Source organism: Cucurbita moschata, unplaced genomic scaffold (genome assembly GCF_002738365.1).
Source record: "Cucurbita moschata cultivar Rifu unplaced genomic scaffold, Cmos_1.0 Cmo_Scf00026, whole genome shotgun sequence".
Taxonomy (NCBI): Eukaryota; Viridiplantae; Streptophyta; class Magnoliopsida; order Cucurbitales; family Cucurbitaceae; genus Cucurbita; species Cucurbita moschata.
Window position 1 is genome coordinate 2,868,931 of NW_019268542.1, and position 72,089 is coordinate 2,941,019.

Sequence of the window (72,089 nt, forward strand, 5' to 3'; positions counted from 1 at the left end):
ACATTACAGATAATGACCCTCAAACTCATGCTACAAATGAAACCTCTCCCTAGTAGACGCATAAACTTCTTCTACCTTGAGAAAAAGCTCGGGAGGGAAACCCCAAAGAGGATAGTATCTAGATGAGTACCGGTTCCGCTGCATAACTCTGAAAGACACGTTTTAAGACTGTGAGGTTGATGACGATGCATAATGAGCAAAAGCGGATAATATCTGTTAACGGTGTACTTCGGTTGTTACATTCTCCCTAAATTATTACATTAAATCTTGAGAAGTACCCGTTAATTACAATTCGTATTATACAATCTTTTTAAATCAAGAATTATATTCTATCCATGTTTGTAGTTTGAATGACCAAACGTGTGATGTCTCACGTTAGCCGGGAGGAGAACAAAACACCATTTATAAGGGTGTAAAAACCTTCCCCTAGCGTTTTAAAGCCTTAGCCCACAACAAAACACCGTTTATAAGGGTGTAGAAACCTTCCGCTCGCATAAAATATTTAAATAAACACATAAAATATTGAATTGTATATAATAATATATATATATATTAAATACATGATTGACTTTCGGTTATTTTATTTTATTTTATTTATAAATATTTTAATTAATTTATTTGGGATTATTAAATTAATTTCTGTTAAATCAAGAGACGTCAGCATGTCTGAAAGAACCCCAGTTTAGGTTTGTCTGTCCATTTAAAATATTAAATACTTTCTTATAATTTAATTTTTTTAAAAAAATTAGATTAATTTAATTTTTTACCTTCATTTTCGGTAGCTTAATGACACAATATTTACCACTTAAAACAACGGTAAATAGATCTGAAAATATTATTACTGAACGAAACAATACAGAGTTAAGAATGAACCTTCATTGATAATAAAATAAAATATACTACTAATCAAATAATAAAGAAAAAATATTAACTGACTACGAATATCTAAGATATATTCCATAACTAATACATTCTAGCGATAAGTTGCACCTAATTCCAACACGTAATTATAGGAATTCTATAGTTAAACGTGTTTACAATTATATATTGGGTGATCTTTTCGTAATTTTCCTATAATATATGTGAGTGAAGTCAAAACATGCTAGACGGACTCGTATTGGTCTGTAGGGATAGTCTTCGCTCTTAAGAAGTAAGAAGTAGGTAACTTGATCTGTCGTAGGTGATACCGGAAGAACGTTGAGGCCACGAGGTACTGAATTTGGATCCCGAATTATGGGCATGGATCGTTACAGAACGTGTGTACGATTATGAAATATTTAATAAAGAAACATTAATATTATATATATTTTAAGTTAAATTTTATCAAAATGAACCCTATATTTAAATTTAAAAAACTATTTAAGTTGGATTAAATATTATTTTATTTTAGATTAAATAAATAAATTCAATTTTAAGATTGGATTTGCATATATTTATAATTTATCAATATTAAATAATAAAATTATTAAAAAAGAAAGTCTCTAGAAAATCAATCCCCATCAATTATAAATATATATATATATATATATATATATATATATATATATATATATATATATATATATATAAACTTTAACTCTTTAATTTTGAAAAATGGTGATGGTTTTCTTTAAAAAAAAAAAGAAAAGGTTGCTTAAACGGATCACAAAATAAAGTTCGTTCACCAAACAATTTTCAAATAATAATAATAAAATAAAGAATCCATCATTTTCAAGATGTTCGAGACGATGATCTCATATAGGGGTGTACATTCAACCCGACAACCCGATGACTCAGACCAACCCAACCCGAACTATAAGGGTTGGGTTGGGTCTATTTTTCTGAACCCGAATGGAGTCGGTTTCAGGTTTATGGGCAAAACCTTCGGGTTGACCTGAGCTAAATAAAAATATATTAAATGTATTAAGACTCACGCGGTCAGGTTCGACGTCAAGCAAATACAATTTTTTTTTTTAATTTGCAATTCATTAATACTATTTTTTAATAACTATTCACAAATTTTATACTATTTTTAAATATAATGTTTATTTCCTAATACAAAAGTTTATTAATTATGACTACATTTAAGTATGCAATATACAATGTTCATAAATTATTTATATATATATATATATATATATATATATATATATATATATATATATATATATATATATATATATATATAATTTTAAAACATGTATTTATTATTTATTTGGGTAACATTACATATCACAACTTAAATATATTTTTATTTTTTTAATAGTTTAAAACTCTGGTCACGTATAAATAAGTATTATTTTTGTTACTTTAACTAATTCTCAAGAAATGTCGGTATTTAGTTGTTTTTAGTTTTATGATAATGTTGAACTATGTTAATATGTTACAATTTTCGCTTGTTCTTTTTTTTTTTTTCTTTTTTTGTCAATAATTATAGATTGATTTGTGTTTGTATGTGATTTTTAATATATTTTATGTATCCGAATAATTAAATTGTGGATAAATAAAACTTCTAAAAAAAATTGATAACCCACCCGGACCCAACCCGAAAATAGAGAGTCGGGTTGGGTTGGGTTACCAATTCAACTAACCCAAACTTTTGGGTTGGGTCAAAAAAATCATCTAACCCGACCCAACCCGGACCATGTATACCCCTAATCTCATACATGTATTTAAATTATTTTATTAATTATATTAGTATTTTTTATAATAATAAAGTAATAATATTTCTTACTTTATATACTCGTGATTTTTCGTTTAATTTAATAAGGTAGGACTCCCGATTGAATTATTAATTTTATCTAATTTTTAAGATTTATGGTTTATTATAAATTTATTATATGTTTTTAAAGTTTAATGAGTAAATAAAGTTGAAAGGGGTTAAAAGAGTAATTAAACATTTTGGATTAATTAAGGTTGAAATTAATTTAAAAAAAATAAAAGAATACGTAGCCAAATTAGTTGAATTTCATGCGTCTTTGACTAAAATTAAAATAAATAATGATTAAGGTGTCATTTTCTACTTTTCCAAATAATAATAATAATAATAAATAAGTAAGTGAAAAGTCCACAATGCCCTTTACAACAACTCCTCGACAATTTCCTCGTATATGGAAAATTCTTCACTTCTCCTCCAATTGAGTGGTCGTTTTTTTTTAATTAATAAAAATATTTTAATTTATTTTTAAAAAAATTTGAACGTAAACAATTAATACCATATTTTTAATTTTAAAAAGTTTTATTAATTTTTTTTTATTTTTTAAAAATTTTAAAAAAACTCCAAAGTTAGTTCTGATATTCATAATTAGTTAATATTCAGAGAATATATCAATTATAGAATATACTGTTACGATCGCACAACAACCCACTCGATGAACACAAAGAGAGAAAATGCAACGAGAACTCTTGCTAAAGGATTTATATCGATGACTTCAAGTATTTATAATGAGAGAGAATACAGAAAGCTCTGCCCGAGGTATATATATATATGGTTTAGTTTACTATATTTAAAATATAACTATCTACCATATATAATTATTTACCATACATAGTTTTACCCGATATAGCTATTTAACAATTTACTTTATATATGTTACTAAATATACTTTTACTATGTATAAGATAAGGAATCACTACAAGGGGAGTAAGATTCGGATTACCTTGTTGATCGAATATCTCAAGACAAGAACATTGTTTGAGATTCGAATCACTCCACAAGCAAGATCGATCATGTCTAGCTTGAATGATTCTTGTTGATCAAATATCTCAATGCAAGAACACTTGATTGAGATTCGAATTACTCCACAAGCAAGATTGATCATGTCGAGCTTGAATGATTCTACATGCAACCTAAACTACATACAATTGCAAAGAAACTTAGCCATTGGCTAAAAAAGAGCACAAATGCTTGTTTTACTATATTTTCCAAGTCTGTCTTACAAATACAACATACATGGCTTTATATAGCCTTTACAACCTTAACCTATGTCATACATAACTCCCAAATTAAATGTGCTAGTAAATGAGAAATACCCATAACCTCCATATTTAAATGGCTAGTTAATGGTGGAATATAGTAATGTGGGTTACAATATAACCTTAACTCCTATATTTAAAACTAGTTTAAATATGACAAACAAATGGTTAAACTATAATTAAATAATGCAAATAATAAAATGTGCTTATTAGTCATCCTTGGACTATTTGATAAATTCAGCGGAGTTCATTAAATGCAACTTAAAGTGCATTTAATTCATCTCTTTCTTGAACTTCAACTTTGCACAACAGATAAGGTAAGTCTCTAGCGTCTTCTAGAATTTTCTTTGATGAGCTCACCATAGCTTGAATATAACTGTATAAAGTTTGTTGTAGCTTCTTGGCTCTCGTCCTTGTAATTAGACCTTGAGGTATGGAAATTCCTTGGTCGTGGTTTATATCAGGTTGACTCAGCTATAAATAAGCGGCAGTCTCTATAACCTAACATACACCTCAGATATTTGATTAGTAGTATATTTTATTTTATTTTTATATTTTTATTACTGGTACATATTAGTTGGTAGTTTGTATCATATTTAAAAATATTGAAAATTGAATGTTCGATCCCAATTTTATTTTTCATTTTGTTTCTTTCGGTAATAATATTTTTAGATCTATTCACATTATTTAGTGGTAGATATTGTGTCATACTATTAATATCCTTAAATCTTATATAAAAAAAAAGAAATTAAAAAAAAGTTATTTTCGTTCCTATTAATGGAAAGTATTGAACTTTTTAATGTTATTTTTGAAAATTTATGAGTAAAAAAAAATTTAAGAGGTTTTTAAAATTTTTAAAAAATTTAAAAACATTTAAATTTTATTTAAAAGATATCTTAAAAATGAAAACTTGCTATTTTTTTATTATTATTATAATTATAATAAATAAATAAAATAAAATAATTTTTATTTTATGCCTTTTTGAAAGAGATGGATCAATACCATCAAACCATGGGCACACCTTGTATTGATTATTTTAAAATAGATATTAAATTTAAGGAAATGAAAAGGAAATAATTATATAAAATAGATATTAAATAATGTTTTGATTATTATTATATTTAAGGATTTGAAAAGGAAATAATTATATAAAATTTATGTTTGATTTGACCATGCTTTTGAACCTCATTTATATTCTAATATGTGGAGGTATTAATATTTGATTCTCTTTATGGTTAGAGGTGTTTCATACGACTCAATGGCCGATTCGGATTATTCAATCTCGAACTATAAGGTTGAGTTAGGTTAGGTGAGATTTCGCATCGATTGAAGAACGGAACGGAACGTTCTTAATAAGGGTGTGGAAATTTCTCTCTAGTATCACGTTTTTGAATTATGAGGTTGATGACGATACATAATGGGCAAAAACAGACAATATTTGTTAGCAGTGAGCTTGGGTTGTTATAAATGGTATCAAAGCTAGACACCGGGAGGTGTGCAACGATGACGTAGGGCTCTAAAGGGGTGGATTGTGAGATCTCACACACGGTTGGAGAGGGTAACGAAAATTCGTTATAAGGGTGTGAAAGCTTCTCCATAGTAGACGCGTTTCAAAACTGTGAGGTTGATGACGATACGTAATGAGCCAAAACAGACAATATTTGTTAGCAGTGGGCTTGGGTTGCTATAAATGGTATCAGAGCTAGACTTGGGCGGTGTGTCAGCGATGACGTAGGCCTCTAAGGGGGTAGATTGTGAGATCCACACTGGTTGGAGAGGAGAACGAAAAATCCTTAGATGGGTGTGAGAACTTCTCCATAGCATACGCGTTTTAAAACTATGAGGCTGATAATGATACGTAATGGACCAAAACAAACAATATCTGTTAGCAGTGGGCTTGAGTTGTTATAAATGGTATTAGAGCTAGACATTGGGTGGTGTGCCAGCGATGACGTAGGCTCCTAAGGGGATGGATTGTGAGATCCCACACCGTTTAGAGAGGGCGATGAAAATTCGTTATAAGGGTGTAAGAACTTCTCCATAGTAGACGCGTTTTAAACCTATGAGACTGACGACGATATGTAATGGGCCAAAACAGACAATATCTGTTAGTAGTGGGTTTGGGTTGTTATAAATGGTATCAGAGCTAGACAGCAGGCGGTGTGCCAGCGATGACATAGGCTTCTAAGGGGGTGTATTGTAAGATCCCACACCGGTTGGAGAGAGGAACGAAAATTTGTTATAAGGGTGCAAAAACTTCTCCATAGCAAACACGTTTGAAAACTGTGAGGCTGACGATGATACGTAATGGGCCAAAACAGACAATATCTATTAGCAGTGAGCTTGGGTTGTTATAAATGGTATCAGAGCTACACACGGGGCGGTGTGCTAGTGATGACGTAAGCCTCTAAGAGGGTGGGATTGTGAGAACCACATCGGCTGGAGAGGGGAACAAAAATTCCTTAGATGGGTGTGGGAACTTCTCCATAGCAGACGCGTTTTAAAACTGTGAGGCTGACGATGATACGTAATGGGCCAAACAGACAACATCTGTTCGCAGTGAGCTTGAATTGTTATAAATGGTATTAGAGCTAGACATGGGGGCAGTGTGCCAACGATGATGATGCAGGCCCCTGTATAACCCCTATTTATTAACACTCTTAACCATGTAATTAGCTAATCTAATGGGTCGGTTCAAGACTCAAACCCGACCCAAAGAGTTTGGGCTGGGCCTTTATTTCATGTCGGGCCGGTCGGCCCAATAACGAGGGTGAAACGTGGATTTGATCAAATTCATAATCCTATTAATTTTTTAATAACTTTTAATAATCCGTTTCTCTTCTTCCATCTCTAAATTTGATGAACATCGATAGAGATGTATAAATATATTATAAATTTGCATCCGTGTTCTTGATGCAGTCGCAGCGTACGAACTCGTTAGAAGAATTTTTCTTCCTCACAACAACACGGATTGGATTCGTTCTTGCTTGATAAATTCTTTCCTCGTTCTGTTGATTTGCTTCTTCGAGTTTTTTCGCTGAGAAATTTGACGAGGAGAAGGAAAATCCGGGACGAAATTCGAAGTTCTTCGAGTTTGAGGTGGTCTACTCATTTTTCTTCCCACCGCATTTCGGAAACTATGGCAATATGATCGTTTAAGGTTGATTTTCGACTGTTATTGTTGACCTCGCTTGAATGTTTCGGGATTGCTTCTGTTTGCTTCGGATTTTGTTCAATTTTTTGGGAGCTCTTACATATTTCTCTTTAACGACTGATCTTGAAAACTAATTTTGTTCTCTATATTGCAATTTCTCTTCTGTTCTTTGCTTATTTCTGAGTATTGACCATGAGTATGTATGGTGTGTTGTGTTATTCTTAGAATGTCGTTTCTTGTCAGCTTATTACATTTTAGCTTTTTTTAGTGTAAATAGTTTGGTTCTTTTTCATATATATTTCTGTCTGTGAAGTCAACTGGGGTCTTTTGATTTGACTTGAGGGGTAAAAGTAGGGAATAGATCTTATAGTTAAAGTGATTGATAAAGAAAAATATAAATAAAAGTTCACTGTTCTTCTGTGAATAGAAAACTCATCTGGAACTCTATTTATGCTTGTAGGCTGTTTAGGATTTATGTATAAAAATAGAGTTAGGTCTTAAAAATTTAAATTATCGATATCTTTTTTGTATAAAAAATTTCATCTTGATTGCTTGTTTGACAGTAATTCTTAAAAAGGAAAAATTAAGAGAGACAACAGGTTTTAGGGGCACATAACAGACAAGTGTAGAAGGTTCCTGAAGGCAAGAGGCATAGTCAGAGCAAAGCCCTATTGGACTAAGGCTTTGTATAGGCTGACGATTATAGTTTTTAAACAAATTTTCTAAGGATAAAGCTCTTTTTTAAAATAATGTTCTTCTTTTAGGATGTAATCATTAAACGGATTATTTATTAAAACTATTGGGTTCATAAAAATAGATGCAGAAGATGAAAAGGTAGAAAATTATAAAAACAAATAAGGAAATGTTGAAACTTATCAAGATCTGAACTCTGATGCCACTGTACATTCACGAGTGCTTATAATCAATGGAAGCAGAAAAAGAGATTAAATGTTACTTAGGAAAGAATTCTGTAGCAAGCTTGTATTTTGGCTACTTCGTGAATTTGGCTGTGGAGGAACAACAAGATCTTTAGAGGGACTTTAGAAGTTGGTTTGGTTTAACTATTTGTTATGGACGGCAAGAGGGCTCCATTCCCCTTTCGCATTTCTCCATCTTTCCAATATCTCTAGCTACTTGCTTCATGAAGGCTTTTGGCTAATAGAGGAGAGATTACACATTTGCAACTTGCTGAAGATACATATTTTGCTTGGGCGACTTAACAAACATTGAGAAATTCATTTCTCCATATTGCCAAGTGTTGATGTTATATGGGAAGAAGTAATATCTTTTGCTTACATCCTTTCTTGTTCTGATAGACCCCAAATTACTAAGGTCTACACTCGGAGAAATATGAGAGAAATAGGATGGCCAAAATGATGTAATTTGTGAAGAATGAGAGTTGTTATCCGTAGGTGTGAGTGCGGGGGATTGTGTGGGCCCATAGGGGTTCTGTTAGTTTGGAGAAAAGCCCTTTTATGGGTCAGTGAGGAGGGAAGCTGGTATCTTCATGTTTTGGCATTTTGCTTTTTGTAGCTCTTGTTGAGCATTTTGAAGAGGAGGGAGTTCTTAAAACTCTCTTGGCTTTGCCAAATTAGTAAGTACATATAATCCGAGCTCTATCATATTCTTACTTTAAATGGTCTGTCAACTACCTAGTGCTTCCCCTTGGAGGCAACCCTCACTCACTGATTTCTGGAATCACATGCTGGAGAAAAGTAAGGGAAAAACATAGAAAATGGAGGAAGGGGAAGACTTACCCTCATCCCAGCTACCCTTTCTACTGTTTTATTATAGTGGACGATCTGGTGCTGCACTGCATCCTTTTGATGAATATTTGTGATATTGTGAGGCTTTCAACTTTACTTGGTACAATCATCCACATGAAGGGGGATTTTATGGTTATAGGAAGTATCTTTGGCCTCCAAGGCAAAATTAAGAAATTATAGATTGAAATAGTTGTGATTATTTGGGAGTTTTGGCTTGAGGATAATCATATAATTCCTTGGCTCCTTTGGAAAGGGAAGGGACTCTAGAATTTTATCAGATAAGAAGTCTAGTTTTTCTTTCTTTTGTGATTTCGTACAACATACTGTCTATACTTGGAGTGTTCAGCATAGGCTTCTTTGTAATTACTTCACAGACCTCATCATTTTAGATTGGAAAGTCTTTTTGTAACTCTTCTGTTGGGAAAAGGGATGCCTCATTCCTTTGTCCCCTAGGTTGTTTGGTTTGGCTTCGGCGCTTTGGATGAATCTCTCTCTTATTAAATAATAATAATAGTAGTAATAATCAAATGTCTTAAGATATGATCTCCCCTTTATAAGAAATGGTGGGGACAATTATTTTTTGGTCTCTAGATGACGGTTTCTTCTTTCATTTATCTTCCTTATTGGTTGTGTTTGAAGCCCATACAATAAAGGTTTTTCGTTTACATGCTATGAGTTAACATGGCTGTGGTCACTATCTCATGAAATGTACAAAATGGAAATAAAATGGTGGGTGATACAATCCAATAGAACCAAAATGTAATGCAATATAAAAGATAAAGAACTTAGAAGGTAAATCAAGTCATTTGAGGTATTTGTACTCTCCCTTCTTGAGATACCACTCAAGCCCTAATTCACTTACCAAATGCCTACCCTCCACTCTTCTGAACCACTCTATTTATAACAGAAAAGCTTCTAGCAAACTCCTTAGCCAATTACTAACATTCCTAATAGCATTCCTGTCAATAAGAGGCAAGCACCTATTTGAAGTTGATTGTCTTAGAAGATGCTGAGGCACACACTGCCTTAATTTCCATGCCTTTCGCTGCAATCTTTCACCTTGAAGACAGTAGCAAAAGAAGAAATAAGAGTTGAGATAAGAGATGGTATTTTGTTACTTTCACGTGTGTTCATATGGCTGCCTTCTGAGTTAATTGTTTGCACATAGTTATCAATTGCTTTTTTCGTATATCTTGATTTAAATATCTTATGTTTTAAAATTATTTCATACTAGAAGTACAACGAAACAAAATACTGGGAGATCTTTTTTTAAATTAAATGAAACCAGACAATTTGCAAAGTGATTTTAAGATCAATGTTTAGAAGATATATTTGAATACCCCTTCAATTACTTTTCTGTTCTTGAGTTTTTTTGAAGCTGCTATGTGCTTTTCCTGTTTTTATTGCTGCAACTTTGCTTTGTATCAGCAAACAAGAAGTAATCTTCTTCCCGGTTAGTTGGATGTTGGAGCTTTATATGTGACATATATCTAGTAGGTTCATGAAGAAATTAGGGAAAGAGGAAGTGCTTTTATGTTGTTGCAGTTAGATTTATAACCAAGGAGAATGTATTGAGTATAATTAGCTATTTCATTATCGATGATAGTCCAGTTGGATGCTTGACAAGATATGCTATTAACTTATTTTGGCATATTTGTAATTTTTCTATATGAGTTAGATAGTTGTTGGTATAGTAGGGTTACTCTAGGCATAATTCCTGATAATTGTGAACTAATACCAATCCAAAAATTGAATCCTATATGCAATGGTTTATGGTTCCATTGCTCGATTAGTAAAATAAGTAGATCCATTTTCTTACCAGTCTCACGGTTTTGATATTTCTAGAAGACAAGAACTGAGACTATCTGTATCATGAATCATCGTTCCTATTTGATTTCCAAATTTCGCTCATGATTTTTGCTTAAAAGTCCCTTTATCATAGGCCTTGCTAAAAATTTTCAATTTTAAATAATTTTAGTCTGAACCGTCTAGGACTTTTATTTCTCTAACTCTCTTTTTGTTTTTAAAAATATTGAAGTGACAATGTTGGCTATAGTTTCCCGAGATTATGTTGTAGCATTTTAACATCGGCTCTTTAAATTGCACAAATCATTTATGTTGCCTTTGATCAAGAGTAGTGTTGTTTTAGTGGAGCCAGTGCATATATTATTATTATTATTATTATTTAATCATTGTCATCTTTATCCTATATTCAAGTTTTTTTTTTTTTTTTTTTAATTGTTTAGGACCATTATTTTCTCATTGGCATGGGGCTCGATCAAAATGTTGCTGAACCACGTGACCCTATAGATCAAACTCATTTTGCGTGGAAAATTGCTGTGCATTCTCTTTCTGATCTATCTTATATATCCCCTGTTGTATTCTTATACCTCCTAAAGGAATGCTATATTCGTGGTATGTCTCCTCTGTTTCTTATGATGTATCATGGATGTAGAAGTTATGTTGTTTTTCTGTACTTTTTATTTGGGCATGTGTGTGTTTGTGTATATTATTTGAACATTTTTATCAGTGCATACATGAAATGAAAATTTTTGTTTTGCTTTGGCTGTTTTTATTCACATGTGGTTTTTTATACTAGAGGAAACAAGATTTGATGGATGTAAAAAATAGGAAGAAAAGTTCTCCAACTGGTTCATATGTGAAAATATAATATGTCTAACCTTGCTCTTCACTGTCTAAAAATAGCTTTCTTCTTTGTGCTCAACAAGTATTCAAGTTAGTGGTGATAATATCGAGGTTCACTTTGAAGTAATGGTGGCCAATACTTACTTTCCTGCTTTTAAATTGTTTTGTGTAACTATTTCACCCGATATTCCGTTTCTTATATTGAACCTTTGCCAATCACAAAGTTAGATGTTTCAATGTATACAGCTCATCAAGTTTGCATTTTTATGTCATATCTGTTTAGGAGGCATTTTGGTTTATCTCATTCTATTTATGTATATTCTTCATTTTTAATGTCACCGAGTGCAAATGTAGGCACATTGAAAGCAACTAAGAAGTTTCGATCTCTTCAGCAACAAGTTCATCTTGTTCTTCATAATGGTCCCCAACCTGGACCAGCTACATTTGTTATACATTGCCTATATGTCTTGCCTATTTTTGGGCTATATAGTGAAGGATTCAGTCACTTGATTACATCAGCTTTTCAACGTTTTTTGAAAGTAGTGACAACCCTAACAGACCTTGACAAGGCAAAGAACCTAGCTGCTCAGCTATTTGTGGATATTGTTGGAGGATTCATTAAGCATGATGAGAGGATAGCTGTGAAGATTTTACAGGTATTTGACATTCAATTGACCAACATCGAGAAAGTTCGGTTTGACTCGAAGGCAAGAAATGGGTGTTGCTCTAGCTCAGCTAAAGACTTCGTCGAGCAATATGTTTCTCAGTTAGTAGAAACTCAGTCTTACACGACAGCAGTTGATGTATTGGAGCATTTCTCCATTCGCCAATCTGGGCAGTCTCTTCTCTATAGCATGTTGCAGAACAATGAATTCAAAGCTGCTGAGAAATGGGCGACATTCATGGGAAGACCAATGTTATGTCTGCTTGTCCAAGAGTTGATGAATAGAAACAAGGTAAAAAGTGCATATGGCATTGTAAAGACAAATGGTCTTCAGACGGAATTCCCTGATGTCTATCAGAAGTGTAAAGAGAGGTACTTTGATGATCCATATGCTGCGTTTTTTTTTTCTTTGAACTCAAATTTCTTGTGCTTTTGGTATTGGCCTATGTCTCCATTGGCTGAAAATTGTATATGAATACTTATAATTCTACCCTAGCTCCTTGAAGAATTTAGCTGAAAAAGGATGCTGGGATGTTGCTGAGGCAAAAACAAAGAGCAATAGACAATTTCTAGAATATCTGGTGGGTAGCCCTTGGATTCGTTACTCATCTTTGGAACATTTGTAAGGAATATATATGTATACTTTGTTATGAGGAAAATGTTTTAACTGTTGAATGTGAGTTTTGGGTTTATAACAAATGGTTCTTAAAGCTTAATGTCTTCGTATTCTTACCTAAGCTTTATGTGTTTTAAGGTTTACTTGGCGTTGGAGGCTGGTTATTTTGAAAAGGTTGATGAACTTTGCAATAGGTACTCCCTTACAGGTTTTTTGAATATCAAAGGTATACCATATTTACCGTATTCTCTTGACCTCTTAGATGTTTCATTGTGTATGTCTGGCCGTTTTCTCCAGCTTTGTCAAAATCAATATCTCATATTCGATTATTAGCCTGAAGTGGGAAACTACAGAGCTATCTTGTAGGCTTAGCTTTCTCATTTCTCATGCACTCTATTTATAACGTTTTCTCCAGCTTTGTCAAAATCAATATCTCATATTCAATATATTGTAGGCTTAACTACAGAGCTAAATCAATGCATGCCCTTATCCTTTCTCATGCACTCTATTTATAACGAATCACAAGAACAATTTCCCTCTCTAATTACAAATGTACCTTAAACATCTTAATAATATTATCATTTCTTTTCTAATAGCATTCATCTCAACCATCTAAATTCCTGCAACGTTATCTTTTTGCGGCTTGACTAATCTTGTGAAATATTTGAGTAACCATCCATTAAACTGTAAATTATCATTGGGTAACCTTGGATGGTTTCCACATTTAAGACTGTTCCTGTACATTATCTGGGTTAACTGCTCTTCGGCATTACCCATATGGAGCTTTGAATCATTTTAGTTAAATTTTATATATATTGCACCAAAATTTACCTGTTCTGATTCATATTGGTTATTCTAACGTTCCTATTGGTTTTCTGTAGAACGCGAGGGAGCTTATGGACAGAACCATTATCTGAATCTTAATCAACTAATTACTGGAGATATATTGTGGGTCGATAAAGCTGATGCTTTACATAATGCAGTATGCCATATTGAGGAATGTAAAGTTATTGGTATTGATTGTGAGTGGAAACCTAACTATATAAAGGGCAGGAAACCGAACAAAGTAATCATTGATAAAATTCTTTCTACTCTCTGCAATTACATTTCTTCTCCAATCACTTTCTCATACCCTGTATCTGCAGTACTGGTTGTTGTATCTCTCTTCTTTCTTTTTTTTTTTCCTTTAAGAATCTTATAAGAACAGTGAAGCAGTGCGCCAGTTATTTTTCTCCTTTGGAATGAAAGGAATAATAGGCTTTTTAAGGACAAAGAAAACTTTTATGGATCATGTTATTTTTGTAGCCCTTTCATGGTATAAAATCTACGCCCTTTCAAATCTTACCATCTAAGTGAGTTTTTTTATAACTTTCTTGGCTTGGGACTATTTCTTCTTACCAAAATAATAATAATAATAATAATAATAACAATAATAAATAAATAAATAAAGAAAGAAAGAAAAGAAAAGAAAAGAAAAGGTGTTTGGATTGAGGATTTTTGTTGGTACTCTTTAATCTGCAGAATGCAGAGTAATTTGTTGGTCGTAGTTGCTGACATTCAAACTACAGCTATTGACTTCCTTAAAATATTTATATCGTTTTAGTTTTTGAGAGAACCGACTTTATGCATATACCTCTCTTGATTATTATTTTTGTGTGTGTGAACGTTTCCCTTTTGTTTCATCACATTTATGTTCAGGTATCTATTATGCAAATTGCTTCCGAGGAAAAGGCTTTCATCTTTGACTTGATCAAGTTATATAATGATGTCCCCGACATTCTAGACAATTGCCTGACTCGCATCTTGCAGTCTTCTAGTATTTTGAAGCTTGGTTAGTGATATGTCAATGTTCAACTTCCTGAAATCACTTGAAGCCTTAAACTATTTGATTCTTTTAATGTGAATATATCGATTGGATGTGTTCTTAAATTATTTGATTCTTTTAATGTGAATATGAAGTTAATTATTCCAAACATGCCTCATAGTCTGTATGTTCATGATAGAATACACTCCTTTGTTGAGGATTATTGGGAGTGAGTCCCACATTGGTTAATTTAGTGGAAGATCATGGGTTTATAAGGGAGGAATACTATCTCCATTGGTATGAGGCCTTTTGGGGAAGCTCAAAGCAAAGCCATGAGAGCTTATGCTCAAAGTGGACAATATCATACCATTGTGGAGAGTCGTGATTCCTAACATGATATCAGAGGCATGCCCTAAACTTAACCATGTCAATAGAATCCTCAAATATCGAACAAAGAATTGTGAGCCTTGAAGGTGTAGTCAAAAGTGATTAAAGTGTCAAACAAAGGGTGTACTTTGTTCGAGGGCTCCAGAGAAAGGAGTCGAGCCTCAATTAAGGGGAGGCTATTCGAGAGCTCCATAAGCCTTAGGGGAGGCTTATAGTGTACTTTGTTCGAGAGGAGGATTGTTGAGTATTATTGGGAGTGAGTCCCACGTTGGTTAATTTAGTGGAAGATCATGGGTTTATAAGTGAGGAATACTATCTCCATTGGTATGAGGCATTTTGAGGAAGCCCAAAGCAAAGCCATGAGAGCTTATGCTCAAAGTGGACAATATCATACCATTGGGAAGAGTCGTGATTCCTAACATCCTTGATGTCTTAAAAAGTGCCTGTGTTAACCACTGCATCTCTATTTTCATGTACCAACTCCCCTTTTTTCTCGGATGGCTAATTTTGACTAAATGCTTTCTTGCTTTTGTAGGTTACAATTTTCAATGCGACATAAAGCAACTGTCCCATTCATATGGATCATTAGAGTGTTTCAAACATTATGATATGTTACTGGACATTCAAAATGTATTTAAGGACCACACTGGAGGTCTATCTGGGCTTGCGAAGGTAACATAACTACAGTTATACGGAAGTCTCTTCTTCCTTGAATTTGATATGGTACCTAATTTGTTTACTATAACCTATACGGTTACAACTCCTTTATCAAGCATAGCTTTATTTGTTTTTTTAGATTTTTTCCGTAAAAGAAAATAATAAAAATCTTTTGAAATTACTGTATGTTTTCTCTCATGTGGTAATTGTTTTAGAAAGTATTGGGAGCTGGATTGAACAAGACGAGAAGAAATAGTGACTGGGAGCAGCGGCCCTTGACAGTGAATCAGGTCAATTTCTTTTCTTTCCTGACATCTCATATTTGTTTCGCCAAGCACCACTAATAGTAGATATTATCCTTTTTGGACTTTCCTTCAAGGTTTTTAAAACGCGTCTACTAGAGAGAGGTTTTCACACTCTTATAAAAAAAAATGTTTTTTTTTCCTCCCCAACCGAGGTGAGATCTCAAAATCCACCCCCCTTTGGGGCTAGCGTCCTCGCTGGCACTCATTTCCTTCTGCAATCAATGTGGGACCCCCCAATCCACCCCCTTCAAGGCTAGCGTCCTTGCTGGCACACTGCCTCGTGTCTAACCCCCTTCAAGGCTCAGCCTCTTTGCAGGCACATCGTCTGGTGTTTGGCTCTGATACCATTTGTAACAACCCAAGCCCACCGCTAGTAGATAATGTCTTCTTTGGGCTTGGATTGTGAGATCCTACATCGGTTAGGGAGGAGAACGGAACATTGTTTATAAGAGTGTGGAAACCTCTCCCTAATAGATATGTTTTAAAAATCTTGAGGGGAAGCTCGAAAAGGAAAGCCTAAAAAGGACAATATCTGCTAACAATAGGTTTGAGCTGTTACATGATTGATGGGTAAGTGAGAAGAACAACAGAATTTTATGGAATATTGTTTACGTGTATATATGACCATTCGATGCGAGTTGAAGTACTCCACACAAAATGATACCCAGTAGGGTAATAAGCTCATTTCAGCAAAAAGTACCACCAACAAAATGTGCCCCAATAGGGTACTAAGCCCATTTCACGACCACTCAACATCTCCAAAAAAAAGTACTCCACACAAAATGATACCCAGTAGGGTAATAAGCTCATTTCAGCACCCCTCGGAAACACACAAACCCAAACAATACACATTACGCAAAATATACACTTTTCTAAACACCAACTGAAACGAAAATCACACTACTCAAATAACCACTGCGGCTTGGCCAGTTACTCGAGATTCCCGATTATTCCATTTTCTAATGTTAGCTATTGTGTTATTATTGTCGACAAAAGGTGAAAATGGGGTTAAGCAAATTTGAATCCACAATGTGCATTTCATTTAAAATAATTGGACGTTGTTAGTAAAGCTGTCACGGTTGAATGGATATTTATGGACGTTTTTTCAAGTTCTGGATTAAGAAGTAATAACCGAGGAAAATGTTTCTTTTCTTTTCTTCTTTTTCCATATTCATGAATTTTGTAGAAGAGGTTAAAATTAGAAGATGTCTGTCAAACTGGTTTTTCTCTGTGTTTCCTTGTAGATTTTAATTTTTTTTCCTTTAATTTCTCTTCTAAAGAGATCAAACTAAAGTAAGTGTTGTTGAATTTTGAGCAGCTAGAATATGCAGCTCTTGATGCTGTTGTGCTCGTCCATATCTTCCGACACGTTGGAGATCAGTCACAGCCATCTACGACAGCCGAGGCGCAAAAACGACTCGAGTGGAAATCCTTTATTGTAAGTCTTCTGTTCATAGATTTGTTATCAGCTGCCAAAATATGAATATTTTGAATCCTGATCCAAAACGACTCTTGTTCTTTCTAAACTTTGGATTAATTTTTAGGTCTCCCACATGGATAACCCCCCGAAACCGAGGAAAAAAAACAGAAGCAACATGGAACCAAAAGTTGCAACCAACATGTGATGTTAATCATCTTAGGATCTTTATGGTACACTTCTGCCCTTATGTACATATTTAACATATTTAAATCAGAATTATCTGTTGATCTTCCATGTGTTTCTGTTGTTATAGTACGTCTGTTCATTATTAAAAATGGTCTTGCTACTATGGATGATGCTGGAAATTCTGTTTAAATATTATCGTTACCCAACCCCAACCTCACCGCTAGCAGATATTTGTCCTTTTTGGACTTTCTCTCAAGGTTTTGAAAGCGTCTGCTAGGGAGAAGTTTTCAAACCTTTATAAAGGATGTTCCATTCTCCTCCCCAACCAATGCGGGATCTCACAATCCAACCCCCCCTTGGGGGTCCAGTGTCCTCGCTGGCACTTGTTCCCTTCTCTAATCTATGTGGGACCCCCTAATCCACTTTCCTTTGGGGACCAGTGTCCTTGCTGGGACACCGCCTCGTATCCACCCTTTCAGGGCTCAGCTTCCCTGTTGGCACACTGCCTCTTGTCCACCGTCCTTCGGGACTCTGCCTCCTCGCTAGCACATCACCTGGTGTCTAGCTCTGATACCATTTGTAATAGTCCAAATTTACTGCTAGCAGATATTGTCCTCTTTGGGCTTTCTCTCAAGGTTTTAAAATGCATATTCTAGGGAGAGGTTTCCACACTCTTAGAAATGATGTTTCATTCTCCTTTCCAATCGACGTGGGTTCTCACATGCATGATATCCTTAGTTCCCATCGGCCTTCACATCATACTCCCAACCTTAGCGTACCCAACAGGCAGTTTACAGAGGCAACGGGAGTTCTAAATTATTAAATTAAGGATCAAGCCTGTAGTTGAACTAGAACACACGATCTTAGATCAGATAACTCAACCAGAATGGAAAAGACAAGAATGCAGCGTCTCTAGGTTTGCCAGGCAAGAGGATTTTTAAAAATAATTTATATAATTACTTATTTAGTTTGACAGTGAATTTATGTTGAACAAGTGTATCATCAATTAAGGTGAATCCTTGTTTTATTTACCTTGAGTATCGACCCAGATCCACCGCTAGCAGATATTGTCCTCTTTGGACTTTCCCTTTTGGACTTTCCCTCAAGGCTTTAAAACGCGTCTACTAGGGGAAGGTTTCTACACCCTTATAAATGGTGATTTGTTCTCCTCCCCAACCAATGTGGAGGTTATTTTTAGGAAAAATAGTTGATTTTTATCACCACAACTAAAACTTGATAAGTTTTATAATGTTATATTAAACTTGAATAAATGTTTCCATTTTTACCTTTGAAGTTTTGTTTGAAAAATGGTTTCTAGAAGTATATATGTGCTCCTTTCTTTTGGTTTAGTTTTCGGTAGCATGAGTTTGTGATAGCTCGTAGTCAAGTCTAGAGGTACATGTACGAACCCGCTTAGTGGGTATTTGCACACGTGTGTGTGAATTGTGTGTAGAGAAGTACCATGCATCCAATCTTATTCAGAACAGAAAGTTGGACGTAAGGAAGAACCACAAAAAGATAGGCCTCATTTTGAATCATGATTATACGTGATTGATTTTTTTGACTCCAATAATGAGCTCCGATTAGAATAGTACGAAGTAGTTGAATTTTTGCATATAAGTTGGAGTCTTTAGGTTAGGATAATACAAGTAAAGACAATGATGTTTTCCCTATTTTAAATTATGTTATTTCAATGATTGCTACTTTAAATTTTAAGTGAATTTGCTGAATGATTTAATCTCGAGCTCTACCCTATTTGGATCAATCTTGGTCAACCCTTGATGCATGCATAGATCCCTACTAATCAAGGTAGATTCCCTGCTAAGGTTGTCTAGCTATCCTTGATAGGCCCTACAAGGCATCAACAAGGATAAAAAGGTGACTCAAGTCTCGAGAAAGCACAACGTGCCCCCTTCTCGATTGGGACGAGTCCATAAGTCCTTACGTAGGGAATATGAAAGACGTGATTTTAATTCCTTCTTATGCTTGAGTTTCCCCTCGTTCAGCGTGGTATCTAGCTTCTTTGTCCTTACCGTGCATTTAGTTGGTTAATTCATCACGTAATGTTATAACCTTCATTGGATAGTCCTCAATTCTATCTCAAAATAAGGGGTATGGTTAATGAATCCATCGCTCGTAAGCCATCTAGTTAGGCAATACTAAATACGTTCAACCCAAAGAACACAACATAACGTTCAAGTTCAATGTAGTCATATTCCTAAGTCTAGAGTTGGTCATTATCAGCATTGCAGTTCATTCGAGATCTCATAAACGATAACAAACTTGTAGACATGCAAATGGATTAAATCATAAATCATCTAACGTGAGTTCATAGGATCATTAATTTGGGTCTCATGTTTTTCTTTTAGAGACTTATCATAAATTTAACAGACTTGAATGAACATATTTAGCGACTTTGTTCGCTCCCAATAGTGAGATTGTGACATAGAGTACACATCATTCACATAGCATACAAGTCATCTAACTAAGACAGTAGGCATAGAACCACTTACATGGTTGACTTAGGCCAGAGTCACTAATTATTCTAGTACTAGCTTGAATCCACTCCTCATAATCCAATTCAATCTATGTGGGTCCACGACATCAGATTTGAATACATTAAAGGGCTTAATTCACCTAATGACATCAATTAATCATCTAACTTAGCTTAAAATATTGGAACGATCCAAATTAGTTGGATAGAGTTCGAAACTGTGGAATGAGATTCAAATGGAGTTAACCGAGCCGAATCAACCAATTGGAACTCCAATAAGTACTCTTGTTTACTTTAAAAGTCTCATTCTTTCGTATGGTAAAACTAAACATATTTTTGATAGCGATCCTAGCTAATCTAGGATTAAAAAGTCGGGTCGTTACAATAGTTCATTAGTAGAGAGCTCAAGTTTTTATGTAACGGTCCAGATCCACTGCTTGTAGTTATTGTCCTCTTTGGGATTTCCCTGTTGGGCTTCCCCTCAAGGCTTTAAAACTCGTCTGCTAGGGAAAGGTTTCCACTCCCTTATAAAGGGTGTTCCGTTCTCCTCCTCAACCAATGTGGAACTCTCACAATCCATCCCCTTTGGGGCCAGCGTCCTGCTGACACTTGTTCCTTTCTCCAATCGATGTGGGACCCAACATCCTTACTGGCACACCGCCTCATGTCTAACCCCCTTCAGGAAACAACCTCCTCGCTAGCACATTGTCCGGTGTCTGGCTCTGATACCATTTGTAACGACCTAGACCCACCACTAGCAGATATTGTCCTCTTTGGTCTTTCCCTTTCGGATTTCCTCTCAAGATTGTAAAACACGTCTGTTAGGGAAAGATTTTCACACCCTTATAAAGGGTGTTTCGTTCTCCTCTCCTCCCCAACCACTGTAGGACTCTCACATTTCGTATCCCAATTTGTTGTACTTGAAGAAAAATAAAGGAAAAAAAAAATAGTATAATAGATTTTTGAGGACTTTTTTTCTTTTTTTTTTTTTGTTCATAAAGTAGCCTTTAGCATGTGAGTTAGGGCAGGTTCTCAATTTTAATATAGACTTTGGGAAAAGCCCTCTTTTTTTGGGGTTGCATAACTTTTAGAGGCCCCATGAAAGATTTAGGGGATGATACAAAAAATCATTGGGTGAGTGAAGCTATGAACAAGATATTATAAATTATTTCAATTAAATGCGATAATTCATTATTCTTCCCTTAAACATGTGGAGATTCCTCGTTTTACGAGCGTGTAAATTTTAAGATAGATGTAATAGGAGATAGGAGTGTACACGGGTTGAGTTGAGTAGCCTTGTTCATGATTGTTGGCTAATTAAGAGAACGGTCATGCGTTTATAAGTAAGAAATACATCTTTATTGGCAATACAGAATGAATATTCTGGCAAACCCATTAATACAAAATGATTCTTAATATATTTTATATATTTTTATTTGGCTCAGGTCAACTCGAAGGTTTTGCTCACGTACCTGAACCGAATCGATTCAGTTCGGGTTCAGAAAAAATGAATCAAACCTACTTGAAATGCTAATCCAACCCAACTCAACCCTTATAGTTTGGGTTGGGTTGGGTTGGGTTGGGTTGTTGGGTTGACGGGTTGAATGTACACCCCTAACCATTGGTACGAGAATTTTTGGGGAAGCTAAAAGCAAAGTCATGAGAGCTAATGCTCAAAGTGGACAATATCAATACCACTGTGGACGTCTGTGGTTCCTAACAGGTATAATTATTTTTTTGGACTAATCTGAAATTTCGAGTTGGTTAGGTTAGTGACATGAGCAACCCGAATAGAGTTTACAAACCTAACCCAACCCTTGATTTTTCAGATTGAGTTGGATTTGGTTATCGGGTTTTAAAAAAAAAATATATATATATATGAACACATGTTATATTAATAACTAAAATCTTATAAAGTTCAAATATTGAATATTCAATCCAACCCAAGCTGGAAAAAATAAAAATCTAACTTAACCCAATCTTTATGGCTTAGGTTGGTCAAGAACTCGAATCATATGAACACTTCTAATAGAAGATAAATGCGAGATCCTACATCGGTTGAAAAGTGGAACGAAGCACTCTTTAAAAGGGTATCAAAACCTCTCCGTAGTAGGCACGTTTTAAATCATGAGGCTGACGACGGTACATAATGGGGCTAAGCGGACAATATCTGCTAGTGATGGGCTTGAGCTATTACAAATAGTATTAGAGCCAGAGACCAAGTGGTGTGCTAGCAAGGGCGCTAGACCTCGAAAATGGGTAGATTGTGAGATCCCACGTGTATTGGAGAGTAGAACGAAGCACTCCTTATAAAAATGTAGAAACCCCTCCGTAGTAGCAGCGTTTTAAAATCGTGAGGTTGAAGGCAATATGTAACGAGTCAAAACGAACAATATCTGCTAGTGGTGGGCTTGAATGGTTGCAATAAAGAACAAATATACGTGGAAGGAAAAAAGAATAATATTTTTTTAAAAAAGGAAGAATTATATGAGGTAAGGTTCTTTTGACCGGGTTGTTTAGGAAAAATCATTTCAAATATCCTAACCAACCCGAATTTTTGGTAGGTTTGATCTCTTTGTTTGGTAGGGGTGTACATTCAACCCGACAACCCGGACCAACACAACCAACCCGAACTTTTGGGTTGGGTCAAAAAAATCTCTCAACCCAATCCAACTCGGACGTACACCCCTATTGTTTGGTATAAAATTTAAGATTTTTCGAATATGAACTAAATTAAAATGACGGGAGGATCATTTTAAAAATCCATATAAATAGAAATATTTACGGGACAGAGATGGGATAGAGAAGTTTTTCCGTCCTCATTTCTATATCTCTTATTTCATTCTTCATCCCTGCAAAATTCTTCATTTTATTTTTCATTTCGATATCTCAACCATAAGAACTCTAAAGTTAAGCACGTTTGACTTAAAGAAATTCTATCCTAGACGACCTCGTAGAAATTTTCCTAGAAAGCACGTGAACGAGATCAAAGAATGTTAAAAGGATTTATGTTGACATGGTAGAGATAGTCTTCACTTTTAGAAACCGTTCACGTGATCCTGCCTTAGAAATAAAGAGAAATGTCGTAATCATTAGATACTAAATTAAGATCCCAAATTCGATAAACGATTCGGTTATTTTTCTTTAGTTTAATTGAAATAACATATGATTAGGAGATTAGGGGAGTTCATACGACTTAAGAACCCGACCAATCTTAACTGTCTAACTCAAAATATAAACGTGAGGTTGGATTAGATTTTTTTTTTCTGGGTTAAGCTGAATTTTTGGAAAACAGAAAAGTTCGTGTAGGTTAGTAGGTTGACTTTTTTTGGTGGGGTCAACTCAACCAACACGAAAATAGAGTTACAACTCAACTCTGTAACCGATGTTAGTGATGCATTATAACTCGTGAATGTTTAATATTTGAATTTTATGATATTTTAGTTATTGATGTAACATGTATTATGGATAAATATGTTTTTTTAAAATAATTAAAAAAAAAAAAACAACACGACAACCCAACTCAACCTAACTCAACTAGGTTGAGTTGGTCGGGTTATGAACTTCATTTAGGTTACTCGTGTCACCAACCCAACCAACCTGAAATTTCGAATTAGTAGGTTGACATTTTTTTTGGTCGGGTCAACTCAACCAACACAAAAATAGAGTTACAACTCAACTCTATAACTGATGTTAGTAATGCATTATAACTCGTGAATGTTTAATATTTAAATTTTATGATATTTTAGTTATTAATATAACATGTATTATAGATAAATATGATTTTTTAAAAATAATTAAAAAAAGAACAACACGACAACTTAATCCAACCTGAGTTAGGTTGAGTTGTGAGCTTTATTTAGGTTACTCGGGTCACCAACCGAACTAACCTAAAATTTCGAGTTGATCCAAAAGATTTCTCAAACTTAGTCCACGTAAGCGCCACGTAAGACGGAAAATGTAATATTGTTTATTAAGTATATATTTTATTTGGAAGTTGATGAACATTGAATTTGTGTCAACTTGGACGGCTGTGAATGTGTTGTGGAAAAAAGTTAAAGTAGGAACGATGTATATTATAAAAACTCGAAAGATATCGGGAATGGGAACATGCCACGTGACCCATTCGGAGGTGGCAGAACTGGGTGCTTTTTGACGTCATAATAAACATTAAATTTAATATTATTATTTTCTTTATTTTTCCCTTTTTATATTATTGCAAATTAATTATTCATGTATTAAAATTCCTAAAGTCAAATATTAAAGATTTTGACTAAATTTCTCACTTTTTTTTTATTATTAATTTTTATCCCAAATTTTTTTAATTCCATCAAAATAATGAATATTGTCACGTGACGGGGAAGTGTACACGAGTAGTACAACTTTTTCTAGGGCTGAATTCTCGAGGAAAAAAAAAAAACGTTAACGTGTTTAGCAAAACATGTAAGTAATTGATAGACGTGTTATATGGGAGCAACTAACTAAAAAACGTGTTTAGGTAATTTTGAACTATCTGCGGCTTTGTTCTAGGACCTCCTTAATAGACGTCGTCAATGGTACACTGGGTCATTGTCTTTACCGGAAGAAATGTTAAAATCAATACGAGTATTGAAACATACTCATTAAGTGACCCTACTGTAGGCTGCTCGATACACCCCCTATTGCTCCCTTCTCTAAGGAGGTCCCATTGGTTCCAACCACTAGTACAGAAGTCCCACTCAACCGGCCGTTGGCCATGCCCATAGAAAAGATTTTTTAGACGTTCATGATGACTTCGATGGAAAATCAGACTCTGATGAACCAAATGATGTAGACAATGATGGCAGGGCAAGGGGCCCAAAGATTCAGGAACTATGACTGTGGAGTCCCGCTACCTAAAAGATTTCCAGAGGCATAAACCGCCTTCCTTTGACGGAGGCAAGGTGGATCCCATTGCCGGAGAATTGGGTAGAGGCCATAGAAACGGCCTTCTGTTTTATGAACTACCGCTGTTCTCTTACAATCTATGGGTGGCGAACCAGACCATCCATACCCGACTCGTAGCCTTACATACACTACTTTTACAGTTGTTCTCTTACAATCGGGTACTCACCGTCATGTACGTCCTCTAGCATGATCTTCGTCATAATACTTTAGGTGGGTAATCTCCGTCTTTATGACATAGATGTGGTAGAGAATGCTCGTGTCCCCTGTGGATCATCTCAAGCAATACATTCATACTATATTGCATAGTTAGGTTCGATCTATCTGTTGGATGAAAGTCCCTCCTCGGCTGAGATATCTCTTGCAAAGAAGAATTTGTAGAGATTTTTTCGGAACCCCAATCCAGCCTATCCGACTGATATAATCTAGTGCTACTTATCTAACCGGATCTTACAGAAATCAGTCCCCCCTACAACTTGATATTTAATGGTGTACAATCCTTTCTTTCCTCTTTCTAGCGTTTTCACCAGAATCCCATTTTCCAACCCCTACTCTTTCCCTTTCAGTCAAGCCCCGACCTATGCCGTGTCATCCAGCGAGCCTAGAAGAAGGTGACTCGCGCAGATAGCTAACTCCTTTTCAATAGAAAGAAATAGCCAAACCAACCCAGCTGGCTGGTCAATCTCAAAGATCTTATTGGCCAGCAAACCGGAGACGGACGACCATGGTCCGCTCGTGATCAATTTCTTATCAATTCTGATTGATTTTAGTCCAAAATGCTGAATAAGTGTCGTATAATGACTTAGCTGTTTAGGAAATGATCATGTGTTTATAATCAAGGAATATTATCTCTATTGGTACGAGGCCTCAAAGCAAAGACATGAGAGGTTATGTTCAAAATGGACAATATCATATGATTGCTGTAGAGTGATGTTTATAAAAAAACATTTTTAATTTTCATATTTATTTATTTATTTATTTTTCAAATTGTGGTGGTGTGTTTATTTCTTTATTATTAATTAGAAGAGAGGTTCCATTGTTGTTCGTTGAAGCTCTTTGAACTGAGCACCAAAGTGATGGAATCTCAGACTCCCAATCCCCAAAGAAACTCCATTGCAGACCCCCAAGCAGAGCTTCACTGCTGTATCAATGGCGAATCTCTCGATTCCACGGATGCCGACCTCTCTTTCGAAGATGTCGATAGCTCTTGCTCCACTCCTTACGTCAGTGCTCCTTCCAGCCCCGGCCGCGGCGCTGTTCCTGCCTTCTTTTATAGTGCTCCGGCCAGCCCTATGCACTTCGTCATTACCAAAAACCCGAACTCTTCCTCCTCTTCTCCTTCCATGGACAATCATTCTTCTTCGTTTGAGTTCGATTTCTCCGCGAGGTTTGGCTCTAATGGCCGCTCGAGTTCCATGGCATCGATGAGCTCCGCTGACGAGTTGTTTCACGACGGGAAGATCCGTCCGATGAAGCTCTCCACGCACTTGGAGTTGCCGTTGGTGCCAATGCTGGACCTAGAGAATGGAGATGGAAAAGGAGACGGAATCGTTGAGTTTGTTCGAGGGAGGGATCTGAGGCTGAGGGATAAGTTTCAGCGGCGAAGAACTAGATCCATGTCGCCGTTAAGATATTCGCCGATTGAGTGGACGGAGAGCGAGTATGGAGATGGAATCAATGTCGAATGCTCTGTAACTGAAAACGAAATTTCTGGAGAATGTGGAGTAATGGAGAAGGTTGAAGAAATTGCATCCAACTCCGAGGTCAGTACTCCTTCCATTTCGGCTTCATCCTCGAGATCGTCTTCGGCAGGAAGGAGCTCGAAGAGATGGATTTTCCTGAAGGATTTTCTGTATAGAAGTAAGAGCGAAGGAAGAAGCAACAACAATTTCTGGTCCAACATATCGTTTCATGCGAAAGAGAAGAAATCCGGAGGAGAAAACCAGAGAATCGCGAAGCAAAAGTTCATCAATCCATTGGCGAGTCGGTCTTCAGAAGGTAAGAAGGCAAAAGGAGCAGTTGGAACAAAGAAAGATGGGGCTAAGAAGCCTTCAAATGGAGTTGGAAAGAGGAGAGTTCCGCCATCGCCGCATGAGCGTCACTACGCTGCTAACAGAGCTCACTCAGAGGAGATGAAGAAGAAGACCTATTTGCCTTACAGGCAAGGCTTGCTTGGCTGCTTGGGATTCAGCTCAAAGGGATATGGAGCTGTGAACGGATTCGCCAAAGCTTTGAATTCTGTCTCTTCCAGGTAAAATCCCTTCTCAGCTATATACATTCTTGAAATAATGTCTTCTCCTCCGTTTTAGTGTGATAGAAAAGGCTGCTCTGAGTGATGGGGTTCATCCTAATGACTCCATTTTCGACCCATTACGATGCTCTGTAAATTTATCCCTATGAAATATGAATTAGTTCTTCCCTGCATCTGTTTGATTCTCTCTTACTTTTCTGTGTTGATGTTGAATTAATTGCATTGAGATCTTAAGCTGATGCCAACATAGACAGTGATCTTGTTATCCATGATCTTAAGCTTGACCACATGACCATGCTTATATTGACATAACTTTTCTTTGGGACAAGCTTTTCTTTTGTTGCATCAAACCTTAGGTCCATGTTTTTTATGATTATGATCGTTTTGGATCATGTCAATTGCTGGGGTGATAAAGAAAACAAATAGTTGATTTGGAGTGACCATTTTTGTTGGGTGCTGTTCTAACAATCAACTTCAACTTTTGTCTTCAAAACTTGTTTTAACAATAGCATTTGGATAATCATTTAGGTCCTAAACTTTAAATATTAAAGTCTTAGTCTTACTTTTGTCTCTCTGGTTAATTTTTCATCAATCATCTAACAAAAATTTAAGTTTATTTAGAAACTCAATAGCTAACTTGTGGAAGGATGAAAGTCCCACATCGGCTAATTTAGGGAATGATCATGAGTTTATAATCAAATAATACTCTCTCCATTGGTACGAGGCTTTTTGGGGAAGCCCAAAGCAAAACCATGAGAGCTTATGTTCAAAGTGGACAATATCATACCATTGTGGAGAGTCGTTGATCACAGAGCCATGCCCTAAACTTAGTCGTGCCAATAGATAGGTAAATCCTCAAATGTCAAACAAAGGACTCCAGAAGAAAATGAGTTTTAAAAAATGACTAAGACTTCAAAGGAGTCGAGCCTCGATTAAGGGGAGGTGTACTTTGTTCGAGGGGAAGTGTTGGATGATGAAAGTCCCACGTCGACTAATTTAGAAAATAATCATGGGTTTATAAGTGGACAATATCATACTATTGTGGAGAGTCGTTAGATTCCTAACAATGATTTCACAGCATTTTGTTCTTCTTAATGTTCTTTTCACAACACTCCAAAACAGCTTCACTTATTTGTAAGTGGATTTTTTCTTCTTATTTTCTGTTGTCTCTCGTTCTGGACATTGATGTATAAAGCAGTTTCAGGTCATGACACTAGTCAAATTATATACATGCTTTTTTGTGGAACCAAACCCGCATAATTTGTCTACTTCTTTTGGCTGTTATTGAATTGGCAGCTTCTCTTTAGGTTTCATCTTATTCCTGTCAGTCTTCATCATGTGATGCCTCAATCATTATTTGCTAATACTTCTCCATATTTGGAAGTTCATGTGAACTGGTCTAACATGTGACTACAAATATTATTGAAGCCATCCACTGAATCTTGTTAGCCACTTATTTAAGATAACGGACATTTCAGTGTTCTATGATAGAATCAAAATATTTTCTAATATGATTTCATGTTAACTAGTTCGAACATCACATTGCCTTCTTAGTATTGAGTTCCTTCGCAACAACTTAGGCAAACTTTTTTTCTCTTGGTTTCTATATATATATATATATATATATAAAGATATGGTCCTTTTTGCTTTCCCTCTGAGCTTTCCCTCAAGGTTTTTAAAATGCGTTTGCGAGGGCGAGATTTCCACGTTCTTATAAAGAATGCTTTGTTCCCCTCTCCAACCGATGTGGGATCTCACAATCCACCCCTTTCGGGTCCAGCGTCCTCGCTGGCACTCCTTCCTCTCTCCAATCGATACGGGATCTCATAATCCACCCCCCTTCAGGGCTAGCATCCTCACTGGCACATCACCTAGTGTCTGACTCTGATACCATTTGTTACGGCTCAAGCTCACCGCTAACGGATATTGTCTTCTTTAGGCTTTCTCTTTCGGACTTCCTCTTAAGGTTTTTAAAAACGTGTTTGCTAGGGAGAGGTTTCCACACCCTTTAGGGCCAGCATCCTCACTGGCACACCACCTAGTGTCTGACTCTGATACCATTTGTTACGGCCCAAGCCCACTGCTAACGGATATTGTCTTCTTTAGGTTTTCTTTTTCGGACTTCCTCTTAAGGTTTTTGAAAATGCGTTTGCTAGGGAGAGGTTTCTACACCCTTGTAAAGAATGCTTTGTTCCCCTCTCTAACCAAGGTAAGATCTCATAATCCACACTCCCTTTGGGGGTCAGCGTCCTTGCTGGCACTCGTTCCTCTCTTCAATCGATGTGGGATCTCATAATCCACCTCCCTTCGGATCCCAGCGTCTTTGCTGGCACATCGCCCGGTGTCTGGTTCTGATACCATTTGTCATGGCTCAAGCCCACCGCTAGCAGATATTATCCTCTTTGAGCTTTCCCTTTCGGGCTTTTCCTCAAAGTTTTTAAAACGCATCAACTAGGGAGAGGTTTCCACACCCTTATAAAGAATGCTTTGTTCCCCTCTCCAACCAATGTAGGATCTCACAATCTACCCCTTTCGAGCCCCACCATCCTCGCTGACACTCGTTCCTCTCTCAAATCGACGTGGGATCTCACAATATAGTTCAAAGTCATAAACGAGTGAATGGACTATACTAATTTAAGCTTACACTCAGCATTTAGGTGATTTTTTTTTTTTCAAATTATACAAATTCATAGATCAATTAAAGGTTACATATACTTTGAAAGTTCGTGTGATTCATCAGTAGCTAGAAGCTGTCTGATAATTGGAGGTTGTGTTTTGAAGTGGGGGGAAAAGTAAGCAAAATTGGCAGCTAAAACAGTGGGGAAAAGCACATCAGTGTGGTCCTAGGTACATTATTGGCAGGAGGGGCTGGGGTTTGCTTGTAATGAATCAGACATATTGATGCAAGAGAAAAGAAAAAGGGCAATGAATTGGTTGGGTCATTGATGTTGATTGGTCAAAATCTAAGGCTTGCTGAAATTGAAATGACGAGGTCCCACTCTTTTCATTGTTAATGCCTACTCTCTGAATCCCCCACCCACCTCTTTCTTTACTCCCAAAAAGTCCTTTTCCCGTTATTTCATTTTTCTGTGTTATTTATCTGTGGGGCCTAGGAATCAAGATTCTACCCAATTCTCCCCAATTTATGATATTGTCCACGACTTTGCTTTGGACTTCCAAAAGGCCTCAATGGTATGATATTGTCCACGACTTTGCTTTGGGCTTCCCCCAAAAGGCCTCATACTAATGAAGATAGAATTTCTCACTTATAAACCCATGATCATTCCCACTCCGTTCTCTGGAGCCCTTGAACAAAGTATACTCTTTGTTCGACATTCTAGTCACTTTTGACTACACCTTTGAGGCTCACAATTCTTTGTTCGATATTTGAGGATTCTATTGACATGGCTAAGTTTAGGGCATGACTCTGATACCATGTTAGAAATCACGACTCTCCACAATGGTATGATATTGTCTACTTTGAGCATAAGCTCTCATGACTTTGCTTTGGGCTTCCCAAAAGGTCTCATACCAATGGAGATAGTATTCCTCACTTATAAACCCATGATCATTCCCACTCCGTTCTCTGGAGCCCTCGAACAAAGTACCCTTCGAGGCTCACAATTCTTTGATTCCCACTCCGTTCTCTGGAGCCCTCGAAACAAAGTACACCTTTTGTTCGACACTCTAGTCACTTTTGACTACACCTTCAAGGCTCACAATTCTTTGTTCGATATTTGAGGATTCTATTGACATGACTAAGTTTAGGGTATGGCTCGACAATGGTATGATATTGTTCTTTTTGAGTATAAGCTCTCATGGCTTTGCTTTGGGCTTCCCAAAAGGCCTCATACCAATGGAGATAGTATTCCTCACTTATAAACCCATGATTATTCCCACTCCGTTCTCTGGAGCCCTTGAACAAAGTACACCATTTGTTTGATACTCTAGTCACATTTGACTACACCTTCAAGGCTCACAATTCTTTGTTCGATATTTGAGGATTCTATTGAAATGACTAAGTTTAGGGCATGACTCTAATACTTTGTTAGGAATCACGACTCTCCACAATGGTATGATATTGTCCACTTTGAGCATAAACTCTCATGGCTTTGCTTTGAGCTTCCCAAAAGGCCTCATACCAATGGAGATAGTATTCCTCACTTATAAACTCATGATCATTCCCTAAATTAATGGGACTCACTCCCAATAATCCTCAACAGTTCTTCGTGTTTTTCATCTAGATTGAGTGTGTGAGATGTGTGATCCTCTCTCTCTCTATCAATATAAATTCCATAGCTGCCCTAGAGTTTACCATCTCGGTATTATTAATATTTCTCTGTACGTCTTATTTCTCTTGTTCTTCGTGTTCCTCATCTAGATTGAGTGTTTGAGTTATGTGATTCTAACACAAACACTTAACTTCTCTCTCTCTCTACATCTTCTTTCTCTTGTTCTTCGTGTTCTTCATCTAGATTGAGTGCGTGAGCTGTGTGATCCGAACACACTTAACACTTAACTTCTCTCTCTATCTTCTTTCTCTTGTTCTTCGTGTTCTTTCATTTAGATTGAGTGTGAGTTGTGTGATCTTAATGCACTTAATACTTAACACTTAACTTCTCTCTCTATCTTCTTTCTCTTGTTCTTCGTGTTCTTTCATTTAGATTGAGTGTGAGTTGTGTGATCTTAATGCACTTAATACTTAACACTTCACTTCTCTCTTGGTCGAGATCGAGATTGACATGGGGCAAAAAGTTCCATACACAACGACCTAAGCAGTACACATTTTTCCATCTGTTAGGACTCGATAAATTGATATCTTAGTCGTGATAGTTTGTAATGGATGTCGATTTAGTTTCTAGCATGTTAAAAGTTTGAATTTAGTGTTTGTTGTTTTATCACATTCATCAATCTAGACGATGAGTGGATAGCTGAAGGAGTTACATAAAAAGGAAAACTGTCAACTTTGAATCAACCCAATTACCTTTTTAAATGACTACTTTGAGGCCACGTGCAATGCACGTGCTTTGTTCACTTTAAAATAAATATAATAAGCAAGTAGACCTATATTTGTGAACTATTCCTTAGGCTCTACATTTTTTTTAGTAGGGTCAGATAGTTAGTACTCCTCTATGCACGGTCCACATGGACTCATACATATTTTCTAGGAGGGCTCATATACATACCCCATAGGCTTGACTATGCGCTAGGTGCACGTTCACACTGTTGAAAACCAACAAAAAGAAAGGAATAAGTATCATATCATGGTGTATTTTTAGTAGGGTCAAATGGTTAGTACTTCTCTATGCACGGTTCACATGGACTCATATACATACTTCCTAGGAGGGCTCGTATACATACCCCACAAGCTTGACTATGGGCTAGTGCACGTTCACACTGTTGAAAACTAACAAAAAGAAAGGAATGTGTATCATATCATGGTGTACACGTCTGTACAAAACATAATAGGAGAGTATTTCATGCTCGTGATATACAATATGTATGAGGTCCTTCAATTTCAAATCATGACGCGTAGTTATGATATTCAACATACTTTCATTATTCTCATCACATAATTTTCTTACGAGACATGGCTATGTGTCCATAGCTTTCATTATTATCATACATACATCGATGAAAGTACATGCATCACATAACATAGTCATAATGTAGCATAACCTAAAAATTAATGATCAAGACAGTTATTGGAGATGCAAGACAGTTATTGGAGATGCAGGGTATCAATCCCTGTACTTCTCGCATGTGAAGCGAGCGCTCTACCATTGGAGCTACATCCCCTTTGCATATATGAATGTATCGTATAGTAATTTTGACTAACTCAAATAAATCTCAATTACAAAATTCATAAGTTCAAAAAAAGTATAAAAACCAAACTAGAACTTTGTTTTGGTTAGAGTTCGTGAGTTTAAAGAGATATATTATAGGGGCGATTTATACATTGATCGTAATTTTATGCATGATTTGACTAATTGAAATTGATAAACTTTTGAATATTTTTATGTTATTTGTTTTTCGATATTTTCTACCTCGATGATAAATTTAAAAGAATACAGATGATATTTAAACTTGATTACAAAACTGAAACGTCGGGAAGTTTTTTTTAGAAAAACTCATAAGTAAAATAACTCATAAGTCACTTTACAAATTATGATCTACTTAACCGGAAGCTCTAAGTTCTACTCAACGTCTTATAAATTTGTAATGACCTAGACACACCGCTAGCATATATTGTCCTCTATGGGATTTTTCTTTCGGGCTTCCCCTAAAGGCTTTAAAATGCGTATGCTAGGGTAAGGCTTCCACACCCTTCAATCCAATTCATTATTAAAGGTAAACTGACAAGATAAAGAAGGGTGCTATGGTACTAGCACATGATACAAAATTGAAAATCTTATACACAATTACAGGGTGTATAAACATGGCTACTGTTGATGACAGTGTTTCAAGTTCAAACCTATGACACAATAGATTTGAACATATGAGCATTAAAAGAATGAAAATTTTGGTTCTTTCGTTTTAGAAGGTATGAAATCTTTTGATATGAATTTTTCTTAGAATTTCATTATGGACAAACAGAAACGAGTTAGCTTCACAAAGGTTGCCAGATAAGTGAAGAAAGTACAGTTTCAAATAACTCGTACAAATGTTTAGGGATCATCTCTAGTTTCATTACTTGGTGGATCAAAGTTCTATATCACCTTCATTGATGATTTCAGTACGAATGTACGAGTTTATTTCTTTTATGTGTTTGCCACCTTTAAGTGATAGAACATTGAAAAGATGAATAAAAACATTGAATGAGTGTGCAAGGAGTATGATGCTTCATTCTCGTTTGTTAAAGACATTATGAGTTGATGCTGTATTATCACTTGAGAACTGTTAGCTGCACTACGTATGATCATGTTGATCTAGAGAAGAGAGATGCTAAGTCTACAAAGTGCTACTTCATAGGCTATGGTTCTAACATGTTCGAGTACAAGTTTGGGATGAAAAACAATCCTAAGACATTATGACATAACATTTGATGAAGATGTCTCGTACGATGACAAAGAGAAAAAAGATTCACAGACTACGAATCAAGTTGGAGTTGCAAAAAATTTCACATAATTATGCTACAACAAAAATACAAAAAACTCTTGAGACTATTGTTGAGGAACTGGAGATAGAGCAAGTGATACATGAGCAGGTGTTGAGGACATCATCTAAAACCAGTAAAGTACCAGTTAGACATTTGCATTTATTACACTATTTGTTGCTGGTTGATGAAGGGAGACAAGAGTCTCTTGATGAGGTCCGATAGGTGGAGAATTCAACCAAGTGGTAGTAAGCCATGAATGAATAGATGAAAGATTTGGGTGCAACAAAGCAGATTCTCGGGAGGAAAATTTCACGAGTAGATTAGTTAGAACATTAAATCTATCTTAGGAACAATATATTGAGAAACCCATGACTACCCCTTTGGAAGCATCGTGTTGAATTGTCAAAAGGAAAATCTCCCAAAATAGTTGAGGAGCATAAGCACGTGACCTTAGTTCCATATGGTTCTGTAGTTGGAAACTTGATGTATGATATAGTATGCACTAGACCTGATATAACACATGTAGTGGGAATTGTTAGTTGGTATATGCCAAATCAGGAGAAAACATTGGGAAGTTGTGAAGTGGCTTCTAAGATATCTGAGAGTTACGTTGTAACAACTCAAGCCCACCGCTAGCAGATATTGTACTCTTTGGACTTTTTCTTTCTGGGTTCCTCTCAAAGTTTTACAACGTGTATATTAGGAAAAGGTTTCGAAGGAAAAACATTGGAAAGTTGTGAAGTGGCTTCTGAGCTATTTGAAGGGTACGTTATAACAGCCCAGGCTCACTGTTAATTGAAAGGTTATGGTGACTTCTGAGAGACACATTGTAACAGCCTAAGCCCACCGCGGTTGGAAAAGCTATTGTCGCTCATTCAAATCAAAGGATGAGCGCTCACAAGCAAAAGTTCATAACTCAATCCAGATTATTAATCATGTCATTTGAATAGTATAGGAAATGCAAGGTATCGATCCCGGTACATCTCGCATGCAAAGCAAACACTCTACTATTTGAGCTACATCCCCTTGGCATATATGAAAATTTCGTATACTTCTTGCATGCATTTACCAGCCAAAATAAGGCTTATTTTACGAGATAAAACTCAATTAAAATTTCGACTAGCTACTTACCATGGCCAAAAATAAAATTGAGTCATTGGAGATGCAGGGTATCGTCCTTGTACTTCTCGCATGCAAAGCGGACGCTCTACTATTTAAGCTACATCCCCTTCACATATATAAATATTCTGTACAATGATTCTGACTAACTCAAATAAATATCCATAAAAAACATTAGTCTAGCATAAAAACACGGATCTCTAAATATTTGGATTTCAAGTATGAAGTAGCATTTCAGTAGTTGGTTGACGTGTTCAAATATATTATAAAACATTACCCGTATCACAATTTTAACAATTTTTTATTATTATTTTAGGGGCGATTTTGAAAGTTGATCGAGTTTAATTTTATGATTGATTTGAGTAATTGAAATGGATAAAATTTTAGAGATTTTTATGTTAGCTTTTCCCGATATTTTCTACATTAATCGTAAAATTAAGATTTAAGTTCATGTTTCAAATTGTACCGACCAACTTTTTACATCAATAAGAGTTATATATTACAAAATTGCAACGTCAGTTTACGAGAAGACTTATAGAAAAACTTGTAACTCACTTTACAAATTATAAGTTATTCGAACAAAATCTCTAAGTTCGACTCAACATCTTATATCAAACATAGTTCCATAACCACGCTGTTCCATAACCGCTCTCGTCACATGCTAGTAAGCTCACGTACGATCTGAATAGAAAAGTAGTCTAAATGGCCATAACAATACTTAGTAGATAACTCTCTCGTAAGCTTTCAAGTATAAATAAATCCTACAAAAATTCTATAAGTTTTCCACCGGTGATAACTTAGATTCTTTATCTCAAATTATCATCATTATCATTTTGAGTTTAAGACTAAAACAGCTCATTGAAGCTCGATAAAAGAATCTTCTATTTTAGCTAACCTATCTTATCTCATGATAGGATTTTTTTATTCCCGAGTTACATATCAACAACCTCCTTCGAACCTATCTCAATTTGAGTGTTTCTCCTCTCATAGCACCTTTAAATCATTAGTGTCTGCCATGATATAACTGTTTTGAGCTTATCACAATGATTTGGTTTATACAAGGTTTAGACAATCTAGTTAAGCTTTTTATTATATATTCCATGATTGATTTTAGAGATACATGTATATATAAATAGGTGAGACACGATCTCCTTAATAATCCAACTCTAAATAGGTCTAGTCACATAGAACAATTCACCACCGAAGATTAGTTGACCAATCACTAGCAATCTTTATATTATGATGACCTCGATCCGCAAGCTTAGATTTACAACTATACGTTAGTTAGAGATCTTCTAAACCGTTCACACATGATGGCACTGATCCTATCTAGGGCACTAGTCCTCGTACAATTATAATCATGTGAATGCAATCCATGTGCTGACCTACTATCTTGATATTTTTTCAATTGTTGTACTTTTGAATAGGTTCACTACTTGAAAGATTATCAAGGATCCTCCAAAATAGTCCACACATAAAAATTTGATGGCACTAATCCTTTACTATAAAATTCAATCCAATTCATTATTAAAGGTTAACGGAAAGATAATGAAGGGTGCTATTGGTACTAGCGCATTGACACAAAATCTGAAATATTATACATAATTACAGGCCGTATAAACAGACTACTGTTACTGAGAGTGTTTCAAGTTTAAGTCTATGACACAATAGACTTGAACATACGAGCATTAAAAGAATGAAAATGTTGGTTCTGAAAGGAGCTTTAGAAGGTATGACATTTGTTGATATGAGTTTTTTTTTTTAGAGTTGCATTATGAACAAATAGAAACGAGTTAGGTTGCCACAAAAATGAAAAAAGTATAGTTTTAAATAACTCGTACAATGTTTAGGGATCATCTCCAGTTTCATCACTCGGTGGATCAAAGTTCTATATCACCTTCATTGATGATTTAAATAAGAATGTGAGTTTATTTCTTGAAACATAAATCAGATGTGTTTGCCACCTTCAAGCGATAGAACATTGAAAAGATTTATCGAACATTGAATGAGTGTGCAAGGAGTATGATGATTCATTCGTGAAGACATTATGGGTTATGCTATAAATACAACAACTTACTTGATCAATAGAGCCATCATTATTTTGAAGTTTAGGTTGCCATAAGAGGTATGGACAGGAAAAGAATTCAAGCACTGTCACTTGAGAACTTTTAGCTGCATTACATATGATCTTATTGATCCAAAGAAGCGAGATGCTAAGTCTAAAAAGTGCTACTTCATAGGCTATGGTTCTAACATGTTCGAGTACAAATTTGGGATGAAAAAAATCCTAAGACATTATGACATGACATTTGACGAAGATGTCTCGTACAATGACAAAGAGAAAAAAAGATTCACGGACTACGAAAGAAGTTTGAGTGGAGGTTGAGTTGCAAAAAAATTCACATAATTTTGCTACAACAAAAATACAAAAAACTCTTGAGACTATTGTTGAGGAATTAGAGGTAGAGCATTGGAAAGTTGATGTATGATATGGTTCTGTAATTGGGAACTTGATGTATGATATGGTATGCACTAGACTTGATATAACACATGTAGTGGGAATTGTTAGAAGGTACATGACAAATCAGGAAAAAACATTGGAAAGTTGTGAAGTGGCTTCTAAGATATCTGAGAGTTACAATGTAACAACTCAAGTTTACCGCTAGCAGATATTGTACTCTTCGGACATTTTCGTCCTGGGTTCCTCTCAAGGTTTTAAAACGCGTTTACTAGGAAGAGGTTTCCAAGGAAAAACATTGGAAAGTTGTTAAGTGGCTTTTGAAATATCTGAAGGGTACGTTTAACAGCCCAAGCCCACCGATAATTGAAAAGTTATGGAGTGACTTATGAGATATCTGAGCAGCACATTGTAACAGCCTAAGCCCATTGCTAGCCGATATTGTCCTCTTTAGACTTTTCCTTCTTGGATTCTCCTTAAGGTTTTAAACCACGACTGTCAGGGAGAGGTTTCTACACCCTCATGAAGAATGTTTTATTCCCCTTTCGACTGATGTGGAATCTCACAATCCACCCCCCCTTGGGGACCAGCGTTTTCTACACCCTCATGAAAAATGTTTTATTCCCCTCTTCAACCAATGTGAGATCGTTTTCTACACCCTCATGAAAAATGTTTTATTCCCTTCTTCAACCAATGTGGGATCTCACAATCCACCCCCCTTGGTAACTTGACTTTGATACCACTTGTAAGAGCTCAAGCCCACTGCTTAGCAGATATTGTTCTCTTTGGGCTTTCCCTCCACACCCTTATAAATAATGCTTCGTTCCCCTCCAACTAATGTGGGCTAGCGTTCTCATGTTTTATTCCCCTCTTCAACCAATGTGAGATCGTTTTCTACACCCTCATGAAAAATGTTTTATTCCCCTCTTCAACCAATGTGGGATCTCCACCCCCTTTGATACCACTTGTAAGAGCTCAAGCCCACTGCTTAGCAGATATTGTTCTCTTTGGGCTTTCCCTCCACACCCTTATAAATAATGCTTCGTTCCCCTCCAACTAATGTGGGCTAGCGTTCTCATTGGCACACTACTTGTTAACTTGACTTTGGCACACTACTTGTTAACTTGACTTTGGCACACTACTTGTTAACTTGACTTTGATACACTACTTGTTAACTTGACTTTGATACACTACTTGTTAACTTGAAGAGCTCAAGCCCACTGGTAGCAGACATATTGTCCTCTTTGGCTTTCCCTTCCAAGCTTCCCCTCCACACCCTTATAACTCGAGCAATCGCTAATAGATATTTTTCGGGATCCGTCCCCTCAAAGTTTTAAGTCGCGTAAACAATATCTTAGGTATATTGAATCGATTGGAAAAGCTAAAACTTTAAATTATTGGAGATGCAGGGTATTGATCCCTGTACATCTCGCATGCAAAGTGAGCACTCTACCATTTGAGCTACATCCCCTTTGCATCTATAAAAATTTCATTACAAAAGTGAAACGTCAGTTCACGAGAAGTCGTTTTATTAGATATTACGATGCTATACAGACCATTATAACTCGAGATAAGTATGTGAAGCGCGCTCTACCAATTGAGCTACATCCCCTTCACATACATGAAAATTCCATATACTTCTTGCATGCATTTACAAGCGAAATAAGGCTTATCCTACGAGACAAAACTCGATTAAAATTTCGACTAACTACTTACCATGACCAACTGTAGCAACCAAGCCTTTACATACTTAATCTTCTATAATTATCGTATATTAATTTGTCAAAATAGGTTAAGAAAGTAAAATTGAGTCATTGGAGATGCAGGTTATCAATCCCTGTACTTCTTGCATGCAGAGCAAGTGCTTTACCATTTGAGCTACATCCCCTTTGCATCTATAAAAATTTTGTACAATAATTCTCCATAAAAAAAATATTAGCTTTGCATAAAAATATGCGCCTTTTTATCGAATATAATTAATTCAATCGGAAGCTCTAAGTTCTACTCAACGTCTTATATCAAACATAGTTCCATAGCCACACAGTTTCATAATGCTATCGTCACATTTTAGTAAGCTCATGTAGCCCAAATGAGTATACATTACTTAGTATAGCACGAATAAATATAAAAGTAGCACCATGTATTTATTCGGTAAGTTTCTCACATGTGATAACCTAAATTCTTAATCTCCATCAATCAGTGCAACCTAGCTACTTACCATGACCAAAAATAAAATTGAGACATTTGGAGATGCAGGGTATCGATCCCTGTACTTCTCGCATGCGAAGCGAGTGCTCTACCATTTGAGCTACATCCCCTTTACATATATGAATATTCCGTACAATGATTCTGACTAACTCAAATAAATATCCATGAAAAAAATTAGTCTAGCATAAAAACATGGATCTCTAAATATTGGATTTCAAGTATGAAGTAGTATTTCAATAATTGATTGATGTGTTCAAATATATTACTAAGTATTACCCGTATCACAATTTTAACAATTTTTTTTATTATTTTATGGGTGATTTTGAAAGTTGGTCAAGTTTAATTTTATGATTGATTTGACTAACTGAAATTGATAAAATTTTCGATATTTTTATGTTAGCTTTTCCCGATATTTTCTACATTAATGGTAAAATTAAGATTTCAGTTCATGTTTCAAATTGTACCGACCAACTTTTTACATCAATAAGAGTTATATTACGAAACTGAAATGTCATTAAAAAAAATTTATAACTCATTTTACAAATTATAATTTATTCGACCAAAATCTCTAAGTTCTACTCAACGTCTTATGTCAAACATAGTTCCATAGCCACACTGTTCCATAACGCTCTCGTCACATGCTAAAGCCCACGTACGATTTGAATAGAAAAGTAGCCTAAATGGGCATAACAATACTTAGTAGATAGCTCTCTTGTAAGCTTTAGTAGATAGCTCTCTTGTAAGCTTTTAAGTAGAAATAAATCCTACTAAAATTCGATAAGTTTTTCATCGGTGGTTAACCTACATTCTTAGTCTCAGATCATCAATCATAATCATTTTGAGTTTAAGACTAAAACTGCTCATTTGAGCTCGTTAAAAGAATCTTACTTCTATTTCAGCTAACCTATCTTAGCTCATGATAGGATTTTTTATTCCCAGTTTACATGTCAACAAGCTCCTTCGAATCTATCTTAGCACCTTTAAATCATTAGTGTCGCAATGATTTGGTTTATACCAAGGCTTTTTATTATATATTTCATTATTGATTTTAGACATACATGTATATATAAATAGGCAAGACACGATGATATGGAAATCAATCCAAGGGAAAGTATAAAATGGATTACCTTGATGATCAAGATCAAGAGTAAAGAAAACTCGTTTCTAAACTCGTGATTCGAATCACTCCACAAGAGGTTTGATCAATACCACTTGAATGACTCTACGTGCAAATTCTAAACACAAGAATTTGCAAATAAAGTTTAGCTCTCAACAAAGCTAAAATAGAAATTTTATTCTTCATTCCAAAATCTGATGTCTAATCAAAGAAAAGAAGGCTTTATTATATAACCCTTACAACCTTAACCTATGTGATACATAACTCCCAAATTAAATGGGCTAGTAAATGAAAAATACCCATAACCTCCGTATTAAAATGACTAGTTAATGGTGGAATATAGTAACGTATGTGGGTTACAATATAACCTTAACTCCTATATTTAAAAATAGCTTAAATTTGACAAATAAATAGTTAAACTATAATTAAATAAAGCAATTAATAAAATGTGTTTATTGACTCATCCTTGGACTAGTTTCATAAATTCGCGGAGTTCATTAAATGCAACTTAAAGTGCATTTAATTCATCTCTTTCTTGAACCTCAACTTTGCACAACATATAAGGGAGGTCTACAGCATCTTCTAGAATTTTCTTTCATGAGCTCACCATAGCTTGAATATAACTGTATAAGGATTGTTGTAGCTTCTTGGCTCTCATCCTTGTAATTGGACCTTGAGGTATGGAAATTCCTTGGTCGTGGTTCATATCACACGATCTCCTTAATAATCCAACTCTAAATATGTACAGGTCTCCACATTATGTACATATAGTAGGAATGACGTTCTGCCTCTATTAAATATTACAATGCTATCCAAATCATTATTACTCGAGATAAGTTCATTATTAGAGATTTGGTCGACTAACCCTAAAAATCCTTGCATAGTAACCTGATAGCGGGATATATGACATTAATCATAGCAAGGGTATTGTAGATGGTTTAACTAAATATTTTAACATACTTCCAATTTCATAACTCCGATGGTATACATTCATCAATAAATATTTGAGATGGGTATATTTGTCTTATACTAAATAACAAGATGAGATAAATCTAAATAAATCTCTACCTACTATTAACAATACATAAGATTAACTACTTCCCTTATTGAACGGAATTACATAAATACTTTTTATGTCAAGGTTTTTTTTCAACATTACCCCTCGTGCCAAGGAATAGATATCATCCATTCTCAGTTTGGATACTAACTCCTAGGTCGTTGAGTTATGAAATTCTTTTGTTACTATTTCAAGTTGAAATGACACATAATTAATGCATAATGATCCCTCTAATTTTTCCTATATAAAACGTCGATCAATTTTAATATATCACGGCTAATCGTCTGATCTTTGAGTTCAAAGGGACGGTCTGGTCTAATCTCTTTCTTTACCCTCGGGATGTCTGTGCAAGCCTCTCTCTTTATAGATAGTCATTCCTTTCTGTCCTTTTTTATAGAATTACCTTGTAGTGTCATGCCATAAAAAAGTGGCTTTCATCCTCCAACCCAACTCGTAAGGGCGTTCAGATCAAGCATGAACTTCTCCGAGCCGGGAGCAATCCGTATACGTAAACTTCGGAATGGAAACTCCACCTTCAAACTGAACTTCAAAAAGAGATTGACCTTGGGAGAGAGAACTGATCTGTATAAAAGGCTTGCTTCTTATGCTGTTGACATTCACGAGCGAAAGAATTGAAAACATAGCTTACACAACACGAGAGCAGGCAAAGGTCTTGTCCTATCAGACTAGATATGACTGTGTGCAATATCTGTAATACAACACGTAAGGGCAAAATAAATTATATTTAAGGTACTCGGGTGAGAATTAAAGGATCCAACAAAAGAAATAAGGGATCCAAGCAAGGACAAGAGACATAAATTACTTTAATGTAACAAAGAATATTAAGGATTGGAACCAAAAGAAAGATAATTTTATTTATTTATTTTTAATCTCTTATTGAGAATGAATTTTAAGGTGTTTTAGAAGAGAAAAAATGGCGAACAATGAATAAGTTTTTTTAAGAAAAAGTTTGGCCTTTTCAAAAAATTATTAATAAGAAAAAATGACAAATTACCAAAATATATACTCATGTGAAGTTCAATTTATTTATGAATTTTCCCAGCCATTAAAATTTTGCAGCAAGATTAAGAAAATGTTCGATGAAAATTTATGGTTGTTACAGGTTTTGAGAAGAACAAATTGGGAAGTTCGTGAAGTGACTTTTGAGATATCTCATAGGTATATTATATCAGCCCAAACCTACTGCAAGCAGATATTGTCTTCTTTTGTCTTTCCCTTTCGGACTTTCTCTCAAGTTGTTAAACCGCATCTACTCTGGAAATGATCTAGCCCTATTCAGACCAATACCTCGCACTGACTGTAGACCATAAACAACCATAAACAAAGTTCCTTTTAAGTCAATGAAAGGGTGGGGATCCATTGTTTAAATCCTAAAATTAGAATGATAGGTATATTGAATCGGTTGGAAAAAGTACATTGTAAGCCCACCGCAAGCAGATATTGTCTTCTTTTGTCTTTTCCTTTCGAACTTCCTCTCAAGTTGTTAAACCGCGTCTACTATGGAAAGGATCTAGCCCTACTCAGACTAGTACCTCGCACCATCTAGTGACTAGGTAGACCATAAACAACCATAAAACTATTGTCACTCATTCAAATAAAAAAATAAGCCCTCACAAGCAAAAGTTCATAACTCAATGGGAATCGCATACAAAATAATAATATCCTCAAAATATGTTAAGAAAAAATTTTGTAACTAGAGATGCAAGGTATCAATCCCTGTACTTCTTGCATGCGAAGCGAGCACTCTACCATTTGAGCTACATCCCCTTTGCATATATGAAAATTTCGTACAAATTTTGTACAATGATTCTAACTAACTCAAATTAATCTCTAAGTATGAGATAGCTGGTACATTGACGTGTTCAAATATATTATAAAACATTACTTCTATCACAATTGTTATATTTGGTTTTCAGTCAATTTCATCTAATGCCAGCTTCAGAAAATCGATTGAATCTCAAACAAGCATAAATTGGAGTTTATAGACTAAGTTGTCCTTTCAAATTAGTTCCATTCGGTTGTGGTGCACTCCTACGATATAGATCTCTGTACTTATTGCATGCGAAGCGAGCGCTCTACCATTTGAGCTACATCACCTTTACATATATGAATATTTCGTACAATAGTTCTGACTAACTCAACATAAAAACACGAATCTCTAAATGTTTGGATCTCAAGTATGAAGTAGCATTTTAGTCTCAAGTATGAAGTAGCATTTTAGTGATACATTCATATGTCAAATATATTATAAAACATTACTTTTATAACAATTGTAACAATTTTTTATAGTTATATTTGGTTTTGAGTCAATTTCATCTAATTGAACCTCTCGTATATTTAGGTTATTCCAATTGTTTCTCTTATAAGTTTTTTTTTGTTTGAAATATGATGAGAAAAGTGTTTAACAATTATTGTTGTGTTATGTATTATGTTAAGATATGCTCCTAAATTATTATCGTTATGTCCTTAAGTTGAGATTTCGGAGAAACATGTTGTGTTATGTATTATGCTAAGATAGAAAGAGAATATGTATGACTAAAATACGAGTTAGGTAATATGGATGAGTACGTTATGCATAATGTAATAAATTACAAAAATGTCTCTATGATAAGATTTGTGATGAATGATGTTTTGTATGCTTTTCATTGTGTTAGAAAGGAGGATGGACTATTGTGATCTGTGCTCCGGATGATTGATGGATGTTATCTCCCTGTTGAGCTTGTTTTCTTATATGTGTGCATGACACAATATGTGTTAGCTTGAGGTGTTTGACTTTGTGTTCTACCTGTAGAGCATGTTTATTTGCACAAGCTAGGGCGTTAGAGTTAGGTTGACTAGACGATGACCTAGGTCAGGAAACCTCTAATAGACTGAACACCTTAAGATCGTGAGCGACGGTTAGAGGAGAAAGACTCGAGGAGTCAGAACAGAGCATCCTGGAGACACAAGTCCGTGTTAAGCCACCTACCCGCCCTAGGAACCCAATAAACCTCCTCGGTTCCTAGATATGACTAAGGTGAAATTGAATTGTGGATTACGTGCTTAGGTGATTGATAAGAATATCTCCCTAGTAAATCATGCATGAGAGAGCTCAATTAAGATTAGGACGCACTACATCTAGTGAGGTTTACATGTTGACTCAAGTCAGTATGTTTTCAGTAGACCTTGCACCTCAGGATCTCAAGTGATCAGAGGTTTAAACTTGTGTGCACCCAAAGATTGGTTTGGCCCTAGGAGTTAACCCCAAATATTCTTGAAACGAGAGACAAAATTTAAACCGCCTAGAAACCTTTAAGAACTAGTAGACTTCCACAACAACCATGAATGACCAAGGTAGCTCATTAGGCTATAGCAGTGTAAACAGTGTCACGAACTTGTCCACTACCCTTTCTACTCTGGTACTGTACCCTCAAGACTCTACTACGGTTCCTGTATCGAGGAGCTAGGCGTCGCCGGTTAGGGTAGTGTGACATGTGTCCAAACCTAGTGAAAATGGTCAAGGATCTCATGAACAAGATCCTTATGCCATAAATCCGGCCCTGAGTGGGAAACACGAGACCACATAGGTTGACCTGGTAGCTGACTGGTACACGGGGATCGCTTCCCCCAAACTTTGGCGACTTTATGATCCCATAGAAGGATTCATCAGCTAACCCCCATTGATGATGCTCACATCGTTGTTTAGATTCAGATTCAGCCATAATGTCGCATAGCTTATGAGGTCGCCCCTCAACCTAGAATACTGGTCATTCACTGTACAAGCAAGGCAAGCCACCTAAATCATAAAAAAGAAAGATTGAAAAACTGGTATAGACCCATAGGCATACGTTTTAGTTCAAAGACCCGCTCGAAACATTGGGGTACCCAGTTGCTTAAATAGCATTGGAACCTAGGCCTGAACTTCCTAAAACCCATAGATACTTAACTTCCTAAAACCCATAGATACTTCCTAGGTTAAGGATATGATCAGAGACTACAAGTAGGTTGCTTACTTTATATACTCACCCTTTTCCTCTTTCTTTGTCAGGTGTTTGCAGGTTGCCGGTCGAGGTGGAGGAGCATTCGAGAGCTGTGCAGTCACAAAGGAGGTCGTTCCGGAGCATGAGTCTATTTTTACATTTTGGAGTCTTTTGTATTTTCTTTTATAATTGTATTCTTCGTTTGTAATATTTCAAACAACATCGCCTCATAACTTGATTTAGTTTTGGTGTTGTTTTTTTTTTTTCAGTTTTAAATTTTATCGGATTCTTTTTTTATTGTTGCTTTTGTCTTTTAGTCACGATTCGAGTTTCGAGCCCTCGAAAGTCAGGTCGTGACAATGATACCCTTACCCACAGATCCATTATGAATCATTTGGATTAAATCATTTTTAACAATTCTAAAGTTGGTCGTAACAATAGTATTACCAAGATTAAACTCCCAAACTTTTAGGTTATTACTTGACCATAATCTTCTTGTATGCCAACCATATACTCTAATAATCTAATATTTTTCATACAATGGATAACGTTATATTACAATTAAAATAATCAAAACTATTCCTAGTTATTAAAAAATGAATGATTAACGACGAACCTTCAATAACATCCACTATACTGCATGTATTTGAAATGTTACAAAAATTGTTCACCTATAGAGTTTACTCATGTGATATTGTCGCGACCAACAATACTGTGCACTCATGACACACTCTGATGAATGCTAGAAACATTCTGCATGGTTGGTTTGTTCACGAGATAACGTCTTACTATTCGAACAGATATGATGAATTTATTTACTAAATATTTTTTTTTATGTTCGCTCTATACTATATTTTTTTTCACATGTTCATTGACTGTCAATGAAGATAGGAGGAGCGTTCAAAAATTGCACGGGCACAAAAATTGGGACGTCAGTCCTATAGGTAAATACATGAAGTACATTCAAAGATGATAAATAAAATTTTAAACAAAAATGAGGTCATTTGACTTATCTCATGTTAGTTCTTCAATCCAGTTGCTTTGTCATCAAGAAAGCTTGAGAACTTTGTTTCATTCAAAACCAACTATTGTTCATTGGAGAGGTAGATATGCTAAGCAAGCACTCTTTCATGAAGTGGGTATGAATTTTTTAGAATTTGTTTGGATTTAAAAAAAAAATGAAAAACAAATATTATTCGCTACTGTCACAAAATCAATGATATCTTTTCACTCCACCTTTCGATCTTCACCAAATCTTGATATGTTTTAGAGGATGTATAACTCATCAAATTTGACAGCTGAAATTCAAAATGAAGGTCGGCGAGCCCCGGATCATATTAGATATTTTTTATTTTTTTAAAAAAAAATTCAACTTCAAATTCGTGATGACTCTTAAGGTTTCAATGTGGATTTAAACTTCCTCTATAAAGTTTGAAGTAGGGACTTTCACTTGGAACAAGAATCAAGCATCTACGTGCCCTCAAGTACGAGAAACAAACCTTTACTTTTAGGGTATACCTTTCTAGAATTTCTTTCAAATTTGAGAGCTATATTCCACCGTTTCCTTTCAAACTTATTTTTACACCTTCTAAATAAGATTTCCCACAAGATTGGTGAAGGAAGCAAGCATTGATAGTGCCCCCTAACCTATACGCCCAATTGAATCTGCCATTGAATAAGCTTGAGAAAGCTTGGAGATTCAATTTGAGGCTACATGCAAATTCATCTTGTAAGACCTACCCCAATCGACTTTTGCACCTCCAATGAAAATTTTCATAGAATACCTCGAAGACCAATAAGTCTAAGAGCATGCCCAATTGAAGAAATTCATTTTCAGGTAGGATTTGTTGGAAAAAGGGATAGTGAAGGAGATAGGAATAGATAAAAGAGATGAAAGCTGCCGTGCTTTATTATTGTCTACTGTCTCAATACCGTTACACAATTCCAGTATTCATAGGATTATACACTGAACCATAAATAGTAAAATATGGAAAATAAATTCAAATCTACTGACAATCTTCTAAAATCTACTCAAATCTTGGTAGTTTGAATATTTGAATCATATCTCAACTACTTTCAATCATATCTTCATTTTGAATACTTTGAATTATATCTCAACACTCCCCCTTGATTCAAAGTTTCAGATGTCAAGAACAGAGGTTTCTTTTTTGACAAAGCCTTCGTAAGTATGTCTGTTTTAACCCGTACAATGTTTGTCTCAGCTTGTACACCTTTGTTTCTTTGTCTTCCTTTATGAATCCCTCTGGCAGTGTTACATAAACCTCTTCTTGTAAATCTCCATCAAACTGATAAACAGGCCACCGCAATTCTGCTTGTTGTTGTGCATACCCTTTTGGTACAAGATGGGCCTTATGCTTTTGTATGCTTCCATCTGGTGCAAATTTTGTCTTAAACACCCATTTCAAATTGATTGCATTTTTTTCGTTTGGTAAGTCAACCATCTCCCTTGTTCCATTTTTCTCAATGGATTGCATCTCTTCTACCATGGCTTTCTTCCACTCTTCTTTTTCAGCTGCTTCTTCATAACTCATAGGGACTGAAATAGTACGAGCAAATTGACATGATGCATAGATGTCAGCTAAAGATTTATACTTCTTAGGAGGTGTCTCATCTGAAAATTCTTCAAGAGAAGAGCCGCTATTTAGTGATGTTGAAGATGATGAATTTGACAGATTTTGTGTTGCAGTGGAGGCACTAGGAGATGCATTGGAGTTGACCCTTGTCTGTTCATCTGTAGAAACTTCAACCGTAATCTCTTTTGTATCACTATCAAAGAGTTTTATCTTACCATGACTGGTTTCAATTTTCACTGTCTTTTTCCTCAACTTGCATCTCTTTTTTATTTCCAAGTTGCATCTTAATCTTTTGCGTCTCATCAAGCTTTTTGAATAAGGATTTGGTGTCTGTCATATGGTTCGACCATCCGCTATCAACAAACCATAAGTCACCTTTTGCGTTAATATTAGTACACACCATAAAAAGCTTTTCTTCTTCTTCTTCATTTTCTGCTGCAAAATTCATTTGTTGATCTTTATACCAACCATCAGATTTTGTGTGCCCATACCTTCTGCAAGGGTAACATTGTATCACATTCCTTATATTACTTGTCTCGTTGAACTACCTTTGTCCATCATTTATCCATCTACCCCTGTTATCACGACCACCATGGAAGTTGCGAAATTCTCCTCTTCCACGACTTCTACTTGCTAAACGAACATTTTTTTTTTCGCTGTTTTCGTTGTTGGCTGTCTCCTTCACTTGTAGTGCCTTCTTTTCGTTCCTTTCTGATGATCTATTGATTCTTGCCTCATGAGCCAGAAGAGAGCCCATCAGCTCATCAACGAAGAGTATCGATAGATCCTTAGCTTCTTCTATGGCAGCCACTACATGGTCAAACTTTGGAGTCAAGTTTCTCAACACCTTTGCAACAATTGTTTCGTCTGAGATTTTCTCTCCATAGGTATGCATCTGACTGACTATTGTCATTGCTCTTGACAAAAAATCAGCAATTGATTCGCCATTCGTCATGAGTAGAGTTTCAAAATCGCGTCTTAGAGATTGCAATTTCACTGTTATGACCTTTGAATCTCCTAGAAACTCCTTCGGTAGAATTGACCATGCCTGCTTTGATGTGGTTGCTACTGCAATTCGTGAAAAAATAGTCTCATGAATTGCTTACTGAATAATGAATAGAGCGTTGGCATCATTTTTCTTGGTTTCTCTTAGTCTCTCCTTTTCTTTTATTGTGGGTTCTAATACATCAACGAACCCGTACTCCACCAAATCCCATAGCTCCTGCGATCTGAGCAAGGTTCTCATCTTGATGCTCCACCACTCATATTTCTCACCATTAAAAATTGGTAACAACGGTGCAAAGAAAGAAAAATCAGCTACTGTCATTTTTGTTTTGTAAAAGAAAATAATCACTCACCCTCGTGTTGAACGAACATGGCTCTGATACCAAAATTGTTGGAAAAAGGGATAGTGAATAGATAAAATAGATGAAAGCTGCGGTGCTTTATTATTGTCTACTGACTCAATGCCTAACAGGGTTACACAATTACAGTATTTTTAGGATTATACACTGGACCATAAAATATGGAAATCTAGATAAATTCAAATCTACTAACAATCTCCTCAAATCTCCTAAAATCTTGTAAGTTTGAATATTTGAATCAACTACTTTCAATCGTATCTTCATTTTGAATATTTTGAATTATATCTCAAGAGGATTTTGACAACAAAATTTGAATACTTGCCTTTAGTCCATCTTGTCCAAAATTAAGAATTCTTTTAGTTATAAAGGATTAAGTTAGAGCGTTTTTCATGAAAGGAACGAGACCTAATAAGGCCTAGATTGCATTGTCCACGAAGGTCGATTTTCTTCATATGGGCTAACTTGTAGCCGAGGCAGTTGACTCTAAAATTCTAACCATACACACAAAATCATCTCTCCAAAACAAATCCTTTAGGGTGAGGGAAGTATAAGGAAGAACTTTGACAAAGAATTTAATCTCGGAAAAGCTTCAGAATCGACCACACTCAGAATATTCTGGGTTTGAAATCGATCTCTAGCTCTTACTTAATATTCCATTAAGTTTCATGAAGAAATTGAAGGGAGAAACACTTACAATTAGGTTGGAAGAGTCGCATTTCAAACGGTTGTGCAAAGTAGAAACACTTATCTTCTTCCTTTACGAGGAAGAAGATAATGACATGGGTGATCCAACTGAACCGGTCACTCTGCCCAAAATCTAACCTCTCCTCAATTTTTCTCAATTTTAACCTCCTCCCAGACCAGTATCATGAAATATTATATCTAAATATTTTTCATTGACAATAATTTACATTCTCTATCTTAAGTCGTCAACCATAATCACATTGAAGTTAAGACTCAAATAGTTGATCTAAGTTTATTAATCTCAAAAGAGATACCTAACTTAGCTCATAATAGGATTTTTTTATTCCTGAACATATCATCAAGCTTCTTTGAGACTACATCAATTAGAGTTGTATTTCACTGATTGAGTTTCCATCATCTAGCTTCTCTGAGCCTACATCAATTAAGGTCGTATTTCATTGATTGAGTTTCCATCATCTAGCTTCTCTACGTACTCCAAATCATAGGTGTTAGCTTATCACAATAATTGAGTTTTCTATGGTTCAGAACATTAATTTTGGACAAGCGTAAATAGGTGAGACACAATCTCCTTAGTAATCCAACTCTAAAACATATCCAGACTCTGTCACATGAGATGGTTCATTATTGAAGATTAATTGGAGATTCTGTCACATGAGATGGTTCATTATTGAAGCTTAATTGGAGATTCTCTAGCTGTTCCAGTATAGTTATAACCACGTGGGGTGAAACCCATGTATAGGCTAACTATCTCGATATTATGTTGATCGTTGTCTTTTGGAATAGGTTTGTTGCTACAGGATAGTTAGAGAGCCTCTAAATAGTCCCGGCATAATAATTTGACGACATTAATCATATCTTCTAGAACACGACCTTATACCATCCAACTCAATCCAATACAATGAGGACCGGACAATTCACTATTAAACTCTACATTATATAAATATAGTGGGAGTGGCAATTTACCTTTATCAACTATTACGATATTGTGCATACTATTGTTACTCGAGACAATTTTAGTATTAGAGATTTATTTGACTAACCTCTAACAATCTTCATAAAGTAATCTAAGATCGAGACTTATAACATTAATCATAGTCAAGGTATTGTAAATTGATTGGCTAAATATTTTAACATGCTTCTAATTTCCATAATCTATAAATTTACAGGCTCAACTAGCAACCTTTTTTTAGTCTCACATCACACTTGTCTTTACCTAAAAATATGTAAGAAACCCTCTATCAAGGTTCGATATGCATGCATACCCGTTGAAATTAAGAGATAAATTTTCTTTTCAAAGTGAATTACTCACTCATTACCTGCTGAATTAGAATTGTCTAGCTCATTGAGCTAACAGTACAAGCCCACTACTAGCAGATATTGCTAGATATTGTCTTTTTTGAGCTTTTCCTTTTGGGCTTACCCTCAACATTTTTAAAACGCGTCTACTAGGGAGAGGTTTCCACACTCATATGAAGAATGCTCCATTCTCCTCTCCAACCGATGTGCGATCTCACAATCCACCCCCTTCGATGCCGAACGTCATCATTGGTACTCGTTCCCTTCTCCAATCGATGTGGGACCCCTTAATCCACCCCTTCGAGACTCATCCTTGCAGCACACCATTTCTTGTCCACCCCCTTTGAGACTCAACCTCCTCACTGGCACCTCACCCAATGTCCGGTTCTGATACCACTCTAATACCATTTATAATAGCCCAAACCCACTGTTGCCATATATTGTCTTCTTTGCTTTCCCCAAGACTTCCCCTCAATGTTTTGCTTTCCCTAAGGCTTCTCAATGTTTGTGTTTTGCTTTCCCTAAGGCTTCTCAATGTTTGTTGCCATATATTGTCCTCTTCGCTTTCCCCAAAGCTTCTCCTCAATATTTCTAAAATGCGTCTGCTAGAGAGAGATTTCCACACCCTTATAAAGAATGTTTCGTTCTCTCTCCCCACCTGATATGAGATTTCACCTCATTCTCCTCCTTGTACCCTTATACTCTTGTAATCTTGAATGTTGAGCTAAACTACATAGTGATCATCCTCCTCCACGCTATTTGTATATCTGGGGTGACAACATTACCCATCACTACAAATTGAAATGATTCAACGTTTGACCATTTTAAGTTGGTGAGTCTATGAGTATCATATTGAAATGATTAGTATCATCATCTAAACTTAAGTTATTGAAAACATTGTGCCATTTCTAAACTAGATACTCATCCAAATAAAGTAAGCTTAAGTTGACACAAAAGTATATTATTGTTCAAATTTATCATTATTATTGAAAAAGTTCTGAATTATTATCTCGTATTTCAATAAACTTTCTACTCAACACCATGGTGAAGTAAAAAAAAAAAAAAAAAAAAAAAAAAAAAACACAAGTTCACATGATGAGTTTCAATAAACTATCAACTTTACATCCTTAAAGTAAGAGTTTAAAGCTGGGGAAAATAAGGGGATTGAGTCGTTGGAAATGACTTTTGGCTTACTTCTAACAAATGCTTGTTTTTCATTAGTCGCTTATAATGTGTACCGAGCACTCCCGGTGAAAACACAGCAAAGTATCTCCTACAAAAATCGATAGTCTCAATTCACAATATTAGTATATACAAACACGAAACATATCATCAACCTGAACATAACTCTCAATCTGAAGTTTGAATATCGAACTCGAATAATTTTCTTTTATGTTTGGAAATGTGAATCGAATTTCAAATCGAAATTGAGTAATAATGAATTAAATTGTGACATATGACATTTAAAGCTATAATGTTAAGTACATAACAACATTCCTTTTTGAGATGATTTACCTGTTTAGAGAAGCTCTCCCATCTGTAAAATCCGATTCATCTGCCCATTTCGGCTGCTTATGTGGTTTGGACTCAATCTCCTTGTAAAATCTTGGTGGTTTTTGCAGCTTCAAAAGGATTATAACAAAGATTTAAGAACTAAAAACACACACATATATATATATATATATATAATCTTCGATTCAAGACGATACTAAATTTAGGGTTTCAAAATTGCTACGTAAAACGCTTAAATCGGTAAAGAAGAAGAATCAAACCATTCGTTCTAAAAATCAAACAATCCATGAGATTTCACATTTGCTGCCATTCAACAATAGCAAGTCTCAATACTACACATTTGTATAAATTTGTTCTAATCTTGGACAAATTAACGATTCTTCGATTGAGTGACTTCTGGTAAGATATTATTATTTTAAAGAGGATTCAAGACAACTAATGTATAAATGAATTCAATACTATATCGTGCATAAGAATGAATTCAAGACAATACACTTAGAGATTTCCTATGGCTCTAAATCTGTAAAGAAGAAGAGTCAAACCATTTGTTCTAAAAATCAAACTATCTACGAGATTTCTTATTTGCTATCACTCAACAACAAGTTTCAACTTTGCACATTCTAATCTTCGGACAAATTAACGATTTCTCAATTGTACGACTTCTTTAGAACCGATATATAAATGAGTTCAATACTATTCGTATTACTATTCACAAATCGAAGCATTCATTGAACGAAGGAAAAGAAAACCCTAAAGAAAGTGTTATCTAAACACATTTTCATCGAAATTACTACTTTGAGAAGAAAAACTCATCAAACATCTAAATCTTAATCTTAATAACAAAAAACTAAATGGGTTATGAATCAATCAATGGATACAAAGTTCTTACATGCAAAAGAAGAACAACTCATTTGTTCATGAAAAAAAAAAAAAAAAAAAAAAAAAACCTAAAAGAAAGTGATAACTCAACATACTTTCATATATAAATTAGTATTCAAAAAGGGTTCCAAACAATAACTTGATAATCTAAAAAGCAACTAATACAAAATATGTATGAATGAATTCAATACTAACAAACCCATAATTTGTTCTACAAATCAAATCATTCATTAAAAAGGGTTCCTAAAAACCCAAATGTGTTATGAATAAATCAATTTACACAATGTTCTTACATACAAAACAACATTGAAAAAGAAACCCTAAAATAAATTGATATCTCAATATAGATTCATATGTAAGCAAAAAAGTTCCATTTTGAAATGGGTTATCCAAACATCAAACTCCCAATGGATACAAATTTTTATGAATCAAAAGAAGAAAATTAAACTAACCTCAAGTTGGAGGATTCCTTGTCTATGATCTTCAATGGCAGCTTCAATCCCTATGATATTAGACCAATCAATTTCAATCTTGTGCTTGGAAGGCCCCTCCCTCACAATCTCCCAAGTTACCTTCTTGTTTCTATAATCAAATTTCAGCACCAAATCACCATCATTCTTGGGCACCACCTAGAACAAAAATGAAAAATGAGTACCAAACCCATCGATTCATATTCAAATTAAAATCTTGTATCATACCTGCCATGATCCAACTCGAAGGAAAAGAGCCAGAACTCCATTAAACACGAGCTGGGGAAGCTCAGAAGAAGAAGAACTACTTGGTCCAGAGGTGATTGTTCTTTCATGTGATGGATTATTGTATTGTTGTTCTTCACTTGTGGGTGGGAGAGGGATTAATGAATGGCCCGTTAAGATACTTGGGAGATTTGTAAATGGTGGTGGCAATGAAATTTTTGTATCCTTTTCTAATTCCATTGCTGCAAGTAGAGAAGATAGCCGAAGTGCTGGAAGTTTTAGCACTACTTCAATTGTTTCTTCACCCTAGACAACAAAAAAAAAAAAAAAAATTAAAATTTAGGATTTTCTTTGATTCGATCCGACAAAGAAAACAAGATGAATGCCAAGTTAGCCCTAGTTCATCTCAATTAGGTTAAAAATGACTCAAAATGACTCAAAATTTTTCAAAATTTGCTCATTCTCATAAATCATATTCTAAGGGTTTTTTATTTTTCACTCAAATTCAAAGAAAGAAGATAAATAAAAGAAAAAAAAAATCCAAGAATGATGGAGTAGTGATTAGTAGAACTTTAAATTGTGATAATTAAGTTTAGGGATTTCTTTGATTCGATTCAACGAAGAAAACAAGATGAAAGCCAAGTTAGCCCTAGTTCATCTCAATTAGGTTAAAAATGACTCAAAATCTTTCAAAATTTGCTCATTCTCATAAATCATTTCAAGGGTTTTCCAAATTTCACTAAAATTCAAAGAGAGAAGAAAAAAAAAATCCAAGAATGATGAAGTAGTGATGAGCAGAACTTTAAATTGTGGTAATTAAGTTTAGGGTTTTCTTTGATTCGATTGGACGAAGAAAACAAGATGAACGCCAAGTTAGCCCTAGTTCATCTCAATTAGGTTACAAATGACTGAAAATGACTCTAAATTTTTCAAAATTTGTTCATTCTCATAAATCATTTCAAGGGTTTTCAATTTTTCACTGAAATTCAAAGAGAGAAGATAAAAAAAAAATCCAAAAATGATGAAATAGTGATTAGTAGAACTTTAAAATTGTGATAAACTAAGTTTAGGGTTTTCTTTGATTCGATCTGGCGAGGAAAACAAGATGAATGCCAAGTTAGCCCTAGTTCGCCTCAATTAGGTTAAAAATAACTCAAAATGACTCTAAATTTTTCAAAATTTGTTCATTCTCATAAATCATTTCAAGGGTTTTCGATTTTTCAGTGAAATTCAAACCCAAGAATGTTGAAGTAGTGATTATTAAGTTTAGGGTTTTGGTTTTGAAGAGAAATTTAAAGAAATTAAACAAGAAATCAAAGGAAAATCACACGATCGCCAATGAATACATGAACAAAAATATGAACATTGAAACTATCGAAGAGAATGAACGAATGAATGAATAAGAAATTACCTCAGGGAGGGTACCAGTTTTGGAGAAATGATCAAGCTTGTCGGCGCCGGAGATTATAGGAAAGCTTGAAGATTCACCATTCTCTGAAGTAAAATACATTTTCTTCTCACTCTCTTCTCCTTTTTTCATATCCATTTCAAATTGTGATCCTCTTTGATTCTTTCTCCACTCTTTTTAACCCCAATTTTTCCCTCAACTTCCTTTTATAGACAATGCTAGATGGGTTTTTTTTTTTTTTTTTTTTGGGTTTATTTATTTATTATTTTTAAATTGAACCGACACTAGAAGCTGGAGGATTCGAGTTTTTGACCTCTATATCTTAACAATTTAACTATGTTCATATCGGTAACGCACTGATTTTCTTTTTTTATATAGAAGAAGGGTTTAAAAACAAATCCTAGCCGCTAACCTACTTGGTTATAAAAGCTAAATTGACTACTGGCATGATCAACATCGTCCCATAGGAAGGATCTATTGTGTTGGTTAATCCAGCAAACAATTAAGTTAGATATCCCTGACTAGCCTCACGCATATCTCAACGGTACTATAATGGAGTCGAAAGAAAAGTGGAAACTTTGTAGACATTGTATCAACTGCTATTGTCCTATGAGGTACCTTTGTCTTCTAAGGTTGTTGTGGTGGTTTTCTAGGTCTCTAGGGTAGTTTGGCGGTCTTGACATGTATTGATGTATCCAGGTTTATTAGTTTTGACTCGCTGAGTCTACATCGGTTAGGAGCACTAGTGGCTACACCCTTTGATCGAATTTTCAATAGATTTGCTCACATTAGAAAGTTCATGATCCCTAAAATGTATGTCGAGGACCCATTGATTGCTTCAACACCTTTGCTGCCTTCTTCAACACGTTCACTTTGAATAAGGTATACCCAAGGTTACCATAGTCCAAAATGATCACTCCTTGTTTGGTTGAATAAATTGCTTGAAGTATGAACGACACGTGCCTGTTTCCCTTGTACATATCGTATCTTAGGATTGTTTAATGTTTGCTTAATATTTTATGATATGTTGTAATTACAAGATATGTCGTGCTATTGAATATCATGTTGACACATTATTCCATTGATGATGTAACACCCCAATGTGAAGAAAATTAATTCCAATAAGAAAAGGTTGCTCATGTAAGACTCAAAGGATTCAAGAAAAGGAACTAAGACATTTAAGCAAAGTCATTTCTATACCCTAAAAAGTAACTTTAAGGATTTAAGGAGAAGGAATGAAAACGAAAAAGTAAGCGAAAAAGATAAAAGGATCATTTTTTAATTTTTAAGGAACTTTTAGATTTTAAATTTAAGAAGGAATTTTAAGATGCTAAGAGAGGGGAAAATGAATAATTTTTAGAAAATTTTTATTTTTTTTTTCAGAAAAATAAAAATAAAATAATAAAAACGGGTAGATTACAAAAATTCTCCTGAAGTTTCACTTAAGTACGAAACTGCCATTGAAGAAACTATGAAATCAAATTTGAATTCCCAACCGTTCAATATTATGAAATCAACCTTATCTTTACATCCGACCATTCAATGGAACTGAAATTTGAATATGTTTGAGAGAACTCGACGTCCTTCAGATCCAAAGGTTGAAACAAATAAATAAAAAATGATCCTTTTATCTCGAAACAATCAATGGCAGTGTAAGTTCCGTCTAGAAATAAGAAATTATGAGTAATGTTTTAAAACAAGAATCAAGTGATGAGGATTCCTAAAACTTGAGTTTGAAAGTTTTAGATTATTGATTTTTCGTCCTCCGGTTACTTCTAAATTCGAGGGCTATGGTTAATCATTTTTTCCTCTAACCAAGTCTTACCCATTCCATATGGCATTTCCAACCAGTTTTATGAAGAAATCGGGCCTGGAAAAATTATGGAATCGGCTGCCTAACAAAAAGTTTCTAGATTTATTTCGACGAGAAATATATTTTCCAGTGAACTTTGGAAGATTATAACTTGAGCTATAGACAACGAAACGTTATGAAATTGGTATCTACTTCTTTGAATCTTCTTCTAAATGTTTTGTGAATAAATCAAGTTCATTCGAGGTATATAGAGAGTTGTACAAGGCAAAATCAGAGGTATATGATATGAGAAAATCGTGATTTTCCAGCCACCAAGAAAGAAGATGAAGCCCAAAGTCAACGTCAAACTTTGACCAATAAAAGTCAAAGGTACCCATACCTTTCTCCACTTTTTGATCAATTTGGACCCTTCGAGACTGGTTCTCATGAATTTATTTATATTTCCTGAAAATAGACTCAAATATGAATCTAATAAAGAAAATTTGGAGTAATTCAGATGCTTGAAACTCGAGAACAGAGGTCTCGAATGTCAATTATGAGGTAAGTAGCCATATTTAACTTTTCTTAAAAAAATACTTGTAGGAATCACGTGGATCTTTTTATGAATCTTAAACCAAGTATGAATTAAAGGAATATGAAAGAAAAACACAAAGAACTGAGAGTTAAAACCTTGAACCGAACAAATTACTCGAGATTTAAGTAACATTAAAATAACCCACTAAATTAACTCTTATGCCTATGAAATTTGAATATTGAGTATATTGTGGCATATCAAGATTATATATGAAATTTGGTGGTCATTGGATAATGAACTAAACCAAAAAATGGTGTAAAATGACCATAATGCCCTAAGGTAATTTACCTTCGGTTATGATCTAGATGGCCTCAAAATGATATGAAACTTTGTATTAGACCTTATTTCATGATGTTTGATGATTTTGTGAAGTTTGAAAGCTATTAAAACACGTTAAGTAGCTAAACCAAGAATTAGGGGTAAAATGACCAAACTGCTCATAGGACTCCTTATAAGAAGTGGCAAGTCATTTGGAGTATGCCACTTCTTATAAGACATATTCCTAAGGACATGAAGGTATGTTTAAGATTTCAAGTTGTTTCAATGTTTAGACATACTCCAAATAACTTGCCACTTCTTATAACACATATTCCTAAGGACATGAAGGTATGTTTAAGATTTCAAGTTAATTAGGTCAAGCTTGGAATCTAAACCAAGTAAGGACCCAAAAGACACCTCAAAATTCAAGACTCTTCTATAACCCTCTCAAGAATTTAATTTGACTCTATTAATTTCTAGAATAACTCAGGCTTGTTACTATAATGAATTCATAAGCTAAAAAATGTAATATGCAATTATGCCCGAACATAAGAAATACATAAAATATCTATGATTGAGAACCCCAGGAAGGTACAACACAAGCTCTACAACTACCAAGATAAGATGTTATAATTCATGTCTTAAAGTTATCATGAAAGAATGCTAGGTAACACTCTAATCATGCCCAATGTGATCCAATTCATGTGTTAAAGTCATCATGGTGGAAGGATGGGATTAGTTGTTATTATTATTTTTTCTTATGGTTATTGTAGTATGCATGAAAAATGGTTTTGTTAAGGAGGTCAGATGTTTTAGTTAGACGTCTCGAACATAGTTAAAATACACAATATTACTACCATATAGATGGAAAGGAATGTACCAACGTATACTAACAAGTAGTTTCAAATGAAAATGACCAAGGAAGCTTGATAGATGACAATATCTTATATTTCGCTATAGATATTAAAAATGGTAATGTCGAAAGAAAATTTCGTTACAAGAAGTAGGTAAATGTGAAATTAAAGTATCGTTATGAACAAAAAATACATATAAAAAAGTTGAAACATTGTACACTTAAACGGATTTATGAATGACACAAATGTCTTTAATGGAAGTTTAGCTTTGAAATTAGTGAGATGTAGAAAATTCATTTACCTTAATACTAGTTCGAAAGTTTTAAATCTAAGTTTGAGAACAACAGAAATTATGAAAGTCTTGAGGTGATTTAAAAGTATCGATCCACAAATCGAATGAGACATTACGATCATGGTTAAAATTTTATACCTATGTATGGAGAGGGATTACCGTATAAGATTATCAAGATGTCTTAAATTTAGGAAACCATGATTTAAGGTGGACTTTGGTGAGTGATCCATCACGATAACAAAGGTGGAAATTGTCTCCAGATCAACTAGAAGTTTCATGATTGATATGAACCAAAACATTAAGAATGATATGAACCAAGACATCAATCATACAATATAAATTTCAAGGAATATGTGAAAGAAAATGTTGTCAAAATTATCAAAAGATTTTTCAATTCATGTCACATGAAGAAAATTCAAGTTTCATTGTTATAAATATTGGGTGGATCATACTTTTGAGTTATGGTTATGGTGCTTATTTAATGTATTAAGGCTTATTTACATACTAGTTAATTATAGTCCGGACGATACATAATGACTAATTATAGTCATGAACTATAATTACAATTCTTGAATGGCTCATGAAGTTAAAGAGTTTTTATTTTAAGGCTATATGAAGTCATGTATGTTATATTTGTAAGATAGACTTGAAAAATGTAGTAAAATGAGCCTTTGTGATTTCTTTAGCCCATGACTAAGTTTCTTTGAAATGCTGTGTAGTTTAGATTATATGTAGAATCATTCAAACTAGACATGATCAATCTTGCTTGTGAAGTGATTCGAATCTCAAACAAATGTTGTTGCCTTGAGATATCAATGGTAATCTTCCCTATACCCCTACACAAATACATTGCAAAAGCTCAATATAAACAAATTTTTGTAGAAAATTATTGATGAATTTTTTCTACCAATGTCAAGTTGTTTAAAAGGTATTAACATAGTTAAGGTTTCAAGATTGTCATCGACTCTAGCGGTGGTTTGACGGCTCTAACGGCTCAAAAATGAGTTATTAGGCTCGGTATAGACATTTTGATACCGATTCCTACATTTTTTACCTTGTCGGAGTTGAATTTGACCTTAATCAATGCAATTAAGGTCAGTATAGCGTCCTATTTCCAAGTTTAAATTGATTTAGGGTAGAAATATGAGTTATTAATGAAAACGATATGGACGTTCGAATAGGAAACAACCCCCGACGATACTTGGAGCAACTTCGAGAGACGAAATTCAAACGTACTCAAGTTTAGGGAGAACGCCGGCTAAGACTAACCAAGTAAGTGGTCTTACTATCGGTACAGTTAAAAGTTGATGTTTGTATGATGACACGTGTCTTGTGGATCTGCATGTGTTATATGCTTGATATGTGTGAAACGATAATAAGACGATATGACTGTGATATGTTTATGTAATGATATGACTATGATATGTTTATGTAATGATAAGACTATGATACGCTTATGAAATGATATGACTAATATATGTTTATGTAATGATATATCTATGGTATGTTAATGAAATGATAGGACTATGATACATTTATGAAATGATATGATTATTATATGTTTATGAAATAATATGATCATGATACGTGTATGAAATAATATGACTATAATATGTTTATGAAAGGATATGACAGGGTGTGTTTATGAAACGATAGGGATGTGACATGTTTTTGAAACGATATGACTATGATATGTTTACAAAGGATAAGTACATGATATGTCCGGGATACAACGTGACTATGAGATGATATGTGAATGTTATGACAAATGGTATGATATGTGATGTACTGATGATATGATAAATGTTATGTGTGACACATTTAGTGATGTAGTACATGATGTTACATGATATGCTGATGATAGTATGATATGACATGACCCAACGTTAAATTGTAAATAAAATCCCTCAACCTAACCCAACTTAACACAACTCGGACCATGTACACCCGGAATTTAAGATTACATTAATAACCTTGATTTTCATATCATGAACAACGTTAAATTGTAAATAAAATAATAAAAAATTAATTACAAGACTTTAGGACATAAATTCAATTCCTCTTAGATCTGATACCATTTATGACAATATCACAACTCACAAAGTCAATCTAGTCTAGATGAAGAATATGAAGAACAAAAGAAAGAATATGCAACCATTTGAGTACCCATTCGGAGTTACACTAGTATATATTGATATTTTTTCGGTCAGGTCAACCCGATGAAATAGAGTTATAAACTCAATCCAACCTACCCTACTTCTAAGATTGTAGTGAAAATTAATAATATTCGACTTTCGTAACATATATTATTTGGTATTTGATTTTTATGACATTTTAGCTCTTAATATAATATGGACGATAAATAAATAAGATTTTTTTAAATAATTAAAAAAAAAAAAAACAACTTACAACCCCTCATAAGACCCTCTTAAAGATCGCAGTTTGATGACAGCGGACTTGCAATTATGCGGCACTCACTCCTCAGCAACAAGTGAGTTAAGTCTATTCGTTCTTGCGTTGCCTATGGCCAAGCGACATATGCTTGAGCCTCTTGCCTTGGTTCAAGAAGAAGGTTTTAGAAAACGGGACAAAGAGATTTCGAAAGAGAGTTTTGAAAGCAAGATTTGAGAAATTGAAATTGATGTTATATGGGACGGTAAGAAAAAGGCAACCACAATTGAAACTGATTTAAGTGTCACTTCTCCCTAAGTTATTTTTAACCACCCATAAATAATTTAGTTTTTCCGTCATTTTCGGGTCATCTTCCATACAGGTACCATTGACAACATTTTTACTTTTTGAAACGAGGGTCATTAGGTAACTCAACCCAATCCAAAAATACACGATTAGGTAAGGTTAAATTGGATCGTAAACTCTATTTGAGTTGCTCGAGTCACTAACTTAACCAACTCGAAAAAGATTGAAGTACATACCTGGACGTGGTGTAATTCGGCTGGGAGCAGCATCAGCAGGTTGGAGCATTTGAATATGATGTGTTGAAGACATTGTAATGGGGTTTGAAGAGGAGTTTGTAAAAATTGTTTGGAATGAAAGTAAGGGACATTGAAGGTTGGATATGGCCTTTGGCTTAACATGAACAATCTCTCATCAAATCTTATTAATCTCTCAAAGTGTTTGTCCAAAATTGTTGGTGGAAACATAATGAAATGCCTCCTAAAACGATCAAAATCGTACCGTTTTAATAATCAAACTTTAACGAGCATGTCTTTAACCATTTAAAATCAAATAGATCGTTCAAACCTGCATGTCGAAGCCTGGCCTCGGGTTAAATCCGATCCATCGACCCATTGGCTATGTGCACCCGCCTCTTTTGGCCCGAGTTCCTTATAAAATTTAGGTGGTTCCGATAGCTACAAAATTCGAATATTCTAATTAAAATAGTTCACAACATATTTGAAAAGAAAAGAAAAAAAAGAAGCAACCTCCACTTCAAGAACTCCGGTTCCTTTTCTTTCATTACAGCTCTTATGATATTTGACCAGTCAATTTCAATTTTTACTTTGCACCCATTGCTCGAGATCTCATAGCATAGCTGCTTCTTGACGAATAAGCCCTTTACGACCAATTTGTTCGTGTTCGACGGCAGAACCTGCAACAAAAACAAGAAAAATAAAAAATTTAAAAGCTTAAGAAAAGACTTTACCTGCCATTTGCCAATGTAAAGTTTCATAGGGTTCAAAATGGATACCCATAACTCTTTTTTATCGATATTACAATGTTTTGTTACAATAAATAAAGTATTGTGTTCTCATAAATATATATTTACTTAATAGAAAAATTATTGGAACAAATTCCATAAAAAGAATGTTGTGATAAAAGTGTCGATGATGCGAAATTACGAAAATGCCATTGAGGAGACTATAATTTAATTTAAATTTCTTATTTTTCAGCTATTCGAGTTTGCAGACAAATTTCGAGGGTGTACATTCAACCCGACAACCTAACAACTCGAACCAACCTACCCGAACTATAAGGGTTGGGTTAGGTTTATTTTTCTGAAACCGAACGATTTCGATTCGATTTTAAGTTCATGGGACAAAACCTTCGATTAAGCCAAATAAAAATATATAAAATATATTAAGAAGTTTATAGTAATAATGAGTACTTCCGCCTCAGGAAAGACACTCATGCTAGACACTAGTCTAATACATTAATTCTTTTAATTATCTAATTTTGTTTAGTTTCTTTTATATATATATATATATATATATATATATATATATATATATATATTTTAAATACCTTAATATTTTATACTATTTTAAAACACGTTATTGGAATAAATTAATATATACATTTTTATTGGAATAAAATTGGATTTCAATAGGTTTAAAGATTTTGTTATAAAAATGAAACAAGTAATTATAAATTTTAATGTATTTATTATCTATCGTTATTATATCACAACTTTTATATACATTTTTATTTTTCTAATACTTTAGGACTTTTCTAAATCTATTTCAATTAAAATATTTTTATAGTATTTTTTATTTTTGTTATATAGCATTTTTAAAGTAATAACTTTTTCAAGGCTCTCTAACTATATTAAGAAGCTACAATTTTATTTGTTCTTATTAATGAATTTGTTTTTTGAATGATTATAAATTGATTTGTGTTTATTTGCGAAGGTTCAAACATTTTTATTTTATCTAAGATTGTATCGAATAATTATAAATTGGGGATAAATAAACTTTTTTTTAAGATTTTTTTTTTTTTTTTTTTTTTTTTTTTAACAATCGGACAACCCAACCAGGAAATAGAGGATTAGGTTGGGTTAGGTTGTGAAACTTTTGGGGTTGGGTTGGATTACCAATTCAACCAACCCGAACTTCTGGGTTGGTCTAAAAAAATCCCTCAACTCAACCCAACTTGGACCATGTGCACCCCTACTACCGAGTAAGACAATTTATTATGTCCTTAATGTGTGGTTCACGTCCTAAACTCTTCCTGTTCACTTAGACTTGAGTAAAATTAACTTTTGAAGGCTTATCTAATTGATCCCTACAAGTAAGTTTGTGAGAATTTTGAGCTGACTACTAATTCTATCATGTTTGGAAGCTTAGTTAAATTAAGTAAAATAAAGGGGTGGTTGGTTTAGTTGAACCGGCCGCGTCATCATCTCCTACCTATAGAAAGGGAAGAGATGCAAGCACCACGGTTTTAAGGGTCTGAAACTCGACCTCATCCATTTTCTCTAGCATGTATTTTACGTTTGTTTGTTCATTAAACCTCTATCATTATTCTCCATGAAGCTTTAGAAATTGGTTTGTAAGATCCACAAGGTTATGATCCTCGAGTAAGTTTGGTTTGTAAGATCAAGAAGCTTCAGAGGCACTAGAATGGTTTAAGGGCTCCAACAAAGAGAATTTCAATGCCCTATCAAGTTGTTTATAAGGACACAAGGCCTTTGAACAAAATTTTAGAAAGGAAAAAATAAGCATAAACATCAAAAACACCCTTTTTTTTAAGAAACTCTAAGTAGATAGAGGAGCTTCATTCGAGGCATTGGATTCATTCTATTTTGTCAAGAACGTGAGTCCCATGGGATTTTAGGTCTCAGTTTTTCTCAAGATTGGTCACCAAATGTATGAATTAGTCTCTATAAATTTAGTAGGTTGATCTTAGTATGATTTTGCACATTTTTGTGAAGGAAATCGAAATAAAATCGCAAGGAAAGTAGGACGTCGAAGAAGCCTCCAAAAATTGTAAGAAGGCATAAATTTCAATGTTTGAGTGTACTTATATTAATAAGCGAGTATCTAACAATTATTAAAAGAAAAAAAGAATACTATGGTATGTTAGATAAATTCCGAGATTGAAAATCATTCTTAGTTTTTAGTTACTATTCTTTAGTAACTATTTTCCGGTTAAACCTACACAATTAATTGTGAGTGGGAAGTAGACAGTGATAAGATCATCCCGTCTTCAGGGCAATTGTCTCTCTCCTTTGTTTTCTATTATTTTCTTCTTTTAATAGGTTTCCTTCGACTTTTTTCTCGTCAACGATTTCCGCCTCCATCAAAACATCGTTTTTCTCCATCAAAACAACATTGTATAGAGGGATGAAACTCTACAACTTTCGTGAAGAAATTAATTCAATCTGAGTTGTGTGCATGAAGATATGAAAGTCTAAAGAACATACGTTGAACTATATTTTATCATCAGAATCTAAAAATTTGCACTAGACGAATTCGTGAGCGCGGAGGAAAAATTCATCTGGCTGAGGCGACCAATCACCTGACGAACGAAATTATTTAGGGAGTCACTTTGTGTAGGATATAACCTGCCCTGATAGAGGATAAGGGATGACATAAATAACGACTCAAAAACCCACCACTATGTCTAGAGTATAACCCGCCTTGACAAGAGATGCTTGATTACATAAGTGGGTGACATGAGAAATTGTTACGGTATGTACGATAACCCACCTTGAGAGGGGACAAGGGACTACATAATTAGATAGAATGAGAAATCACGATTGCGTGTATGTTAACCTGCCTTGAGAGGGGACGAGGGGCTACATAGGTTGTTGATTGAAGATATACTATTGTCTATAGAACAAACTCGACTGAGAGTGAACGAAAAACCACATAAGTAATATATTGAGAAGCTACTATTGTGTGTGTGGGAAACCCACTATGAGAGAAGACAAGGGACTATACAAATAGATTAGCACATGATAGACACCACTCTGGTGTGAGGTAACATTCAGGGAATACTTCAACTAGGCTCGAACTTCTTAGAACTCTATAACAAGCCTGTGGAAACATATTAGATTGAGGATGCGATGAGGACCTACAGGTAAGATGCTTATTGAGTATTTTATACTCACCCATTTCCTCTATTATTTTTCAGGTATCGGTCAAGGTGGGTTGGTGCTCGGGAGCTGTGCTACCACGTGTCAACCTGGAGCGTCAATGTTATTTTGTATTTCATTTGGGTGGTTCTCCCACACCCATTCTCCGTTTGTACATATCTGAAATAATACTTATTTTGTATCTCTATTGTTTTAGATTTTTGTAAGGGTATTATTTGATTAAGTGTGATCACTAAAAAAGTGGCCACTTTGAACTTGAAGGGCTCTCATGTTCACTATTTTGAGCCAGCCAAACCATAGAAGGCTTTGGATTTGCATTGTAAAAACCTTGATCATACTCATTGTTCACTACCTTTCCCTCATTGTAGTAATTGGCTGATGCTTCAATTCCATATCTTCTCATGGTGTTTACTTTGTTCATCAGCTCCATTCTTCGGTCTTGGTGGGTTTCGTTCTCGTTCAAATGTGGCGTGTAATCAACAACTATAAGATAAAATTTTAAGAAAACAAAAGTTATAATTGGTTGGTTTTGACCCTTGGTCGAAGGACACCAGAACCAATAACCGAAACAGAATGAAATGATAACTTCTCTTAAAAATACTCCACGAGCAAAAACTAAATCATATATAAGTCAAGCTTATTTACTCACAGTATATTTCTTCAAATTGAATAGGAGAAAATTGATTGAAAACAGCTTCCGAGGGGAAATAGGGCGAATTGAATGTGGGAAATGGCCTTCGGCTCAACTCGAACAAACGCTCATCCTTATCTTTTAGTTTCTGATAGTGTTTGTCCAACACTCTTGGAGGAAACACAATGCAATGCCTCCTAAAAGTTTAGGACAACAACATAAATGTGTTAACTATATAGAACAAACGCTCATCCTTATCTTTTAGTTTCTGATAGTGTTTGTCCAACACTCTTGGAGGAAACACAATGCAATGCCTCCTAAAAGTTTAGGACAACAACATAAATGTGTTAACTATATAGATCTCTTGATCATTAATTCATCTCATGTGATCACCAAAACGAACTAAACCTGTTTACATAAGCTTGACCATCTGTAAAATCTAATCCATCGGTCCATTGCGTGTGTTTCCGTGGCTCGGGTTCGATTTCTTTGTAGAATTTTGGCGGCTGGTGCAGCTGAAAAACCCCAAAAAGGAAAAAACGGGGTGAATCGTAAACAACCCGTCTCATAATCAAATAACTATGAAAATTGGAGTAATTATATGTAGTGCTCGAGTCAATGTCGTAGAGTTTACATGGTGTCTTGACCGTGGTTGTAAGATGACCGATAATAAAAATATATTTGTTACTTGGGATGAATCTCTTAAAACTAAAAAATAATTTCAGATGGCAAGTCAATGGTAGACGTGATTGTGAGATCCCACATTAGTTGGAGAGGGGAACCAAGCATTTCTTATAAAAATTTGAAAATCTCTCCCTTATAGACGAAAATAACAAAGATGACAATATCTGCTCGCCAGTGGGCTTGGGTTGTTACAAATGGTATCATAGCCAGACATCAGGCGAAGTGCCATCGAGGATGCTGGCCCCAAAGGGGGTAGATTGTGAGATACCACATCGGTTGGAGAGGGGAGCGAAGCATTCTTCTTAAAGATGTGGAAATCTTTCCTTAGTAGACGCGTTTTAAAAATCTTGAGAAGATGCTCGAAAGGGAAAGCCCAAAGAGGACAATATATGCTAGTGGTGGGTTTGAACGGTTACAAATGTATTAGAGTCAGACATTGGGTGGTATGCCAGCAAAGACGTTCGACTCCCAGGGGGTGGATTGTGAGACCCCACATTAATTGGAGAGGGGAATGAAACATTTCTTACAACGGTGTGGAAACTTGAAAAAAAAAGCTTAAAGAGGACAATATATACTGATTTTGAAGTACAATCTTAGTTTTGACATTTTCGATATGTGCAAAAAAAAAAAATATTGCGAAGGTCTACTACGTTTTTAGGAGTAATTACCTCGACTTCCAAGATTCCTCGTTTATTTTCTTCCATGAAAGCTTGGATTCCTATAATATTTGACCATTCAATTTCAACTTTTTCTTTCAACCCATTTCTCAAAATCTCCCACACGAGCATCCTCTTTGCAAAATAGAACTTCGCCACCAAGTCACCTTCATTTCTAGCCACTACCTGAACCACAAACAAAACACACCAACAAAACAAGACATCTTTACAACGTTGGTGCCACATAAAATACAAACATTAAAACATCCCTCCACAGTCGTATAACATTGCCTACTTTTAACATAAACGCTCACGACTTTACTTTGGTTTCCTCAAAATGCAATGATCTTTAATTAGCCAATGTGAGACTCCTCATAGAAGATTCATAACATTACCTGCCATGAACCAATTTGAAGCATCAATGCACCTAAAGTCGAGGCCTTCAACCTTTCACTATCTTGTTCAAGGCTTATCCTCTTCCTTTTGGATTGTGTTCTTCGTTGCATTTGTTTCATCAAAGAGGGTGAAATTTGAAGCTTTAATCCAATTGCGGGCAACTTCATGAGGGTTTCCATCAACTCTTCCTACCAATATATATTGAAATCATTCATCAACAACAAAGAACAAAGGTTTAGTCTGTCACAATGGTATGATATTGTCCACTTTGAGCATAAGATCTCAGGGGTTGCTTAAAGGCCTCATACCAATCGAGATAGTATTCCTTACTTATAAAAACACGATCGACCCCTCGACTCCTCTCCCAACATGTCAGTTGAGGAGGTTGTTGGTCAGTCTTAAAAGAGAAGAAAAATAGAGTTGAAGGTACAAAAAGATTGGAAACCTGTTGATTGGCTTGTGGTGTGCAATGGTGAAGCCTGTGATTTGGATCAAGAAGCGTTGAGAGATGATGATCGTTGAGAAGCTCGGAATTCCAATCTTGAGAAGATGGAGTTGAGAATGATCCATTGAAATGTTCTTCGTTATCCATTAACTTTGTTGTGTTAATTGAAGAAGCTTCTCAAGAAATTGAAAGATTTGGTGTGCAAAGTTTGCGTATTTATGTGTGTGAACTTATCTATAAAGTTTTGTTTATATATTCTTTCAAAAACACATGTTTTCATAATCAAATAAAGAAATGAACACAAAAGTTTAGTTAGTGGCAGATAAAGTAACGTATATTTTGTTAAATTTTAAATTTGATCATATAAATAGTTTTATTAGATTAGATCGTGCAAACTTTTAGATTTGTCTCTATTTAATCCAATTATTTTAATATTGTCAGTTTTAATAAATGTTTATATGATCCCGAGTAAAGGAGGGTATATGAATGTATCGATACCATTTTTGAATGAAAGTGATCTTGAAGATAGGATGATTAAAAAAGGTTTTAGTATCGCACAACAACACAAACACGATCTAGATGAATACAAAGAACACGCATTCGATCTAAACGAAGAATAGGAGAGAGAAAATGCAAGGAAGAATATTGACTAAGGGTTTATATCGATGACTTCAAACCTGACAAATAGAAAAATCTGGTTCTTCTTGAGACTAAAAATATACCTGACACCATCGATTCAATCGGGCTGCCGACGCTGAGAACTAAAACATCCTAAATTCTTCTGCTGAATTTATAGAATCATTATCATCCTCCGATTTATGATTCTGTTTACTCCTTGGTCTTGTGGTGAATCTCAATTCTTCTATTGAGCTTTCCATCTTCACTGTGGTGAATCTCGCCTACCTTTGATAGTAATTGTTAAGATCGCACAATAACACACACTCGATCTAGCTGAACATAAAGAACATAAGAGAGAGAAAATGTAAGGAGTAACCGAGAATAGAAGAGAGAAAATGTAAGGAGAAATATTCACTAGAGATTTATTTGATGAATTGAAGTATAAGGTAATAAAAAATACAAAGAATTTAAATCTTTAGAGTAAGGGTTATATATATGGTTACTATCTATATAGCTTTACCGAATATAATCATTTATTATATATAACTATCTACCATATATAACTTTATTTACCATATATATATATGTATAATATGTCATTTACCATATATAACGCTATAAATAAGTAAGCGGCCGGCTCCGTAATCTAATGTAAGTAAAGACATAGCACATTGAAATGACCCACTTTTAGACGTGATAAGTAATGTGCCCCGATTGTAGGGGAATGTTGGGGCACAAAGGTGTCAATTCCAAAATTCAAATCTTGGGCATGGAGCGTTATAGGTGGTATTAGAGCCTTACTTCTCTGAATAAGATGTGGGAATGTGACAATTGAGAAAAGGAAAGATACTTGAATAACTGAAATCATATCAAAATGAGAGTAATCTTGATAATACTATACCAAAAAGGTGTCGGTGCACCTTTCTTTTCAGTACGCGTAATTCAATTGGAATAACTCTATAGTGAGTGATCTCTCGAGAATTTTCCTAGAAAGCGTGTGAGTGAGGACAAAATTTGCTGAAAAAATTTGTATTAATTTACAGAATAGTTCATAACGTGACCATGTCATAGAAGATACAGACGAATATAAAGGCCATACAATTCGGATTAGGATCCTAGGCATGTGTCATAGCAATATAACTTATTATTATTTTAACACTTGTTGTATATTTCTTAATAGTACTATGAATAGTGGAATTCATTTAATACTTTTAAAGTCACGCCTCCACTAGTGCTAAATGGGGTCTACAAATATATGACGTATTATATAAATTGATTGTGTCACTGTCGTGCCGGCTAGAGTATAAGTTCC

General features: G+C 34.9%; 4 protein-coding genes and 1 non-coding gene across 9 annotated transcripts; 2 read left to right on the plus strand and 3 right to left on the minus strand.

The window, feature by feature from the left end:
* The first annotated feature begins 6,801 nt into the window (after positions 1–6,801).
* Positions 6,802–17,765, plus strand: LOC111462125. 5 transcript variants are annotated; one of them, XM_023105824.1, is made up of 11 exons: positions 6,802–7,114; positions 11,121–11,289; positions 11,875–12,556; positions 12,681–12,765; positions 12,939–13,026; positions 13,682–13,866; positions 14,499–14,631; positions 15,527–15,663; positions 15,864–15,938; positions 17,272–17,391; positions 17,498–17,765. In XM_023105824.1, exons 2-11 carry the CDS (start codon positions 11,142–11,144, stop codon positions 17,576–17,578), a joined length of 1,734 nt encoding a protein of 577 aa, XP_022961592.1. In that variant the 5' UTR covers positions 6,802–7,114; positions 11,121–11,141; the 3' UTR covers positions 17,579–17,765. The 5 variants fall into 5 exon arrangements, 4 of the variants coding, with proteins under 4 accessions (XP_022961592.1, XP_022961593.1, XP_022961595.1 ...); XM_023105825.1 differs by having other exon boundaries at positions 6,802–7,053; XM_023105826.1 differs by lacking the exon at positions 6,802–7,114 and adding an exon at positions 8,083–8,702.
* Positions 17,766–26,016: 8,251 nt separating this feature from the next.
* On the plus strand, positions 26,017–27,649 carry LOC111462079. The gene has a single exon (XM_023105764.1). It carries the CDS (start codon positions 26,053–26,055, stop codon positions 27,229–27,231), a length of 1,179 nt encoding a protein of 392 aa, XP_022961532.1. The 5' UTR covers positions 26,017–26,052; the 3' UTR covers positions 27,232–27,649.
* Positions 27,650–40,148: 12,499 nt separating this feature from the next.
* On the minus strand, positions 40,149–40,221 carry TRNAA-CGC. The gene has a single exon. It is a non-coding gene; the product is annotated as a tRNA-Ala (tRNA).
* A 13,098-nt stretch (positions 40,222–53,319) lies between these two features.
* Positions 53,320–56,878, minus strand: LOC111462107. Its single transcript, XM_023105794.1, has 5 exons — positions 56,722–56,878; positions 55,314–55,616; positions 55,068–55,244; positions 53,740–53,846; positions 53,320–53,497 (listed from the first exon to the last, which is right to left on the minus strand). The coding sequence occupies exons 1-5, from the start codon at positions 56,854–56,856 to the stop codon at positions 53,365–53,367; spliced, it is 855 nt and encodes a 284-aa protein (XP_022961562.1). The 5' UTR covers positions 56,857–56,878; the 3' UTR covers positions 53,320–53,364.
* Positions 56,879–67,157: 10,279 nt separating this feature from the next.
* Positions 67,158–70,327, minus strand: LOC111462091. The gene is made up of 7 exons (XM_023105775.1): positions 70,160–70,327; positions 69,714–69,902; positions 69,331–69,504; positions 68,387–68,493; positions 68,237–68,295; positions 67,997–68,116; positions 67,158–67,830 (listed from the first exon to the last, which is right to left on the minus strand). Exons 1-7 carry the CDS (start codon positions 70,304–70,306, stop codon positions 67,580–67,582), a joined length of 1,047 nt encoding a protein of 348 aa, XP_022961543.1. The 5' UTR covers positions 70,307–70,327; the 3' UTR covers positions 67,158–67,579.
* Positions 70,328–72,089: the final 1,762 nt, after the last annotated feature.

What these genes read in the sequence shown, in the direction of transcription:
- LOC111462125 (XM_023105824.1), top strand. Translation starts at nt 11,142, where the DNA reads ATGGGGCTCGATCAAAATGTTGCTGAACCACGTGACCCTATAGATCAA. An exon ending in AGGTTTTTTGAATATCAAAG is followed by an intron (nt 13,027 to 13,681) that starts GTATACCATATT and finishes GGTTTTCTGTAG; the next exon opens with AACGCGAGGGAGCTTATGGA. An exon ending in TTCTAGTATTTTGAAGCTTG is followed by an intron (nt 14,632 to 15,526) that starts GTTAGTGATATG and finishes TTGCTTTTGTAG; the next exon opens with GTTACAATTTTCAATGCGAC.
- LOC111462079 (XM_023105764.1), top strand. Translation starts at nt 26,053, where the DNA reads ATGGAATCTCAGACTCCCAATCCCCAAAGAAACTCCATTGCAGACCCC.
- LOC111462107 (XM_023105794.1), bottom strand. Translation starts at nt 56,856, where the DNA reads ATGGATATGAAAAAAGGAGAAGAGAGTGAGAAGAAAATGTATTTTACT. An exon ending in TTCGAGTTGGATCATGGCAG is followed by an intron (nt 55,245 to 55,313) that starts GTATGATACAAG and finishes TTTTTGTTCTAG; the next exon opens with GTGGTGCCCAAGAATGATGG. An exon ending in GGGAGAGCTTCTCTAAACAG is followed by an intron (nt 53,498 to 53,739) that starts GTAAATCATCTC and finishes CGATTTTTGTAG; the next exon opens with GAGATACTTTGCTGTGTTTT.
- LOC111462091 (XM_023105775.1), bottom strand. Translation starts at nt 70,306, where the DNA reads ATGGATAACGAAGAACATTTCAATGGATCATTCTCAACTCCATCTTCT. An exon ending in CACCACAAGCCAATCAACAG is followed by an intron (nt 69,903 to 70,159) that starts GTTTCCAATCTT and finishes ATATATTGGTAG; the next exon opens with GAAGAGTTGATGGAAACCCT. An exon ending in TCAATTTGAAGAAATATACT is followed by an intron (nt 67,831 to 67,996) that starts GTGAGTAAATAA and finishes TTTATCTTATAG; the next exon opens with TTGTTGATTACACGCCACAT.